Consider the following 69,341-nt stretch of genomic DNA (forward strand, 5'->3'; position numbering starts at 1 on the left):
AGTCAAGCCAACCACGGGTGCCATCTTTTCCTGCTACAAAGCCCGCCCAAATATCTGGCAGGACGCGGGAGAGTCGGCCCAACCCCAATTTTTGAGCTGAGCCACAGTCAGCCACGCTCTGTTGTGTAAGGACACTTGGATATGAATGGCTGCAGGTGGGTCAATGAACATCCACTGGTGTCACATGAAGATCCCTAATTGAGGGTAAGACCTGTAAATGACAGGTCATGAATGAGTGACACCAGCAGGTATGATAAAGCTAAGAGTACATAGCAGAACCACAACCTGACAAAACCTTGACAACTGGAGAGAATCACTTCTGCTCGCAGAGGTTGTAGATACAACCTTGGCAACCGGAAGAAATTCCTTCAGGCCGCATACAATGTCATACAACTTTGGTGACTGGAGGGATTTGTTCCAGTTGCCAATGTTGCATAACCTCTGCGACTGGAAGGAACTCCCTCTGGTTGCAGTGGTAAGACAACCTCAACACCACAAAGGGATCAATGTTTTGCGTCTTTGAGGTAAAACAACCTCAAGTACTGGGGGGGGTTCCCTTCCGGCCAAAGAGGTGGGTGGATGTGGCCAGAAAATATCCGGATACCCGCTGGATTTTCCCAAAATTTCAGACATCCGCATCCAAATTGGCATCTGCTGGCCTGAGCAATACCCGCGGCGTGTACAAAACGGCCAAAGGGTGTGGTGGATACAAGTGTCTACCCACTGTACATAACTTGTTGTAAGCCTCTTGCACAGAGAATCCATTCAAACCAGAGGCGCAGTTTGGCTTAAAGAAAAGTGCAACATGATGGTGGGGATGAAATTGGAACATGATCAGGAACAGGCAGTAAGAAAAAAAATTACAAACTTCAACATGGATTTCAAAAGAGAAAAGTGGAGATGTTGATCCAATTCTTGTCTCCCTGGACCCTACCTTACCAATCTAGAAGCTGTCTGCAGACTTGGCTCAAAGTATTCCTTGATGGATTTTGGCAAGGAATGGATTTGGTGTATTGAAGCTGAAGCAGTGTTTCTGTCAAAATTGACAAGCTTGCTTCTTGGATATGAGCACTTGAGCTTGACAGAAGGAGGACTGGAAGCGCAAACTGAGTCTGAACTGGCCTGAAACTTCTTTGAGATCTCTCCAAGAATCTTGGCTGTTCTTGGTGAATAATCTTTCTGGATGGGATGATCTTTGTGTTCATTTGATGGCTCTCTGCTTGGAAAGATGATTGCTTGGCAGGCTTTGTGGAATCCTTCTAATTCTTGCTCTGATAGCTGGCTGGTAACCTCCAGGATTGGAGGAAGGATGGATTTGGATACTGCTCTTAATCTATCCTTGACTGCAGCATCACAAATCTTGGAATCCACATCTGGGACTGCTGAAGATCCAAGAAGTGATTTCCTTTCTGCAAATTCTGCTTCATTGAAAGTTTGACACAGCTCATCAACTGAACGGAGTGGGATAATGTGCATGAACTTCCCAAATCCCCCTTCGGAGAGATACCTGATAATCCTTCCTACTGGTGTGACACATTTGAATGACCCCCCGTTCTCCTGGATTGCACCATTCAATTTGGCATCCAGATACATTTCAGGTATTGTTGCTTCTGAGAGGAGCTCCGAGATCCAACTGAATCTCCTCATGAATTTTGGATCACCAATCCTCCCAGGCACATTTTTCCAGAACCGGTTCCATACCCACAGTATTGCCTTCCAATGCCTTTCAACCACAAGTGGTTTCAATGCTAATCTATACAAGAACGGCATTAAGATCATTTCATATGAAGGTGGCATGTTGGATGTGTGCTGGGATACTTCTTTGACAAGCTTTGACAGATTTCTGCCCTTTGGATACCGACTTAATCTTTCCATAAATTGAGGGATCATAGAAAAAGAAACAAAAGCAGATGCTTGATTGAATTCCACTGGCAGACTCCAATGAAGTATCTGGGAGGAGTAATGTTGGCCAATAATTTTTTGAATTTTGGTTGGAGTGGTACCTGTGATTATTGTCTCTTCCCCAACAGGTGAGCATTTGTTACCAGCTTTCCCTTGTGATGAATTTAACTGCTGCAATCCATAAATCTTTGTATTTTTGAAGGGTTTAGGGCTGGACAAGCTAGTTTGTTGAACCAAATTTGGGGTGGTTGGGAAGGATGTGAAGTAATTATTAAAACCACCAGATGCAGTTTGAGAAGAGGTTTGACCAGCCAAATGTACATTTGATTGCTCATGCTGATGAAGGGCTAAACCAGTCTGGGCACTTGGAATTGGCTTATAGTGGGAGATTGTCAATGGATCGGTCAATGTCTGCTTGCATCTTGCTGGATACTCTGGGTTCTGATGAAGGCTCAGCCTCAGATGGGGAAAGTCAGAATTGAACTCCTCATACAAACCATGTCTTTGATTTGGAATTTGCTTGGGAGTGGGTGTAATTTCAAACAGTTCAAGAGTCTTGTTGGCACTGGCTCTTCGCCTCTGGCTCTCTGGTGGGTCTTTGTAGGTTGGAATCTGTCAGACATGAATATTGATCAGCTTGGTTGGTCTTGCTACTTGGGTGTCTCTTTATTCTGCAGTCTCACCTGGCCCTCCAGTGGTCTTTTCTTGCAACTAATTGGCCCACTTGACAAGGAAAGCTCCAAGTTAATATCTGCATTGGTGTGAACAGGTGAACAGAAAACTTTTCCAGTCTCATAAAAGAATGTTGATAGAACAAGTAAAGCAAAAAATACAGGAACTTGCATTCTGAAGAGAGGTTCAAGAATTTGCTGAATGACTGTGATAAGATTTAAACCGGAAGAAACAAGGCCGTCCAAGTCAGTTGGATAAGCAGCTCTTGTTCAGTCAATTGATTCAAGATAACCTGCACAGCTACAGACTTGCTACAGCCAGAAGCTATGCGGTGAGAACTTTTTCCATCTGGAGGACTAATATCCCTGGCTCTTGTCTCAGCCAGATCATCTCACTGGACCTTGTCTGAGCCAGAGAATCTCACTGTATCTTGTCTCAGCCAGAGCATCTCACTGGATCTTGTCCCAGCCAGAGTATGTCGCAAGCCCTCATTGCCAACATCAAAAACTCAAATGAATATTTTGGCGCAGTTATCCAACTGATCTTCCGGGGAAGTTGCACTGGGACTGCTCTGGAATTTTTGGCTGATGAATGCTCCAGTTTTTCTGAGCATTTCAAATTAGCAGCCAGCCTTAGGCCCCGTTTGGAGCTGATATACTTGCGCAATAAAATCTGGAATTTTGTGACATCTGATCAAGTTTTAGCGGACCTGATCAGATGTCACATAGGAACTAAGGCAAACCCCCGAAACCTTATCTACGGTGCTCCAAACGGCTCCATATTTTTTCTACTAAAAGAATACACTCTCTAGAAAGAATTATAAGCTCCAGGGAGGTATTACACATCAGGCACACCTTCTATTGACCGTGGTGTAGCGTAGCAGAGCGCAAACGCGCTATTTTTTAGTGTAGTGTTAGCGCAATCACGCGCATCTGCGCTAAAGCTACGATCACAGGTTTCAAAGGTATTTTGGCTTTTAGTGTAGTGTTAGCGCAGATACCCGCGATTGCGCTAATGCTACGCTCAAAAATAGTGCATTTACGCTGCGCTACGCTACACCACGGTTGATAGGAGGTGTGCCTGATGTTTAATACCTCATTGGAGCTTATAATGTCTTCTGGAGAGTGCATTCTTATAGCAGAAAAAATTTGGGGCCGTTTGGAGCACCATAGATAAGGTTTTGGGGGTTTGACTTAGTAGGAAATCCACCAAATCCGCCCCCTGGCTACACAGGGTCTCCCGGAGGAGTGCTAATGCTGTGAAGCTTAAAATATTTTTTAAAGAGTGTATTATTATAGCAGAAAAAACTTGTGGCAATTTGGAGCACCGTAGATAAGGTTTTGGGGGTTTGCCTTAGTAGGAAATCCGCCAAATCTGTCCCCCGGCTACACAGGGTCTCCCTGAGGAGGGCTAATGCCGTGAAGCTTAACATATGTTTTGAAGAGTTTATTCTTATAGCAGAAAAGACTTGGGGCTGTTTGGAGCACCGTAGATAAGGTTTCAGGGGTTTCCCTTAGTAGGAAATCCGCCAAATCCGCCCCCCGGCTGCACAGGTTCTCCCTAAGGAGTACTAATGCCGTGAAGCTCACAATATTCTCTAAAGAGTGTATTTAGATTGCTGTAAAACTTTTAGGGTGTTTGGGTACAACAGTGACAAGATATAATTTTTTTTGTATATTCCGTCATTTTTTGTTAAATTAATATATCGACTCCCATTCTCAAGAGGGGAATTAATTAATTGACTCCCAAAATGCTTTTGGGGCCGCGCGAGGTCCCGAGGACCCAGGGGGGACGTCCCGAGACGGTCCGCGCGACGTAAACGACTTTTAGGAGTTGATTTATTAATTCTTGGGAGTCAACTTTTCAACTCCCTTCTTAAATTGTTTCTATTATAAATGGTCAAAACTCATGATGGAGTGGAGTTAGAATCTGAGAGGTCTGATGTTGATATGCTACTATGGTTTTACTTTGGCTTCCATTGACTGAGGGGCCAACTGTCACACAAACGTCTAACGTGTGCGGGCTTGTGTGACACACTGTTCAACAAACAACCATAGCACGCCACGCTGAGTGCCCCTGCAATACCAGGGGCTTTGGAGAATCCTTTGAAAATTTTTCTGATTTTCAGTCATCTGTACACAAATCCCTTTGAGGAGATTTCCTGAAGTCATTCACAAACCCCATGTAACCTGAGGCTCCCCTGGACTTGCCCCAGAAATTGAACTCCCTTGGGACAAACTTCAGCAGCTGAAGAATATATAACATAAATTTACACATGCATGCTAGTGTGTCACATTTTTAATCACTGATCCAAGTGATGCCAAGCTGAGTGTGCATGCAGCACCAAGGGCTTAGATGGACCCTTCACAAATTTTATGTGATTTTAAGCAATATGTAAAAAAAACGGACCTACTTCGCGCAGCAGCGGAAAACTCTTTGCGCACAGAATCAACCGTCCCCCGACGTCGAGCCCGCTGTGCGCGCAAGCCAAAAAATATTTCGCGCACAGTGACTTCCCCCAAAAGAAGGAGGTGATTTTTCCGGATTTTTTTTCGATGGATCAAAAGAGGGGGCCTTACTTGCCCCCTGCAAAAAATATTGGATTTTTTGAAGGTGTCCTTGTGATGCAAAAAAAAACATCATAATATTAATCCAAAAAAAAGGCACCCGCTACCCCGGGGTCTTTGTACCTGCTCAAACTCCAGCCCCTCGAAAAGGAAGTTTGAGGGGCTGCAGCTCCGGGCCCGGCTATCCCCCAGCCGCCGTGCCGATGGCCGGCACAAGCCATCGAGCGGAGTTGCACACTCCCCCGATGACCGGCCAGCACATGCGTGCATGTGGCACAAATTGGATTATGTACTCCTCTCGATGGCCAATCTATCCCGGTCATCGAGTGGAGTACATACTTCCCTTGATGACCGGGTCCGTTCCGGTCATCAAGGGGAGTGTTCACTCCTCTCAATGGCCAATCTATCCTGGTCATCGAGTGGAGTACATACTTCCCTCGATGACCGGGTCCGTTCCCGTCATCAAGGGGAGTGTTCGCTCCTCTCGATGACCGGAGCAATCGGGTCAGGGGAGTATGTACTCCTCTTGATGACCGGGTCCGTTCCGGTCATCAAGAGGAATGTTCACTCCTCTCAACAACCAGAGTGATCAGGTCACCGAGGTGAGTGTACTCCTCTCGATGGTCGGAACAGGCGTCCATCGAGAGGAGTACATCCTTCCCTTGATGACCGAGTCCGTTCCGGTCATTGAGGGGAGTGTTCACTCCTCTCGCCAAACGGAGCAACCAGGTCACCAAGCTCCGGTTGTCGAGAGGAGTGAACATTCCTCTTGATGACCGGAACGGACCCGGTCATCGAGGGAAGGATGTACTCCTCTCAATGACCGGCATGGACCCAGTCATTGAGAGGAGTACATACTCCCCTCAATGACCCAATTGCTCCGGTCATCGAGGGAAGTATGTACTCCACTCAATGACCGGGACTGAGTGGCCATCGAGAGGAGTAGTACACAATCCCCTCGATGACCGGTAATTAGTGCTAGCTGCACACATGTGTGCTGGCCGGCCGGTCATTGGGGGAGTGTGTAACTCCGCTCGATGGCCTGTGCCAGCCATCGGCACAGCGGCTCCCCTCGAACTTTCTTTTCGAGGGACTGGGTACCCAACCGCTTAAGTCTTAGCAGGTGAAAAGTCCCCAGGGTGGGCTATTGGGGTAGCGGGTGCCTTTTTTTTGGATATTAATTATGTTTTTTTTTTTTACATGACAAGGACACCTCCAAAAAATCCAATATTTTTTGGAGAGGGCAGTAAAGACCCCCTCTTTTGATTAATCAAAAAAAAATCGAGAAAAATCCCCTCCTTCTTTCGGGGGAAGTTGCTGTGCGCGAAGTATTTTTTGGCTTGCGCGCACAGCGGGCTTGACGTCGGGGGACGGTTGATTCTGTGCGCAAAGAGTTTTTTGCTGCTGCACGAAGTAGGTCCAAAAAAAATAATTTTAGGGAGATTTTATGAAGTCATACCCAACTCCTGGTTAATCCAAGGTTTTTTCACCTGGACTTGTCCCTTAACTTTAAACTAGAGACCAAGGTGGCTTTGCCACTGCAAACCCAAAATCAAGATTTTCCCCCCTTGACAGGGCAGTCACATTCTTTAGCTCACAATTGTGTCAAAGCTGGCTAGATCCTGGAATTTCAATTTTACACTCTCAGTCAGATTGATTTAACACATAAAAAATCATGTGAGAGGGGTAACTCCAATATCTGTGCAAAATCAAGTACCATGTAGTAGTACATAGCATGTACTTGTTTTATTTACATGAGATACTTAGTAACTAGAGGCCAAGGCGGCTGCGCCGCTGCAGGGTCTCAAGAGAAATGGTTGTCTTGCTGCACTGGTATACAATTGGAAAAACCACCGGAAAACCAAGAATTACTTCTGGAATCTCCAAAATTGATCAAAAAAAATTCCCCATCTTGTTTGGTTTCTTATGCAAAAAGTGATACAGTTTGCGGCCATTTTCCTACTAAGCCCTTTGCACACCCCTTAAATTTCATTCTCTGGTGAAACACCATTGCATAGAAGTAATAATATTATACACACAGGTACACACTTACATGGACATCAGTAAATATGAATAATGAGCAGGAAGTATGACTTGCAAATAGAAACAAAATCATGCTTCAAGTAAACATCAAGTGCATTCAAGAAGAAAAGACAAAAAAACCTCCAAAACTAAATATCATGATAATAAGAAAATATCAGGTTTGTTTTCCTCATTGGGAATTGTGATATCAATTTTTCTAAGTAGGGCCATCCTTGTCATGGAATCCCTCTTCATTCTTGATGAAAACCCACTGATCTTCCTCCTTCAACTTCTTTGATAAACTCAGGTTTGCCAGAAAGAATCTTGGCCAATCCAGTAGTTGATTTGCCCTTGTTGACGCCTTGACTGCCAATGTTTTTTCCTTGGAAGGATTTCTGTTTGATATCAATGATCTGTTTCATGATGTTGGATAACCAGATCATCTAAACCAGTGCAGCAGTGGGAATCAAAAGAAATGGAACAACTGAGAGTTATATTCCAGTTAGATTCTTGTAACTACAATTGATAACAAACAACAATTGTAACGCTATCCAAATCTTTACCTGAGAGCAGTCCGAGACAGTGCTATAACTGGGAGTAAAGATTCTGGTTCTGAGCTTATAGATCATGTGAATTGTGAGAAAGAATGAGAGATAGAGGATGATCAATATTTTAGAATATTGATGCCAGACAAGCATTAGTGTATCAGCTTATTTTTGACCTGGCAGTATGGCTGGAGAGAAACCTGCTGGTTTTGCTCCCTTTAATTCTGCCTTGGAGCAATTCCAACAATATCTTGGGACAGAATTGTGCAGCAAGGTTTCTCCTAGTCTTTTGTTTCTTGTTCTTCCTAGACCTAGCGCGTTGACCTTATTGGTTCTTGCTTCTTTCATCACAGCTAGATTTAACCGCGCAAGCTGTTGCCGTGGGTCTAGCTGGTCTGGATTTAACTATGCAAGCTTTTGCCATGGACTGAGCAAGTTTTACACTTGTCAGCTGGGGTCTTTGGTTTAGGTCTGGGTCTGGGGGTCTGGACTGTGGAAAGGGCTTACCTTTTGTCACAGCTGGATTTAACCGCGCAGGCTTTTGCCGCGGGTCTGGGTGGTCTGGATTTAACCACGCAAGCTTCTGCTTTCATCACAGCTGGATTTGACCGCGCAGGCTTTTGCCGGGGGTCTGGATGGTCTGAATTTAACTGCACAAGCTTTTGCTACAGGTCTAGGTGGTCTAGGTCTTTTTTGGTCTGTATTCCTACTGGACCTTCTGTATGATGTAGATCACAACGTTTTTCATCAGAATCACCCGGTATGTATATGAGCACTTCTAATTTGGTGAAAAGGTGTAGGATGATTTCCTTGGGCATGGTGCATCCGGGGTGGGCCTATACTCAAAAAAGCGGCAAGGAAGGAAATTTTATTGCCAGCTACTCACATTTATTTAGATGGGAGAGTTTACTCACAAGATCAGGATTTCAGTTGGGAGGGTGCTGTTGTCAAGAATCTCGTGGATTCTCTTGCTACCAGGTGAGACATGGTACTTGAGGACCATCTCAACGGCATGAAGGAAGAAATTCTTCATGGGTTCCTTCTTGTTATCTTCTCCCTCAGCCCATAAGTTCATGTTAGGGCAGTCTGACATTGATTTGAGGGCCTCAATTGCATGCCAAAACAATGAATAGAATGGTTGCTGTGGGTCGCTTGATTGACAGATGCAGGATCGAAGGGGTTTACCATCAAGTCGCGGCGCTTCTTGGACGGAGGCATGAGCGCATCATTGTCCGGCGCAAAGAGGGTGAAATCCGCGTCTGGATTGTTGACTGCCTCTTGGACTGGGCTTGAGACATTGATGAGCCATGCGAGGCGGTGGAGGGGAGTCGGATGGGCATCACTCCCACACTTGTCTTGAGATGGTGGAGCGGCAGACGGGCTTGGAAGGGTGGTGGAGCACCTAGTCGAGCCTGGGGAGAAGAAGCAAGCAATGATTATGAGAAAGGCATCAGATTGCAAAGGTTCAGCCCCGACGCAACACTTGGAAGGTTATTCCAAGTTACTCCAGCTCGACGTCGCTGACCCTGGCTGTCATGGAAATTTTCAATATCTTTCGAAGCATATTTGAAGCTCAGGTGAATTTTTTGGGGGTTGTTCCTTTGACGTTTCAAAATCTTGAAAGCACGTTTGTGGTTCAACTTACACATGGCGTTTGTGGATCAACTTACACATGTCCTATGGTGCATTTGGTACATTCAATTGGTTTACCAAAGTGGTGCTCATAGCGGTCAGGATGAGCAACAGGACTGAAGAGGGAGAGCCAGTTGAGGAAGCATTCGAAGAGGCCGACGAAGAAGGAAGGGATGGGCAAGATACTATTTTGCACATCGTTGGGCTGGAGGGATGAACTGATGGCAAAGAAAGTGTCAGGGGATGGCTCATCTGCATCAGATGGCCAGCCCTTGAAGGAGGCGACTTGGCTGAGGGGCTCGGCTTGAAAGCTTAAGGCAGCTGAGCCGACCGGGTTGGCGGCTAGCTGAGTGGTGAGGAGCGAGGCAGCATAAAAACAGGACACAAGACTGGATGAACAAAACATCTTTATTGTTTGCTTGAGGAAGCAGGGGCACAGCAAGACCATGATCAAGGACGAGGTGGGATTTATGTTTCCTCTCGGGATTTGCAATCCAGCAATTGATGGCCGGAGATCATGAGCTCGGCCCCAGTGTGCTGATCTGAAGATTGCTTTGGAGCACTGCCGCACGCTTGGGTATTGGCAGTAACAATTGCTTCGCCAGTCGAGGGATATACAGTCTTCTATCCCAGCCCAAAATAATAAGACAGCCGATTGCTTCTTGGCCAAGGATGATGTCACAAAAAGAACTCAAAACCCTAATCTTGGGGGCACTTCATCACATCATTGGAATCAACAATGGGGATAGCACTCATCCCACGCTCAGAAAAAATGTGCACGACATTGAACAACAGCGAATGACGGTGGTGTTGGCCACGTTTGGTCAGCCTGGGTTTCAAAATTGTTCTGTGCGAAAGCGCCTATGGGAGAATAGAGCGTACCCTAGAGATCTGGATCAAATTGAGAGACAGCTTGGGCCTCGTGGTGGCAACAGCTGCGGCGGCCGTGGGCCAAGTGACAGGAAAGGTTTGTAACTTGGTGTGTACAAAGCTGCCTAGGAGATAATGGAGCGTACCGTAGGGGTCTGGGACGGATTGGGGGTTGCAACGGCTGTGGCGCCCGTGAGGCAAGTGCCAAAAGGTTTGCGGGCCCGGGAGCCGTCCAGGCGGAGACGACAGGCGTTAGTTTGAGGAGCTTCGTTGAGTGGGGCGGGGGTTACCATGGGACAAGTTGCAAGGATGGAAAAGTGTCAGTGAGGGGGTGGGCGGAGTGAAAGACAAAAATGCGGGTATAAATAGATGACCGCTGGCATTCCAATTTCCTCGGGCGACTCCCCGGGCTGGCTTCCAGCCGGGGGTTGTCTCACCCCCGTCCGCTGTTGCATTTGCGCAGTTTGGCGGGGCGCTACTCGTGGACCCCCCTGTGCTTACGGGCTGGGGGTCTTCCTCTCACCGCTTTTTGACCCTGCTAGACAGGGATGGGCGGTGGGCCACGGTATGTCAGCTTGCTGACGTTTGGTGGCAGGGTGCGGGCTTGTCATATTGTTTTGTTTAGTGGCCTTGTTTTTTTATTATGATTTTGATGAAAGATGGTGGTCTCTGATTTAGTCTGTCTGTTTTGTTGGAGGGGAAACCCTTGATTTTTTTTTTTATATTTGTTCATTTTGTAGGGAGAACCCTTGAATTTTTTTTGTACAATTCTGAGACTTTAATATACTTGGACTTGCCAATAGCTTTGAAGCATGTGGCCTTGATCAACAACGCAAAGGCTACACTACTCTACAAAAAGGAGCCAAATAGCGCAGCGTAGTGGGACCCTAATATTCCTGGTGCCAATTAGTCATAGCAGTAGTGGGGAACCGCGCTAGAGAAATGGAAAAATTGCTACTTGTGTTTTGACCTCTCCTGCTTTTGCTACAAAACAGTGAAGCAAAAGCAGACAACATTAGGACCCACTTTCTACCACTTTTAGCGGTTTTTTGCTGAAATTGTGTGGATAGCGCAACACGCTGCTACAATGTTGGCCTCTGGAGTTTCTTTTTGCTGCACTTCAAGTTACCTTACACTGAGAATAGCGCTAATAGTGCACTATGCCACAGCGCTATTGGCCACCAAGTCCCCTTTGTCAGGTTGTGGTTCTGCTACTCTTAGCTTTATCATACCTGCTGGTGTCACTCATTCATGACCTGTCATTTACAGGTCTTACTCTCAATTAGGGATCTTCATGTGACACCAGTGGTTGTTCATTGACCCACCTGCAGCTATTCATATTAGTACACTTGACATGGATATAAGAGACATGGGTTCAACTCCCATAGGACACATAATATTTTATGGATTTTCACACCCTTTGCTGTTAATGGCGTCCAGAGCACAGAGAGCACCTGTGGGGCCATCTACTCCGCTGTCTAACTTGCTTCTACGCCTTGCACAACACACTTCGCGCATTGTCATTTTCGCCAGCTTTTTATCATTGTATTTTCTATATTCCTTTGCAAAGTGCAAGAAAAGGAAGTTCAATTGGGCCACGAGTCTTCTAAATCCAGTACCTTTTGTCGCTGCCGCTGGTTTAAACTCAAGAATCCGACATTCACGAGTGAGGTCAAGCTCGGGAGTTCTCCAAACACAAGCCATGAAGAATCCAGTAGCTCTAATCGGGGAACACTTAATCGGAAATTTGGTGGGTTGTTTGCTGATTTTCACCATCCTTCCGGATCTTCTCAGTCAAGAAAATACTGATTTTATTTGAGTGCTTTATTGAGGATTTGTAGCGTATCTGATTCTCAGGGCGTCGTTCATCGTCATTGCTTACTTTATGTCTTTTGGGGATCATAAGAACACGTGATGGTTCTGGCCAAATGTAAATGATGCCTTGAATTCTCCTTAGGAAGCAGTAAAAATGACTCACAGAAGACTCAAAAATGCACTATTTCAGCCCTTATTGGCGAGCTGTCATGATGTGGCTGCTGCCTCTAGCTGGCACGTGATCAGCATTCCCGATTGCCTGGCAATGTGTTAGTTTTTTTCATCTCACTTTATGCAACCCTTATTGAGTTACATTCCGACCACAGGCTGATTGCAGCTGTAAAAACAAATAGTGGGGTTTAATTTATACAACAACGAATTGAATGGAAGCCTTAGAAACTCAGCAACCTCCAAAGATGCCCCTTCAGTGAGGCAAACAATTGACAAGAGTGAAATCCCCCCTAAGCATTGGGAATGCCTAAGCATTGGGAATGCGAGTTAGAAGAAATTGAAATCCGAGTTTTTCCAATGAGAAGCAGCCCCCGTCATGAGCCCTAAGATGATGGGAGTCTTCCGGAGAGTTGGTCAGGTCTTCCAGTATGTAAGTTGTAACCCTCCCTTATGTGAACTGGGCTGATATGTGAGCTTACATTCTGCTACTCATTTCATCCAAGTATATTAAAGCTTCAGGTTTGTAGAAAAAAAATTCAAGGGTTCCCCCTACAATTAAGCAAATCACAAAAAAAAAAAAAAAATCAAAGGTTCCCCCATTTACAAAAAAAGCAATCACAGGGCCTCATTCATCCTACAATTCCACCAATACACAAAAAAAAAAGCAGGCCATACAACAAAAATGACCAAAAAAAATTGTCCTGCACCCAGCCACCCAGCGCAGCAAGCTGATGCACCGTGGCCCAACACCCATCCCTGTCTAGCAGGGTTAAAAAGCGTTGGGAAGAAGACCCCCAGCCCTAAAGCACAGGGGGGTCCCCAAATATCCCTTGCCGGACTGTGCAAATGCAACAGCGGACAAGGGTGAGACGACCCCTGGACTGGAATTACAGCCCGTGAGTTGCCTGGGGATTCAACATCCAACACTGGCCGCTTTTTATAGACCTCCCCGGCTCACCCACACCATTGACGAACACACGACTAAGCACACCTACCCCCCCCACCCCGGCCCTGACAACAAACCAGCCCACCCAGGCAAAGACACAACCATTGTTGTGGTTACTACCCACAAGCAGTGCCGCCGCCTTTGCCACGCCACCTCAACGCCTTTGCCTCAAGAGGACCACCAACACCTTCTGACCTGCCTCTTCTAGACACCCGGCTCTGGTCTGCTGATCGCTCCCCTGCTGGCCTCGATCCGGTCGCGTTCTTCTTTCTGTTCTTTAAGGTAACGGAGGTAATACTGAATTAGTTCGTCGTTCTTCCGCAAATCCACTGAAACAGAAGGACGAAGTTAGAAAAAATACGGATTTATAGAGATTCCTGAAAAGGAAAATGGTGGTTACGCGCTAAGAAACGCGTGTATAGAGCGCTGGGGAGCGCAAGGTGAGCTGCGCTAAGAGTAGCGGCTTTAAGTTAGCGAAGTAGAGCTGTTTGATAGCTCGTAGTAGCGCAAGGTTAAGTGCGCTGAATATCGCGACTTAGGCTGCTAGAGGTATAGCGGCTTCTGCTGCGCAGGGTAGCGCGGGTAGTGCGCTATGAAGAGCGGGTAGGGAGCGGTAATAAACCTAATAAATTAAGTTTTTAACAGGCAATATTGCCTACTGCGCTCAACGCGCGCTTAACATAAGAGTTAAGCAAGCTCAAGTAAGCTTTAAGAGTGAGTTTGGTTTGGTTTATTTCGTTGGATAGACGAAAAAAACTATGTAGATTATGGGGTTATGGGTTAAAACAGGTTTTGTTCCCGGCCAGACCCCCAATTGTCAGGCTCGGTGATGCCAGGAGTATGTATACTCCTCTAGCTACGCCGGCGACAGAGAGCGGTGTGATGTAGCGCGCGGTTAAAGCGCGGTAAAGTGCAAAATAACTCTAAAGTTATTTTTAATATACCCCAAAAAAAAGGGTTAACGGAGGGGCCAGGAGCGCCTGGGGTGGTTAAGTGCCCTCCGGAAAATCTTACAGGGCCTGCGCACACTATGCGCAGGGGTGGTGTGACCTGTGGCGTCTGGGGCCCAGTTAAGGGGGTGTTTCGAACGTGCAAGACGTTCCCAGGAAATGGTGGGGGATGTATATCCCGATAGAGAAAGAAAAAAACAGTGGACTTACTCGGAGAGAAAGTCCACGATAAAAAAACGACGAATGACTCTGGAGAAAACCGAGATCAACGGACGGTCAGGCTGGCGGACTAGTCGAGTAGACAAGGGCGAGGCTGGCGGTACGGCGAAATGGTTTGTATGAATCTGGGGAGGCTTTTACTCACTCAAAAGCCTCCCTTTATGTATTCTTGCGGCGACCGGTAGGGTCGCTGGTCTATTTTCAAATTCATCGCGGCTTCTCGGCCGCGGGAAGAACTAGTTAGGACAGGAGTGGTAGAGCGTTCTATTGCTCTCATCGCTCTTGTCCTCTTTACTCAACAACAAGTGTTACTCTTCCTTGGTCCGAGGAAGAGTTCCACTCTTTATGATATTTTCTTGGTTGTTCATCTTTGGCCGGGGGAGACGCAGCAGTTTACTTCTTCACTAATCTCCTCCGGCCGTTTCCTGTAGAACGTTCTACGGGTTTTTTTATTAGTTCAACAATAGCAAACCCGTTCTCTTGGCCTGAGAACGGGTTTTTGGATCATGGCTACTATTCTTTCTCCGGCCGCTACCTGCGGCTGGAGTTTTTGACAGTCTCTCCTCGATTCTATACATCGTTCGGGGGGAGGTCTTTTGTTACATATTCATTTTCTTATGCGCGGCGCTCTGCACCGCTTTTATTGTTCAATAATGAATATGGTATTCATTTTATACAAGGCGCTCTGCGCCGCAATAAATGTGTATTTTTAACAGTTGTTATATATCAGTTAGCTGGGCTCTAACTTAATATAGTAGCCCGGCTGACATTCCCACCCACCAAGATAAGTTACTCGTAACTTAGCTGAGCTATTTACGCTTAGAAACTCTATAATTGCGCAAGTGAATTGCTCCGTCTGGGATATTATTTTCTGGTAGCCATTCATCTTTGTCTGCAGATTGGTTTCTGTATCTTACAAGGTACAGTCTGGTATCTTTACCTAAAACTCTCTCCTTTTTATCTTTGAGGATTTTATGTACTTTAAGTTGCTCTTTAGGAGATGGTTCTTCTATGGGTACAGGTACAGGTATGGGAGTTGGTTCATTCTCCCTCTGAACATATGTTTTTATGAGGCTTACCGGAAACACCGGGTGTTTCCTGCTAAATTCTTCTGTAAGTATTACTTCTACTGCATTTTTACCATGTAAGTTTTTAATCACAAAGGGACCCACAAAGGCGGGTTTAAGCTTCCTACAACCTCCCAAGTTGTTAAAATTTACAGTAGATAGCAGTACTTTTTCTCCTATATTGAATTCTGGTTCTTTATGACTCTTGTCCCAGTGCATCTTACTGTACTCAGCTGCTTCTTGGACACATTTGGCCGCATGTTTATTTGTGGCTTCTAGCATTTGCTTAAAGTCCAAGGCCGTAGGGTGCGCCAGCGGTAATTTGTCATTAAGCGTGTCTTTTGGTAATCTGGGAATCCAACCCCTCTCTAGGATATATGGCGCTTCTTTGGTAGTGGAGTGCTTACTACTATTATAGGCCATTTCTAGGGCGGGGAGTAAATTAACCCAATCATGTGTATACCCATCCTTATTTTTAAATTCTAGCCCAAAGGCGCAAAACCTTCTTAAAAGATCTTCCAATGTCTGGATCATTCTTTCAGCTAGACCATCCGTCTGTGGATGATATGCAGTTGAGAAGGCTAATTTAGTGCCTAACATATCATGGAGATTTCTCCAAAATTCAGATGTAAACTTTGGGTCTCTGTCACTGATAATTACTTTTGGGATACCTACGTCCGCCATGATTCTATTCCAGAATAGCATAGCTATTTCCATAGCGGTGTCATCTTTGTGATGCGGAATAAACCTAGCTCTCCTGGAAAATCTATCTACAATCACTAGGACTGAATTATAAGAGAAGGCTCCTCCCGGAGGTAATCCTGTCACAAAGTCCATGTTAATGATTTCCCACCTAGTTTTGGGTTCAGCTATGGTCTGCAATAATCCAAATCTCTTTCCAGTCTGTTTGTTAGCTTTTTGGCATGTTACACAGGATTTGACATATGCTTTGGTTTGATTCTTCCAATCAACCCACCAGGCTGTCTGTTTAATCCTTTCTAAGGTTCTATCTTCTGAGAAGTGACCTGCGCCAGTATTATCATGACACTCATACAACATGTTTTTAATATGACTTTCTTTACTCAGGACTATCACACTGGAATGTCTATGTCTGAAGTATATTATGCCATCCAGCAGAGTAAATTGTCCTGCTTTGTATGGTGTCGAAAGGTATTCTGGTGTACACTCTAATTTTTGCTTGTCTAGAATCATCAAGCTTAAATTTTTGCTGAATATTGTTCAAATAATGCATAATTTTGTGCTGGATTTCTATCCTCTTCCCTTTCCTTACTTCTGCATCAATCTTAGTATATCATCATCATGCACATATTTTTTGGATCTACACCCTCATCAATGTGAAATTTTTCTTGATTGAAGTCTGAATTATAATCCTGTTATAAAATCTGACCCCCTAGATTATATTTTTAAAATTTAGAAAGTGTGAGAATACATGCTTATGTGAACGGCTGGGCTCTCATAAATTGAGAAAGCGGCTGGGATCTCAATCAGCTACAGAATCTGGTAAGCAATGCAAACCACTTCTGCAGTCCAAAACGGTAGCTACAGGGTTGTAAAACTGACACATCATTCTGATGTATGCAGGTCTGACAATTGTGAGCAAGAAACTCAGGCTCAAGGAAAATCCCAGCTCTCAGACTCTTGCAGACTGTTTGGAACCTAAACACATAAAGTTCATGCTAACAAGCATGATGAATATGCATGTTGTGTTTAGTCCGAGGACTACACACTGGGGGTACTTCCTGGCAAGGCAGTTTGTGGATGCAACAGGTGACGCCGGCTTTGTGAAACCCACGTGTATTCCACTGTGCCCCCGTCGGTATCACCACACCATCAAAACTTGGTGGAGACAACGGGATAACCAGTTGTCTCCACCCTCCTGGGATCTCCTTGTCATAGAATCCCGGTGGGGCTGACAACAACACAGAATTGTGACCCACGGGATTTCCTCGTCGCTGTGGAGCCAACAATAACAGTGCTTGATCAACTTCCCTCGTCATTGCAATGACAAACAGAGAAGGGATCCGTTGGGACCGGATTATTATGCTTATGCACATGCTTGTAGCACAAATTGTGTACCGGTTAGGGTTATTCCAGTGACACCCTCTTTGGTTTGTGAATTTTGAGGACTCTGTGCCGGGGCGCTACACAGACTCAAAAGGAGGCTAAGGTGGGTCACGTTATGTGCGATGGAGAAAGCCGGAGAAATGGTTTATTTCAAAAAGAGACTGAAGATGACTGGGGGTGAACCCGTACAAGAGGGGACCTAGTTTTATACCGGTCCCTGACCAAACAAATAAATGAAATACTGAAACGACAACAAGAAATAAATGAAATGGTGTCTCTATGACTGAGACATCTGACAGAACATACGCGCTATAGAGAGTCTAAAAGAGAGACATATTAAATGCAACGTAACTAACCTACCAGCTGTAGCTGGTAACGTAACAGGAGTACGTGAGGCGTACCATTGTAAAGTATGCCTCACGGGATGTTGTAACATGTCCGGGACCTGTCAGGTCTTGGTTTCCGGGACCTGTCAGGTCTTGGTTACCGGGACCTGTCAGGCCCCGTCTACTGTAGCCCGGCTACAACTCTCAACGGCTCTCAGAGTAAGCACCAAATTTGAAAAAACTATCAGCAACATGTCAGATACAGCTTCAACAGGCTTCAACTCGTGGGTGTTCCACACCTTGATTCTGCCCGCAGACCATTACATGCATATCCAGGTAAGTCCCCCAGTACACCAGATTTTGTGAAACCAGCCCCTAACATGTTTTTGAGTTATTTTTCAGGAGTCACCGGGCCCTTTAGCTCATCCCGCCCTTGCCGCCCTCGGTCCTTGCCTTGACTTTCGACCTCCCGCTCACCTACGAAGCTGTCGTGACGGCCAGCGGGGAGCCCAAGGCCGTTCAAACCTCGCTTGCGCTGCCGGACGAGGACCCTGCTCGAACGCTGTCGCCGATCAACATAGTCAAGCCCAAGAGCAAAGACCTGACGGTCCCGCTGGATCTTGCCGTCGATTGGCTCAGAATCAGCAACGGTAGCAGTAGCTTTCTCGGCAAGGCTGGTGGCTTGGAGGCAGGATCAAGCGCCCACGTGTCGGGAGGCTTGGCTAAGATCCACGTAGGCGGCGACGGCTCAAAGAGAGAAACAGAACTCTTCTTCACCTGCTACACAGACTCACAGTCAACAAACTCAACAGAGCTAACAGAGTCGTGACCTGTGATGGTTGAACAGGTGAGCAAGATTGGTCTCGTGGACTGGTGATGATGGTTGGGATTTATTGGGAGTTACTGGCGCGCAGCAGAAGGGGCTAAGGTCCATGTTAGGCGCCCCTCCCACTCCACAGCTAGATGGACGTTCATACGAGCCCATGAAACCGGACACCTAGCTGAACCGCAACCCACGATACGCGCATGTACAAGAAAGCGGAGTTACGCGGGACGAACTCGGACCGAGTACCGCGGAGAAACCAGCAAGCGGACTGGAGGACCAACCACAGCAACGCACGAGGGCGCTCCAAGGTCTTCCAGGGCGGACTGGTGAATATTTAAGCCACCGGTACACTCAGCAGCTTCCACCACACCAGTCTCACTCAGTCCTTCATTCTCGACTCAGAGCGCGTATCGCTCATTGCCAGTTTCCTTTTTTTTGTTTTCCACCAGAAGTTGACTGCATTCCTTCGAAACCACACAAACCCAGATATCCCACTCCTTCACTCCCTCAGAAGCTCAACATCCCCATCTTATCCCTTTTCTTTTAAACTTTCCAGGTCTTCAGACCAAATTCCATTCAATCCACCAAATCCTTTTGACCACTAATCCATGTCAGACTCACTCGCCAAGAACTCATTCCCCAGAGCTTTGGGAGACAAGAACCCAGACCTCCCTACCCTTGCCGGAGGGACAGCGAATCCGGCGACTGCTGCCATGCCCCAGCCCTTGGCCCCCAATGACAACTTACCTCTCACGTCCCTTGGTGAAGCTTCCCAAGTAGAGGCACAGAGCATTGAAGAATCCCTGATTCCACAAGGTAAGCCATCTGATGACTTGAATCTGTTCCCTTACCGGTCGGATAGTCACTGATATATTATTGTACGTCAGATGTCCCATCAGCTGAACCTATCACCGGTCCTGCTAAGAATACTCGTGCCAAAGCGAATCCCGCGGCCAAGCAGAAGAAGACGGCAAAGAAGCGACCGGATCAGTCCGAGAAGCAGTCAGCCCCCAGAGCTCCCAGACTCCCTGCCAAGGAGCAAGTGGATGATACGGACCAGGATATCATGGAGCTATTAGGTGACAAGGATTGTCAGGTCGCCGCAGGTCCCCCTCCCACGGTAGAAGCCCCTCCAGCCGAGAGATCAAACGCGCCCGGTGATAACAGGGAGGCAATATGGTTATAGGCCGTTGAAGCCGATAACAATGGCGATGTGGAACGATCCAACTTCTTCTACAACATGTTTGCGTCCATTGTCAACAACAACAAGACACCAATCCAGCCAGCCGCTATCAACGGGACAAGCATCAGGCCGTCCCTTTTATCCAACCTAATTGCAACAGACTCACCCTCTGTCTTGGTTCGCCCACTAAACACGTCCAACCTCATCTCCCCGGAGCAGCTCCCAGAAGTCAAGTTGATGCAGAAGGGACTTTCATTCAAGATGGGATGCGCGAATCACCACGTTAGCGTTGGGTTCACCCCATTTTTCGACAAGACCCTCAAGGAGCTCAAAGCCCCAATCCCACTCACCATCTTCAATCAGAAGTGGCAAACGGATGCGATGTCATATCATGCGGTCAATCGGTCTTGATCGGACGACAACAGCTCCAATAAAGGATTAAGATATTTTGGCTTTCCTTACCCAAGTGAATGGTCACTATTGCTAGGCGCTTGGACAGTCACTCACAGAGAGTTTCACGTATGCATCCAAGAAGTCTACGGCTTCAAGGTCTTCGCCGACTGGCTTCTGGCTCACAAGGCCAATTGCGATAAAATCCATTCAAATGTGTGTTTTCTTGCAGCTCTTCGATATGACATCCAGATGCAAGCAAACACCTTTGCACATCACATTACCATTGGAGAAGAGACGTTTGTTCCCGACATCTTGGTCTTCCGTCAAGATATCGCTGATCAATGCTACGAAGACGCAAGAAAGAAGAACGAACTTGAATTTGAGGATAATCCATACCGTGCTGGTGGCGAGCGCGGCGGCTGGGACCCGGCCACAGGTGCTCCAAAGGACCGTCCGGATTTCACCCAGGCTGGTTTGGTTCAAGGATCGTCCCGCGATGGTCAATCACGATATGGAGCTTTGCTCGGTGCTAGGCCGGCAACAGCGCTGGGAGGGGAAAAGGTGCCCGGTGGCTGCCCTCACGGATCGGTCCAGATGGAGTCGTGCGGATGCGAAGTGATAGCTGGGGGGGGAAGTGGTTTTGATTTTGTTTTGCCGGGGTTTGGATCCTGGGCGGCGGTTGGTTTCGTTGGGAAATGATTCTTGATGGGAAATGGGACTCTTTGAATGTCGGACTCGGACTCTGGAATCAAGATGGCGGATCAGAATGCCATGCCGCTCCCCTCCTCCAAGTTCTGCGAACTTGGACTCGGGGAGGCAACATGTCACATACATTTCATCATCTCCTTGCGCGCCGTGCGCGCGCACACAAAACAACACAAAGAAACATGTCGAACAAAATAAACTAGAAAACAAAATCAAAACAAAACAGGACAAAAGAACTCAACAGGATGGAAATAGAGTAGAAAGAAAAGAAAACCACAGCCTAAGAGTTGAGAAGGAAATGACACAACACAGAGAGGAGGAGCAGAGAAATAAGTCAGAAACAAAAGACATGGAATAAACCCACAGCCTCAAAGGGAGAGGAAATAGAGAAAGGAGTGGAAAATAGGGGAAAGGGAAAGAAGTAATAAACTGAGAGTCTTGAGTCTTGAGAGTCTTGAGTCTTGAGTCTTGAGTCTTGAGAGAAGCGCCGGTGAGATTGAGAACTGAAAAATAATTTGGCTACCGGTTTGACCACCACAACGACCGAGAGGCAGGCGCTCTGAAGGCTACTTTGGAGGAGATCGCGCATTCTACAATCCTTCCGGAGGAAGATCCAACCCCCCTGCAAATTTCGCTATGTTTTTTTTAAATCTCTTCTTCAGTCTCCATCAAGCGTAACTACACATTGTTGTTTTCGTACTCCTTCTCGTCGTGTAACTCCCCCCCCCCCCCCTCACATTCTTATAATTCTCCTTCAACAAAACCTTATAATTCCCTTACAAAGTGTTTTCCCAAGTTGCTTACGAGTGTCTCTTGTTCCTATTGTATGTCATCTTATGATACAATGCATTTAATATGTCCTGAACAGGCCCGTTCCTTTGAGCAAGAAATGCGAGCCTCAGTGCAATGAGACTGCCCCCAAGAGTAAGAAGTTAGACCGGAAGGTCTTTGAGCATAGGAAAGATGGTGGTCTTGGTAAGTCCAAAAAAAAAAAAAAAAAAAAAAAAAAAGGAGAAGAAAGGAGGCACAATCAGACCCGGGTTGTTCGGTATGTATTCTGATATATAGTCCAACACAATTTTAGAACCGCTATGGCCTACAGGTGTCAAATGCAAAATGAACCTCCCAGAATGGGAGTTGGCTCTGGGCAACGCAGGTCTTCTACCCAAGTTCAAAGACGTCTTAGTGGGGTTCAGGGAGGGTTTCGATCAAGGTATTCCCCCTCACCGCCTGGAGGATGACCTACGGTGGTATACACCACCAAACCACTCATCCTCCCTGCTAGCCCAAGGAAAGATAGAAAAGTCCTTTGAACTGGAACTCAAGTGCGGCCGGATGCATGGACCCTTTACCCATCAACAGGTCGCGGAGCGGTTCCCATTCTTCCGGACTAGCCCGTTGGGAGCGGTTGTCAACGGTGATGGATCAATCAGGCCTATCAACGACTTGTCCTTCCCAAAGAATGACCCAAGAGTTCCCTCCGTGAACTCATTTGTTGATAAATCCGACTTCACCACGACATGGGATGACTTCAGGGTAGTATCAGGGTTCCTCCGCGCACAGGACAAGCCTTGCCAATTAGCCCTCTTTGATTGGGAGAAGGAGTACCGACAGATCCCGACAAACCCAGCGCAATGGCCCTATCTTTTGACCCTGACGTTCGATGACAGGCTTCTCCTGGATACCAGGATCACTTTTGGAGGTGTTGCCGGTTGCGGATCCTTTGGCCGGCCCGCCAACGGTTGGAAATGCATCATGTTACACAAATTCGAACTGACCACAATTTTTCGGTGGGTTGACGACAACCTCTTTGTGAAAGAATTGGAGTCCTCAGTGTGCATGGACGACGTGGCGGCAAGATTGGCAACACTTGGGGTTCTCACAAATAAATCCAAATACTCACCATTTGCTGACAAGCAGAAATTCCTCGGATTCATCTGGAACGGAAAGGACAAGACCGTCCGCTTGCCCAACGCCAAGGTGGAACTCCGACTTTCCCAGATGAAAGCCTTCCTTGACAAATCTCGGCCGTTCACTTATGACAAGGCCAAAATCATGGCGGGGCGGCTAGGTCATGCAGCTTATATCTTCCCGCAGATGCGGTGCTATATCAACGGTTTCTACCGATGGATGAATAACTGGATTTTTTGTCACCACCCCCGATGCCCACCTCCATACGTAGTCGAAGACGTAGAGCGCTGGGTACACACCTTAACCACCCAGCAGCTGACCAGGCTTATCGCCAGTCCCCACCCAACAGACGTAGGCTGGGTAGGCGATTCCTCTACGTCTTTTGGAATAGGCTTCATCGTGTCAGGGCAGTGGGCTCAGTTTAGAGTCACTCCAGGCTGGAACCAAGACCCCGAAATGCCAAGGGACATCTCCTGGCTGGAGACAGTGGCGGTACGTCTGGGCCTGATCATCCTCCTGTCAATGAAGGCAAGGCCAGGGAAGGTTTTTTGTGTAGAGACAGATAACTCGTCCACAAAATCTGTCATTCAGAAGCGCCGCGCGGGAAACGTTGCCGTCAACGAAGAATGGAAAGTCATTCAAGACCTCCTGATATCCCAGGACATCGACCTGTTGGCATGGATGGTTACTTCGGCGAACAACCGCGCAGACGGGTTGTCACGTGGAGACCGCGCAGGCTTGCAGACAAAACACCAAATCAGGGTGTCGGTTCCTTTGGACTTGTCAGGCTCGGTGATGCCAAGAGCACGAGTGCTCTTCTAGCTACGCCGGCGACAGAGCACGGTACAGTAGCGCGCGCAGCAAAAGCGCGGTAAAAAGTGCGAAATAGCTTTAGATTAGAAAGCTATTTCTAATGAACCAAAAAATAGGTTTAACGGAGGGGCCAGGGGTGTTTTAGTGCCCTCCGCAGTTCTTACAGGGCCTGCGCACGAAATGTGCAGGGGTTTTTGTGACCTGTGGCGTCTGGGGCCCGCAACAAGGGGGTATTTGCGCGTCAAAACGCTCCCAGGAGATATAAAGGGATGGAAATCCCGGTAGAAAGAAAAAAAAACGCAGACTTACTTGTAAAAGGAAGTCTGCGGCAAAAAAAACACAAGCGATCCGATAAAAACCGAAGTCGAGGCGAAGGCAGGCTGGCCTACTGGTTGGTAGGATGAGTGGCGAGACTGGCTGGGCGTCGAGCTGGTTATGAAAGGTATCTGAGGGGCCTTCCTTCGCCCGAAGGCCCTCAATTATATATTCGAGCTACAACCGGTAGGGTTGTAGCTCTTATTGCAAATACTTCCTCGGTTTCTCGGCCGGAGGAAGTAGTGCTTCTTTCAAGGGTGACGGGAGTGAAGGGGGATTCTACTAGTCCCTTCGCTCCCGTTCACTTTATTTGTTATTTGATCCTTTTGCTATTCCTCGGCTCGAGGAATAGCGTGGTTCGTATTCCATCATCGGCCGGGGGAGGAGGAGTAGTATAATTCTGTTTCTCTCCTCCCCGACCGAAATGCTTCTATTTCTCGTAGAGACTACTCTCTGTTTAGTAGTCTCTTGAGAGTGTCTGACGACCCGTTCTCTTGGCTTGAGAACGGGTTTGAACTAATATTTTTTCTCCTGCCGATTCTTCGGCCGGAGCTTTATTTTCCTTACTCGTCTAAGGAATCTTTTTTATTATTATGTGCGCGGCGCTCCGCGCCGCAGCTAGGTCTTTTTACAAGAAAGAAGTCTGTTTCGTACGCGGCGCTCTGCGCCGCTATTATTACATACAATTTTTGTAATGCTACAATAGTTAGCCGGGCTCTAACTTATTATAGTAGCCCGGCTGACAGGACTTATCCCCCTTTGTAACAGAGGTTGTGTAGGCGCGGCACCGTATTTTTGTATTTAGATTGAAGACTTGAAGCCTCTGCCGCGCATCCCCCTACTACCTGTTATACTTGCATCCCTCCCAGTTTTGAATTTCCGCACATTAATCCATCTGTACTCCTCGTGGCTGCTAGGAACCATGCCTGCCCAATACCACCTCCCAGCCATCGCGGCTTTCCTCTCCGATGGGATCAGGGCAAAAACCCCCTCGGCCTTAGACTTGCACACCCTTTTTGGGTGGAAATGGAATACATTACCGGGTGCGAGAATTTTACAATTCTTATTTCACAAGACATAATCCTTGTGAAAGGTATGCATTGGGATTTTATGGGATTTATGGGGTAATACATAATTTTACGGGGCTTTCGGACTTGTCTCGGCCATTGTAAATTATACATTGTAATACATGCAATGTAAATATACTGTGTACAGAGGGGTTTCCTAATATTACACATGATGTTTCACAAACCTTGTGACACCACCTTCGGAATTTCAACATTTGAACTCATACATCTATTTTTACGGGAGACAGGTTACAAGCCTTGATTTACAATGCTGTATTCACCCGGAAAAGTACACCGATTCACGATGATACACGAATTTTGCACGCCTCAACACCTTGGTCACGTTGGATTCCTGTCCACATGTATGTACGTCCTTTTTTTGCCTTCTCTCCCCCCAGCTTCTCTGTTTTGCCCGTTGGCTGATTACTGTTCAATAGTCTCGCTCATTTCGCTACCCACCCTCTTTCTCCTTCTTTATCGCCAACATGTCAGACGGCAGCAGTGTTCACAATGATTTATCCGAGCCCCTAGACCCCGACAACGAGCCAATAAACGGAAGGAAAATCTTTTTTGCCCCTTCCGGACTCGAAGAGACATTTATTGATCATGACTGCAGGTTCGATGACGAAGGATATCCACTGTATCCTAACAGGAAGACAATCTTTGTGAAAACTCCGGAGATGACTGTCCACAACTTTGGATTCGTTGGATTCCCCAGGACAACCAGTGTCGATTGGCGAGCCGATAGATCCTGGAAAGGTGTGCGGATGTATTGTCTTGGCGCCTTGATCTGCAATCAGCCCGGTTGCCAGTGGGTCGGATCTCCGCCAACCGGCAAGGGTGCAATTGAGGATTACTTGGCAGTGTCAGTCTTTTTTCATCTTTTCTCAGCAGCACACTTCTTTTTGGCGCTGAAATAGTGATTAATAGTGATCCAAAATGCCCTGGCTCTGCCGGAAAGTGTCCTGGGCAAGTTGGACATCAATCCTGCAAGAACACACTGATCCGATTCGATGAAAACATGCTAACTGGATGGGCCATTCTCCGTCACCATGGCACCCACAACCACCCATGGCCATCTCCGAAGAAGCCGGACCCCCTTTCAAAGCTAAAGTTGAAAAACGAAGTGAAGAAGAACCCCAGCGCAGGTGCTTTCAAGCTCAAAGTGAGTTGTTTGATTCATTCTAACCCTGCTGTTGCCAAAGCTTCGAAGAACATAACCTGATGGATAGTTTCCTTGTATTGTTTAGCTAGGGAAGCCCACTGCACCTCTCAACCCATTCGAAAGTGTCACCAAAATCCATGAAGCTTTTGTGAACAGTGATAGACTGCGATACCACCGGCGGCTCATCCTCATTGAGCTTGGAATCAACCCGGACAAGGGTGGCGCTGGGCTAGGTGATAAGTTCTTACATGATATGTTCCAATGGAACTAGTAAGTCTAGCCCGAGTCCATTTTCTAGATTGCTCACAGCTGATGCTTGGATTCTAGTGTTGGTCTTATGATCAGTTCTGTATCTTTCAAGCCAGGGATTGAACACTTTACGTTTCAGACCAAGTGGATGGAGGAACGATTAGTCTCCCGCGATCACAACAACGAGGTATACAGCGGGGGCCTCTTGTCTGATGTTACTTACCGGCTTTTTGAGACGGGTTACTTGCTGTCTACCTCAATGTTCTGCGAGGAGACTGCGCGTTGGATCCCTGTCCAACTCTCCTGGATTTGAGGTCTTAGTGCCGAATATTACCAGGCGCATTTTACGACGCTCTTTGAGCAGTTTGTTCGGCCCTCTTTTACGGTTTCCGATCGAGAGACCCTTGTCCGCCAAGTGGTCGATTTCTCTCTGGCTCAGAGGGAGGGATTCGTATCGGCTTACATGAAAGTTTTTGGTGTTACCAACCGTCAACAGGCCCTTGCAAAGTTGAAGGGATGCCACGAGCATTTTCGAGCTCAAGTCACACGTGTGAAACGGAATCGGGCCGTTGTCCCACCCGAACAAGAGGTAATTTTTGAGTGTCTTTTTCAATCTGCACAGTGTTGAGCAACTGTCCTGACGACTTGTTCTTACTTTTCAGGCTCAATTTCAAAAACTCTGCCTAGATCTCTTGGTGTTACCTGAGGAAGGTAAGCCAACTCACGAGCAGAAGATCGATGAGCTCCGGCGGCTTTTCCCAAAGACAAAGCGATGGTTAGATTGGTGGACGATGGTTGATGTTGAAGCTATGCTCTTCCCATCCAAACGGGCCATGATCACGAGCTCCGCAAACGGCAAAGACAATCTCCCTGACACCACAAATGCGCAGGAGAGTATGCATAGACTCTACTACATGATCAGGTTTGTTTCATCCTCTCTTTGTTCAATTTTTACCGGCTACTGACCATCGCTGGTTTCTTTGAGTTGACAGCGAAGGGAAGAAGTGTTTGATTGTTGGCATGGCAGAGCTTTATGCTTTTGTCAAGGCCCTCGAAGACGACTGGCATGCCGTAATGAGAGGCGTTGCGATCGAATACGGTGCAAAGAACAAAACTCAACAAGACCTAGCGATCTCGATTGGCTGGCAGAAACCACCGAAGCGCAATCCTGCCAACCGCAAGAAAGCTGAGCTCAACGATGGTCGAGCTCCCGACACCACCGCCGCCTTGCTCCCTAAGAATTCTGGAGGCCGGCCACCAGGATCACGGAATTTGATCAAGGACTCGATGACAACCTATATCTCTTACTCAGCATCCGATGCTCCAGCGAGGAAGTTTCGCTGCTGGTTGGCTGCCGGACTCGAGAGCCTATATGCGCTGTTCAACCCTCTCTGGCTTCGTGGGACAAATGGCCTCAAGAACGACATTTTCACCACGCTTGTCAAGCATTTCAATGCACGGAGCACCTGGGAATTAACTTTAACCGGTCAAATCCGGTCCATGCTGACAAACGGTCAAAATTCGCTCCATTCAACTGCCAACAAGTTGTCACCTGGTAGTTTCAATGCCGGTGTCTATTGCTCGACAGATCTATTCATCGACTTGCTCCTCGATCCGTTTATCCGGAAAAAAACTAATGTTGATTATCCTCCCCGAGAGCTCTTCACGGTAACCGAAGTCCGCACAGCGACATGTGAAGCTCAGCCGGACGTTGAACAGCCCCATCCTCGTGGAATTCGAGATATAACAGTCCTGCGGATTCAGAGGGAAACTTTTCAAGCGGCCAATATGGAGCCTTGTCTGGTCCAACATTTAATTACAACTTGGGCCACGGAAGGAATCGCCTCCGTTTCTGGACTTTGCTGCAAGTCGTGCGCTTCGACAAAGGAGCCAGAAGAACCTCACCACATCTTTGAAAAGTCGGTATTGAGTGTCGAGAATGGGGGGGCACCGCAACACTTGTACTTGTTTGTTCAGGTTTCAACAATCTTCGACGAAGACGAGCAGAAAAGGTCAGAGGAGCAGCAATCTTTCATGTCGGGATTAGATTTTCCCCTCTACTTGGATTTCCATGGGGTCAAATACACCCTCTTCTCTCGTGGCTTCTGGAACGGCTCGCATTACTGGTGCAAGATGCTCAAGAATGTCGGCGGCATCTCAGGTGTATGGATGCACGACGATCGCGCGAATGGTGGTATTGGAAGGCTGATCAGTCCAGATAATAGCGCAATTGCTGGACGCGCACCCAGCACGAGCTGGGTGTTCTACTCACGACCGTGGAACTCAAGCGAGGAGGAGTTTGTCTCCGATAGCATTGCAAAGATCGCTCGTGACAACAAAGAGGCGCCTGGATCGATGCCATTTGCCCATCTGGGCATGCTCCTCAACACTTCACCGAACTCACTGATCCCAACCATTGAAGATGATGCGGAAAATGATGATCAGCAAAAGATGGTGGCCGCGGACATGCCAGTACCCAAGGTAACGACTTCGAATGTCACGGAGGTTGCCCCTGCTCCAACACAGAAGCGGCGAACTAAAAAGCGCAAGCCATGTGAAGCAACTGCAATCCCTCCATCTGGAGCGGCTCATGCGACCATTGGTGCTCCGTCGGGAGCAGCCAAATCGACTGTTGGCGCTCCCTCTGGAGCCAAAAAGCCGCTACCCACGTTAACGATTTCAAATGCCACGGAGGTCGCCCCTGCTCCAACAAAAAAGTGGCGACCTACAAAGCTCAAGCCATCTCAAGCAACTGCAATCCCTCCATCTGGAGCGGCTCAAGCAACCATTTGTGCTCCATCTGCAGCGGCCAAAGCGACTTTTGGCGCTCCCTCTGGAGCGGAAAAGCCGGTTGAGCTCAAACGAAAAGCGTCGGGCGAGTTTAAGATACGATTGAAACTCGGGAAGACCAGTAATCAGCAACAGACGATTGAAGAGTCGAAGATCAAAGAAACTGAACTTCCCAGCAAAGTGGAGAAGAAGACGAAGAAGACCCTCGAGCCCAAACGCTCGGCCACTCGATCGAGCACCCGCAAAGCTACCAAATGTTGAGGAGGTATGGTAAGGCTTGACTTTAGATTAATTTGGCTGTCTCAATGTTTGAACAGTCGATTTTTTCTTCCTGTTTTCTGGTTGGCAATTATGCATTGTAAATAGTGATATGGCTTGTGAAATTCACATCTTGCTCCCTCTGATGGGATTTCCACAACCCTTGTGAATGCCGCAAAGATCACATGTAAGGAAAGGCTTGTAAATTTTGATTTATTACGCCTCACATGCATTTTTGCACATGATTTTTTTTGCAAGGGAAAGCCTTGTGAGGAAATCCCTTGTAAAATTATATTTCAGTGCGCCAGCCGGAAAATGAACAAGGCATGTTTTACAATCGTGGTTTTACAATGAAGTCAAAAATGACGGGACACTTGTAAAATTACAAATCCCTCACGGTTTGTGATAATTTTACAAAGCATCTGATTTACGAGGCATATGCCTTGTAAAAAAAGGGTCGCAAAATTCAACCCCCCCATACATTACTCCTGTACAACGCCGGTGTGAAGAAGTATATCCGCTTCAAGAGAGAAACTTCTCCCGCCCGGACATTGTTACCCGCCTCGCCACGCGATATCTATTTCTTCTGCTGGTGGGCAGGTCGAGCCATTGGGAAGCAAGCACCGAAGGAGGTAACATCGCGGACCATCTCGCGGTACCTCTTCGGCCTGAAAGCCTGGCATATATACCACGACGTACGGTACCCATACGAGTCAGCCGCCAAGGTAGTCGTGATCCTCCGATCCTCTGCCTGGTTGGATGCCGCCTCTCCCGCCCGACCACCCAAAACGGCGATACAACTCCACCACCTGCTTTACCTAGCCAGTCGCTTGAGGGGAAGCTCCCCTTGCAACTCAACGCTCTTCGACTTGGCGGTGGTGGCGTTCTGGGGGATGGCCAGGCTAGCCGAGCTAACCTACACTGTAAGCGAAGGACAACCCCCCGAAGCAGCCTCCCTTTTGGTACGGGACACCAGGCTCCACACGTCACCGACATCCGACCAACCATCCCGGGTGACCCTCATCCTTCGGACAGCAAAAACTGCCAAACCAGGTGAAGTCCAGCTGATTCATCTGAAACGCACGGGCGGGCCACTGTGCCCGGTGGCAGCGGTCACAAGACGGTTGGCAGACTCGCAGTCCCCCGACGACGCACTGTTCAGCTACTCCGGCGGTGCAAGCCGCCTCAACTTGACTCGGCCCGCCGCGGTACAGGCCTTCCAGGCCCTCTTGCAAGCCGGCGGTTTCCATGGCCTCTCGGGCCACTCGTTTCGGGTTGGGGGCGCATCTCTCCGCCATGCTCTAGGAGTCCCCATACCCCAGATTTGCCGACTAGGCAGATGGACGTCTAGCTGCTACGAGTTGTATATCCGCCACTACTCTCCGGCGGAGAAGGCCTCCGCCTTATCCATCTTAACCAACTCTCTCCTTTAAGTAATTTATGTGTGGTCGAATTGATCCTGTCTCCTCTACCCATGAGGAACCATTTCGTTTAGTCACCTTCTTAGAGTAATGGGCCTACCTAATGTCTCAGGCTCTCAGAAGCCGAGGTTTGGGGCTTACATTAGGCCCTCCTCAAAGAAGCCTTCGGCTAAGCGCTCAAGCTGTCTCGCGGAGGACTGGCCACTCGCCGCCTGACGCGCAATGTGCGCGCAGACGCGCTGGACAGAAAGCTATGGTAATCCCACGCCTTGCCCAGCCGCGAGGGGCCGCCTCACGCAGTCGACCCACACATTGGGCGGCCTGGAGCCGCTCACAGCAATGTGACGCTCGGGTTGCCCTAGGAGGTCAAGCATAGGGAACCCCCCATGACTCGACGCTCCGAACAATGTACAGCTAAGGCGCCGCTCTCATGGATCAATGATTATGTTACTTTCTCAGCTCTCTATTGTTATTCTCTCTCTTCCTGTTGTAAAGTAGAGTCTATTGTTGTTTTTCTTTTTTGAATCAATGTAACGCAGCATCTGCTGCCCGTTGGGTGGCAGCTTTCAGCACCACTCCAGACAACCATGGATTGCTGCACAACAATCCAATTTTATAGCTGGTGCCAGCAGCCAATGTGTATATTTAGCCCGCCACCTGTGACCCAGCCATCACGTGATTTGCACCACTCGCTGCTGCATTTGTGGAATCCACCTTTTATCCACGTGGATTCCACCGTTCACGGCATGATGGGCCAGGTGTGGTCCCGACCATCCCGTCGGTATCACGAGGAGTCCTCGTGGAGACCACGTCGAGCCTAAAGCCCACGTGGAATCCCCGTGTGATTTGCTTGGTGGGGTCCACAAGGGCGTGTGGACCAAATGCCGCTGGTCCGACCTCACGCACCCCTTCACCGTGGGATCTACGTGGATTCGCGGTGGGCCCCACGTGGAGGGACTCCCCGGGTGAGTGGGGTCTACATCTAGACCCCACTAGCTCCAAACGGAGCTCCGGGTCAAGTTGATCCCGAGTTGATCCGAGCTGATGCGGATGCGGGGGTGGACCAAGTGCCCTAATCCGGGCTACCACGGATGTGCAATCAACGGTGGGCCGCCACGCGTTAGCGTAGCGGCAAAAAGGGCCCGCCCATTTTGAGTAGCGTTAGCGCGCTGTTAGCGCCGCTACGCTGTGCTAATTTTCAGCGGCGCTAACAGCGCACCAATTGTTTGTTAGTGTTGGCGCGCCGCTACAGTCACTACGCTACGCTACGCTGCGCTACAGCGCTTTGAGCGGAAAAAAGGCCTTTTTTTCAGCTAAAAGCACTGTGGCGCACCGTAGCGCGCGCTCTTTTGCGCCCTGCGTGTGTAGCGTTAACGCAATTGCGCGCATCTGCGCTAACGCTACGCTAACAGCTAAATTAGCTGCGCACCCTTTGCGCGTAGCGTTAGCGCAGAGAAGGCGCGATTCCGCTAACGCTACGCTAAAATTTAGCGGAATTCCGCTACGCTACGCCACGCCAACGCTACGGTTAGCGTAGCTGGCCCTGTGGATGCTCTGCAGTGATAGGATTTGGCGAAGAGCCTCGTGGGTCTAGCTTAACACAAGCCCCTCGTGTTTCAGAGTGAGGCGGGTAAAAACACCGCCGCGCCTCCCGCGGAGCGAGAGGCGCCCGGCGGTGTTTCAGCGCGGCTCGCTTCACGAGGCGCCCCCAGCCCCCCGGCACCTGAGACGAGGGGATTGTGTTGGCTAGCTCGTGCCACTGGCTACATCAGGCACGGAGAGTGGCTTGGCGGTGGCCTCTGGTCAAATGTATGCCCGGGCTGTCCGATGTCAATTTTGCACGAATTCTTTGTCGATCATCTGGATCACACTACATGTGGACGCCCGAGACACGCTTAACAGGGACTTGGCAGGTTTTTCTGACTCCAGAGTCCAACATCTTCCGGGATTACCTTCAACCAGACATGTCAGTGGTCATGACGAGATTGCAGACGGCGTTTCATGCGACTGATAAGCTTGATATTTTCTGAAAAGAAGTCGGGCTCAGTCTTATTGCTTGCGCCGGATCACCAATCCGGTTGAAGTATGTTCCAGTAGACTGCTCTGGCTCAGAGCTTTGTATGACCAAAGACCACCTACCAGCAGCCGTATGCTCTATATCCCTTGAACAGAGTACATTGCCTTGACTGCAAAAATTGTAAAGAGCGGACCAAACTAGTAATCAGCGGATTCGAATATTGTTCTCGATTCTAAAGAAATTCAAACCTCAATTCACCATGCATTCGTGGTTTTTTGCTTCACTTATGTTTTCGGCATGCTATCTCGAGATACAAAAGGCTTCATGTTCACTGGACATCGCTCTTGACAGCGGGCGCGATAAGAATATCGACTTGGATCTCCATTTGGCACTTGAGCCAAGTCCCAGGAAGCGGCCGCTTTTAGAGAGCCAGGTAAGATTGCAGACCAAAATGACTACACTCGTGAACAAGTAAGCTAATCGAAATCCCAGTCCTCTGGACAGCTATCATCCTGCAAAACTCTACCTGACGTCAAGAGGCAGCAAGCCAATGTTAAGACTCTCCAACTATTTCCACTCAGTCCCGAGGAACTTGCGAATCAAGCCGAAGTTACAAGCAATTTGAATCACCAGTCTGATTCTCCAAACCGCTTGACTCCTGCAGTCTCCACCCAGCAATACGCTGTGCAGTATCCTGAACCTAAGTATCCGGAAAGAGGAGAGATATATTTTTCGTACCCTACAAGCTTCTTGGCCTCTCCTCCTACGCTCATGCCTAGCGCCCGGTTTCGTAAATCCAATCGTCAATATCAACCACTGGGCGTAGAGTTGGCTGGTCAAAGCACACACCCTGATGGTTTTGACCAGTTTACATCCCACGCAACGCAGTCCAACACGGCTCAACTAGAATCAACTAGATCTTTTGGTTTTCGACCTGGCCAAGAGACGTCACTTGATCAAATACCGATTCCCATGTATGAATCTAGTTACTTGGTATCCCAAGAGGAAGGCACCTCTTCACATGGAAACGAAGGTACCAATTTGGCCAGGAATCATCAAGCCAGCCTTTGGAAACAACCTCGCCAAAAGTACACCTATCAAATACTTGATTGGAATCCAGTTGTAATCAATGAAGCAGATGCTTTTGCTGCTGTCTCCATGACCCTCTGGTTTATGGGAAAAGCAGTGTGGTTCCCTGCAAGGAAGAGTATGTCAGGCCTCATTCAAGAAATACTCCGGCCATCAGCTGGCACCAAAAAGACATCATATCATTTAATCTTGATTCCGTTCATTTACAAATTGGCATTGAAACCACTCACAGAAACTCATTGGGAATTGATAACTCGTGCTTGGAACAGATTTTGGGGAAATTTCTTAAGTATAGAACAGGACCCATATTTTCTAAAGAAATTGAGCTGGTTCACGGAATTCATCTTGGAAGCAACCATGCCTGAATTGTTTTATCACATAGAAGCCAAATCTAGTATAGAAAACACGGCCAAAAATGTACTAACTTGGTATCTGAGAACTCCAGAAAGTAGACTTATCAGATATCTGTCAGAAGGCAAGGAAATTCCAAGTGATCACCGCTCCACCTTTTATCAGTCAATAGATTCTCTGGCCTACCAGCTCAACAAAGAAATTTCCGGGGTAAGTAGTTCAACTGATTTAACTGAAAAACAGGTGTATGTTGCATTGGAGAATAAATTGAAATTTCTAGCCCAATCAGTCATTTCACCAGTTTCAAGATCTTTGACTGGTTTGCAAGTGGATAAAACCATTGAGTTGCCAAATTTCATTGAAGCCTGCCAAAGAATCATCCTATCAAGACACAAAAATTCAGCAACCCATATTCCAATTCCCGAAGTTGTTTCACCTAAACTGGCAAATATTCTTATGGACATTTACCAAAAGCAATTTCAACAGGCCTCAGATTCATGTGAAGTTACGCTCACGGTGCACTCACTTCAGGATTTGAGGAACAAGTTTTTGGTTTTTGATGACAAACGCATGAACTCAAAAGGCATAGCTCACATACCAAAATTCATCCATAACTACTTCCATGAAACTAGACTGAGACAGGGAGACCATCATATATTGCCATGGTTCAACAAATCAACATGATTCTATGAAGCAAGATTTGAAGGTCCAAATAGTTTCAGAGTATTTTTGTTCATACTTTTGGTCATTGTAATTTTCTCTTGTTAATCAGAGGGGAAGTAGTGCAGCTGCTTTGATCTCTAGTCTTGTGTATTTTTTTCAAATCTCTAGTCTTCCTTATTTTTCTTCAAATCATCTGCCTATATTATTGTCAATTTGATCTAGTTGCGCTGGGTTTTCCAAAATTGAGTGAAGGTCAATCATGGTTGCATGAAATTTTGAGAGAAATCATTTCTGAATTTCCTTACCACAGGGTACAGGTCCTCAACTCCCACCAAAGCATCTCGGATGCTCAACCCAAGTTGTGGTGATAACTTCCAAGCCCCTCTTTTGGAGGCTCGATTGACCCAGGGGGGCCAGGTAATCCGGCGCCGTGACGGCGAACTTAACTCAAGTCCCTGTGCTCGTGGGGCGCGATCATCCACCCGCAAGCGGGAAGTTCGCGCCTCCTCGGACAGTAGTTTTGCTCGTCTTGACGGAGGTCCCGCCCGAAGGGGGGGGGGGGGACACGGCGCGAAGCGCCCCGTAAGAAGTGCGACCCTGCGAGGCTGCCCTCACAGGGAGGCTGTGCCAAACTCAACAGAGGTCTCACCCTTTGCACGCGACTGCGAGGCGCGAGCACCTCCGCACCCATTGGCACCATTCCTGGACGCCTATAGCCAGCCGTACCGGGCCCATCGCGACATGACAGCCAGGAAATACGCGAGCACCGCTATCCCCACAGCGTGCGGATCTGGCGCACTGCCGCGTAGAAGCTCCGCACGAAAGGTCCGTCTGAGCATGGGCAGTCCTGGCTCTCGACCGGCCTCCGCCCCGCACCCGGACCGTTTGATTCGTGGGTGGGCCAGATTGAGTTCGTATCCTATGCGAATTTTGCATGGATCATCTGTATGGATTGCACCTTCCGCAAGGATTCGGTCAGGTTTTCCTGGCTGCAGCGTGGTCAGCCATGAGCTTCAACCAGACATGTCAGTGATCATGACAAGATGGTAGCCAGCGTTTCATTGAAATTGTATGCTTGATATCTTGTAATGAAGTCGGGTTCAATCTGGCTGCTTGATCAAACAAGCTTTAGTGAGATACAATGATGGCGCTGGCCTGCTCCCGTATGGAAAACCAATGCCGTCAAGGTCCGCAACCAACATCTCACCACCTTTTACACAAACACCCCCGAAACAACCCTCAACTCACCCCCAAAGAACAGAATCCCTCACAACCCCTCCCTCCTTGGGCCTATGGCCCCTCCCCTCCCACCTCACCCCCCTAACCGACCCAGTGGCGCGTCTGACGCGATCATGGACGACATGGAACTCGCCGACGCGTCTACGACGCGTCTTCCTGCCAAACCGGATAGCGAACCACCCCCCTCGGTTCTCCTCGCGTACCTGGCCAACTACATTGCCAACCCCAACAATTGCTCACCTCAAGGAGCGGTAATCGTCGATCCGAGCTCGCTTGGAGCCATCTCAGCGATGATGGACGCGGAGGCGACGCGTCTCAAGGAATTGAATAGGCAGATGAATCAAATGTCGCGAATGGTTGAAACTTTCGATGCTCGCCTCAAAGCTCTCGAAGGCGGTCACGTGGCAACCCTTGACCCCAAGACTCAACCTGCTAAGCAGTCATACGCGAAAGTCATCGGTCCGCCGGTTACCCCCAGGATTCCTTCTATTGCTCCTCCTCCGAAGACGATCCTCAAGTCATTGAAGCCTGGCAAGGCCATCATACACTCAGTCCCTGACAAATCGGAAGTTCAGAACCTCGCGCGAGGGTTTTTGGTCCAACGCGCGAATGAAGTCCTGGAGAAACTAGACGCAAAAGTCGAAGGAGAACGAATTGCTATTAGAGCAGCGCAGGTCCTCAAATCTGGCGATGTCTGTTTTTTCTCGAAGAACAAAGCACACCAGAAGTGGCTCATGGAAAACAAGCACACCTGGTCGAAACAAGTCCACCCCGATCTTGAAGCCACACCGAGCACTTTCTCTGTAATCGCGCACGGTATTCCGAAAGACTTCAATCCTCTTGCAGCGTCGGCCATCACCAGACTGTCAGTCGAGAACAACTTCGCGGAAGGTGATCTTCTTCGGGTTAAATGGCTAGCAGACAACTCAGAGAGCCCCAAACAAGCCGGATCGATTGTTCTGGCCTTCAGCAAAAAAGAACTAGCGGCCCGTGTCGAAAGATCCGGATTATTTCTCAACTACGACTACCATCGAACAGCCAAATTCAAGCCCCGACCCCCCCAATGCTTCAAGTGCCTCAAAATGGGCCATTTCGGACAATGGTGCCGAGAGAAGGCCAGATGCGGCAAGTGTGGTGATGAGCACGTTACCAAGGATTGTCCCGAAGGGATTGGAGGTATTAAATCGTGTGTCCTCTGTAAGGAAGGACTTAAGATGAAGATTGAAGGAATAGATTCTATTGACCATACGCCATTTAATGTCACGTGTTTTTTCAAGAAAGCGTGGCTCGAGAAGAAGCAAAACAGGTCTCAATGATAGTACAACCTCAAGAATCCACCATTTCACATTCTTCTTTTCCCCCCGTTCCCCCTCTCTTCCCCCTTCCCCCCCCCCAATTTGAACTTACCTGTTGTTAATAGATATGTACCCGATGCAATTGAAGCCACCTCTGAACCCAATCAGATTCCGGCCAACCAAAACTTGAAGATTTTACAGTTGAACTGTCATGTTTCCCGTGAAATCACGCTAAGTATCCTGAATCAATCGTCCGATTTCACTTTTCTAGTCTTACAGGAACCATGGATTAACTCCTTTACTCTTTCCCCCCCTGAACACCAGGACTGGAAAGTCTTTACAGCCTTTGAACATCAACCAACCACCTGGAACGAACGACACCGGACATGTATATATGTAAAAAACTGGATCTCGTCCAGTAACATCAAACAGCTAAGTGATGGCGGCAAATTTCTTTTAGGCCTTGACATCTCTCTCCCGGATGATAAGAAACTCAGATTGATCAATGTATATAATACTCCCAAGACCTTTCCAGCCCTAGATATCCTCTGGCAATGGCTCCTGACGCACAACTCCCGAGCAATCCCTTCGGTCATCTGCATGGACTCCAACCTACACCACCCCCATTGGAACCCCCCGGGCATCCGTTCTAATCACCGGCAGGCGCGTGACCTCCTTGACATTTGTGGAAAGCACGGCTTCCGCTTGACCTCCCCTAAGCATATCCCCACTTTTTATTCTTCTAAAGGAGTTGGATACACTATTGATTTAACCTGGGCAAATTTTTTGGCTTCACGGCTTGTGGTTGCCGCCAAAGTACCGCTCGAGAACCATGGGTCTGATCACCAGGCAATTGTTCTGCACCTCAATCTTCAAAAACCAGCAAAGGAGATACGGAGGAAGAAGCCTAACTGGGAAGTCATTGAATCACAAGAAGCCTGTTTTAGAATGCAGAAGCTAGCTGACAGGCATTTTACGCCGGAGGGTAGCACCATAGAAAACCGGGTCGAAGCGATCACTACAATGGTGGCAGGAGCACAGGACAGTTTTGGGAAGACCGTTGCCGCAAATAAATCCAAAGCTAAGTCATGGTGGTGCAAATCCACCCTGGATCCTATCATTGCGACCAGAAACAGAGCGAGACAATGGTTCATATTAACCAAAAGTGCCGAAGCGGCTGAATGCTACAGGCAGTGGAACACTTATTTCAGGGACACTATTCGAGTTCTCAAGAAAAATTCCTGGTGGCGCTTCCTGGATGACCCGTCTGAGGAGGCGGTCTACAAGGCTCTCCGATTCACCAAGAAGACCTCAGCCCAGAAGATTATTCCCTTGAAGAGGCGAGATGGTTCAATCACCACTGACAACTTCGAGCGAGCTGAGTTATTGTTCACTGGAACATCCTGCATCCAGGCCCCTATTGACCTATCTGACGTACCTATCCGACAACCCTGTAGAATTGTGTGCTACCCCGAGACGAGCACAAAAGAAGTCCTCGAGGCAATCAGGAAGATTGCCCCCAAGAAGGCCCCCGGAGTGGATGGCATTGCAAACGAAATGATCAAGCTGGGAGCTAAGTTCTTAGCCCCCGTCCTCTCTGAATTGTTTAACAACTCGCTTGCTAGCAGTACATTTCCTGCAACATGGAAATGCGCTGTCACGGCCATCATCCCCAAAGCAGGGAAAGATGACTACACTGATCCGAATGCTTACCGTCCCATTGCCCTGCTGAGTGGTATGGGCAAGGTATTTGAACTCATCATAGCACGCCGACTGACGGCATGGGCGGAGAAGTCCAGCGTCCTGGCCGACGGACACCTGGGAGGACGGAAGGGAGCGGGAACGGAGGACGCTCTGGTGCTTCTGGACACCTGGGTTCGGCGGAAATGGCAAGAGAAGAAATATGTTGCTGGTTTATTTCTGGACGTAAAATCTGCTTACCCATCTGTTCACCCGCGGAGATTGATTCATTATCTCTCCCATCTGAACTGCCCAGCGTACTTGGTAGGCATAATCAAATCATTCTTAGCCGGCCGTCGTACAACTATCAGGATGGACGACTACACATCCTCCCCATTCGACATTGAGATTGGCCTCCCTCAAGGGTCACCTCTCTCTGTTATCCTATATATCATATATAATAACTCGCTATTGCTAAAATCCTTTACTTTAGAGGATGACATTGTTTCATTAGGCTACGTTGACGATGTGGTACACCTGGTAGCTGACAAATCGGTTACAAACACAATCAGGAAGTTAGGCGATCAGGGCTCTCGCTCCCTGCAATGGGGATCGAAGTTTGGGGCCATCTTTGACAAGAAGAAGGCCCAGTTCTTATGGTTGACCTGGAGGACACACCCCCCCGACTCTCTCTCATTTGGAGATCAAATTCTACCCCCAAGCAAGGAGGTTAGATGGCTAGGAGTTCTTCTCGACCCCAAACTGACGTACTCGGCAATGTTTAATCTTTTAGAACACAGAGCTTCAGCCACTATCTCGCAACTCAAGCCGTTGGGCAACTCGCGGTGGGGCCTCCGAGAGAAGGATCGTGTCCGCTTGATGAACACGGTTCTTCTACACAGAGTAGCTTATGGAGCCCCGGTCTGGGCTACCATCTCTAATTCCGCTAAGTTGCAGAGACTAGCTGATAAAGTAAACAAACTTGCAGCCATTTATACTCTAGGCACCTTCAAATCAACTCCACACAAATGGCACCAGGAACGGTCAGCGGTAGTGGACGCTGCCTCAATGTGTAGAAGTGCAACCCTCAGCTTTTTCACCCGGAAACTGATGCGACAACGGTTCAACAGCAATATACAAGACATCCTGGTTGAGAGAGGCTTCCGCCGAGATGTTGGGATCGGCAAACATATCCCCAACGCTCGGCAGCAACTTGACCAACTTGCTCAGCTCAACCCCGAGAAAATACTCATTGAATACGACCAATGTTCGGCCTGGCATCCAAAAACACCACCAATTATAAACCTGGGCCTGACAAAGGAGGCCGCCATAAAGGCCACAACCAGCTTAGTCGATGCACTTCTTCACACTCCTGATACTGTTGTCATATATACTGACGGCTCATACGACTCGGCTAAAGGTGGAGCGGGTGCAGCTATCAGCCCCGACCTCAACTTGGCCTTATCTATGGCCTTAGGGGTATGCCCCTTCTTCTCAAACCATGAGTGTGAGGCCGTCGGTGTGCTTCTGGCACTCAAACTCATAGAGCAGGCACTACGGACGCGGCGGTTAACCAACGCTTACATTCTCACGGACAACATTGGGGTTTTACTACGAGTGGGGAACTGCGGTGCGGCAAAACCGGGGCAGTACCTCTTCTTTGAAATCTCCGAGGTCTGGAGCAGACTCCCTGCTGACTTGACTATTCATCTTGTCTGGTGCCCCGGACACAGTGGAATTCGCGGCAACGAGGCAGCTGATCTTCTGGCTAAAGAAGCGACGGGCAGGAATGAAGAACCAGACAGAATACTACACCCCAGCGCTTCCAAGCTCACAAAACATCTCAAAAACCAGATCCTTGTACCTTCTCGGTCGGAGCTGGGAAAAAGAATCTCCAACCTCCCGATCCTCCAATCTGCATTGATTAATCAACTCCGTTCTGGACACTCGCCTCTCAACAATCACCTCTTCAAGGTCAAAAGACAACTCGATCCTACCTGCCCATTTTGCGAAGGCCGGGAAACAACAATCCATTTCTTTGATTTCTGCCCCAAATATCGACACCTTCGCCGGAACCTCATACAAAAGGCTAGATCAAAAAAACTTAAGGTCGACCCAAACAGGCCACATCTGCTCTTACACATCCCAAAGGCGCATGGCTTGATTTTTGAATTTATCGTGAAATCCGGCCGCTTTCACTTCCTCATTTGATTTATTGAACTCTCTTGTCCTTTTTCTTTCTTTTTCTCTCTATTTTCTCTCTCTGTTAGACATTGTTTGTTGCCGCGTATCCCTCTGATCTTAACTCCTTTGTCTGTTAACATCTTGCCTCCTTTTTACTTGTATGTAGTCAGCCACATAAGATTCATAGTGTACAATGCTAAGGGCGAAATTACACTTAAAAAAAAAAAAAAAAAAAAAAATGCCGTCAAGGTATGCTCCATGAGACTGCTCTGGCTGAGGCATGCTCCATGTGTGAGTCCCAGCGCTTTCAATGAACAGGAAACATCTACAAGCAGTCTCATACTGTTTTATGTCTCTTGAGCCCGAGTATATTGCCTTGACTTCAAAACTTCAGAGAAGACCACTGGAATTGACTTGTTTTGCCACAGATTTTGTTTAACAAAATACGAACCAGCAAAGGTTGTTCTAGATTTTGAAGAAATTTAAAGCTCAGATCACCATGCAGTCCTGGTTTTTTCCTTTGCTTATGTTTTCCGTATGCTACCTCGAGATCCGAAAGACTTCCTGTTCGCTGGATATCGCTCTTGACAGCGGGGGCGGAGAGAAGATCGACTTGGATCTCCATCTGGCGGCTGAGCCAAGTCGTAGGAAGCGGCCAATTTGAGGGAGCCAGGTAAGACTGCACCCCAAAATGAATACACGCGTGAAAAACTGATCAAGATCCACATGCCCACTGGATAGGTATCGGCAGACCAAATTCCACCAGAGTGCAAGAAGCACCAAGCGGATAACCATCCTCTTCTATCTCCACTCGGTCGCGAGGATTTTGAGGAGCACGAAGAAGCTACCAGCAAGCTGAACAAGCACCCCGATTATCCACACCACTTCAACTGTGCAGTGGTCACCCATCAGCATCCGAGCTACTCGGCTAGAAGAGAGATTTCTTTCCCGCATCCTAGAAACTTCATAGTATCTCCTCCCACGCGCGTGCCTAGTGCCCGGTTTCGTATAGCCACTCATCAACATCAGCCGTTGGGTGTAGAATTGGCTGGTCAAAGCCATCATCAAACGCACCGTAGTGGTTTTGATCAGTATAACCCCCACGCAATGCAGCCTGAAACGGTCCCCAGCTCATTATATTATCAACCTGGCAGAGATAAAACACTTGATGAATTGCCAATTCCCATTTACGAATCTCACTTGGTACGCCAAGAGGAAGAAACATCTTCAACTGGTAATACAATGACCAACTCCCCAATTAAGCATCAAACCGGCGCCCTCTGGAAGCAGCCTCATCAGACATACTCCTCCAAAATACTTGATTGGAATCCACATGAAATCGATGGAGCAGCTGCTTTTTCTGCGCTTTCCATGACCCTTTGGTTTATGCAAGAAGCACTGTGGGACTTTGGAAGGGAGGATATGGCAGACCTCACTCGGGAAATACTTCGTCCCTCAGCTGCCACCAAGAAGCTCACCTCGTATCATTTAATCTTGATTCCATTTATCTACAAATTGACGTTGAAACCACTCACTGAAGGTCATTGGGAATTGGTCATTCAGGCTTGGAACAGATTCTGGAGAGAGTTCAGAAGAACAGAAAGGGATCCGGATTTTCTCAAGAAGTTGTGCTGGTTCTCAGACCTTATCTTGGAAGCAACGATGCCCGAATTGTATCATGCGGCAGCCAAACCCGGGACTCTCAAAAGGGCTAGAAATCCACCAAGCTGGTATCTAAGAGCCCCGGAAAGCAGAATTATCAGATATCTCTCAGAAGGCAAGAAGGTTTCCAGCGGCCAACTCACCCACTTCCACGCATCAATGGATGCTCTGACCCGCCGGCTCCACAATGAATTTTCCATGGAAAACAGTCTAGCGGATTCTGGTGATGCGCAGGTGTATGTTGCAGTGGAGAATAGACTGAGAGACCTGGCCGAGTCCATCCTTTCACCAGTCTCAAAGACGTTGAGCAATCTGCGAATGGACGAAGCCAACAAGCTCCCGAGCTTCATTTTGGCGTGCCAAAGAGCCCTCCTATCACCGCAAGAAAAGGCGGAAACTCGTCCTGTTCCGCCCGTTTTTTCGCCCGAACTGGCGGGCATTGTGGAGCAAATTCGCCAGAAGCGGTTTCAGCAGGCCTCGGGCCCAGAAACCTCTGTGTTCATGGTGAAATCGACCGAGGATTTGCAGGGCATTTACATGGATTTCGAAAGGCAATGCTTGGTTTCACAAGATATAAAATCATTGCCAAAATTCATCCATACCTACTTCTACGAGAATTGAGAATGGCAGAGAGACAACCACATATTATCACAGCCTAAAGAATTTTCATCAAGCAAGCTTTTGGAAGATTTCTGTCCATGTTTTCTTTTGGTTAAGAAATTTTTCTCTTCTTGTTTTAATATTTCTCTAGCGTAATGGCCAGTTTCTTACATTTTCTGCAGCTCCTCTTTCCAATTCATCTTTGCCTGTTTTCGATGTGATCTGTTTGTCCTGGGTTTAGCGGTGATGTTTGATTGTGGTCCTATACATAATTTCCTGAGAATCGACTTTCCTTACCGCATGATATGAGGCCTAAATTCCTCAGACGCATCTCAGATGCGCAAGCCACAGTGTGGAGATAACCACCCAGATATATGGGGATTGATATTGGTAGTGCCCAGAAATAAAAAAGCTGTTTCTGGGGTCCGAACTCCGCGCACCCCGGTTGCGCTCCGGCCCCCCTCCGGAGCGGAGTGCCAGTGAAGCCAATGCGGCCCATCCCAGCCATCCTCACCCTCTTCTCTCCTTCCCCCACCATGCCCCACCTCCCGAGCTACCGGCCGCTCCTCCGCCAGCTCGCAGCCACCCGGCTTGCCGGATCAGCCCTGCAGGGCGCGCCCGGCAGCAGGCCAGCCGGCCCTCGGCGACGCTCGTCGACCACCAACCGCACATCGAAGGCGAATGGACCGGCCGAGGAGGAGGAGTTCCACTACCCCACCGGGCCGGGCGCCGACGCTGCCGAGCAGTCGTTGCTCCAGAACCCGTTCCTGGACGACCCGGGATACATCCGCCGATACCGTGACCCGTCCCGGCACGACAGCTACGAGATCCGCGACCACCACCAGCCGTACAGCTTCCGGATCCGGGCCACCGCCACCCAGACGCCGCCGCCGACGTCGCCCGCGGCCTCCTCGGCGGCACGGCGGGCGCGGCTGAGCATGGAGCAGTCCTGGCTGTCGTCCGACTCCCCCCTCCCGGCTCCCGAAAGCCTCCCGCCCGCCCGGCTGGCAATCTGCTTCCCCGGGTCCAGCTCCCAATACCTCGGCATGGGCTCCTTCATCGCCGCCCGGCCCGAGTTCGCCCGCGTCTGGACAGAGGCCGCCGCTCATCTCGCTGCCTTCCCCGCCTGGATGGCCTCCCTCAACCTCGTCGACCACTTCCTCCACCTCGGATACTCCCCCCAACACGCCCTCCTCCTCGGCGCCCCGCCCGCTGAGCCTTGCGACCGCCCGCGAAGTCTCAGGGATATCGTCCTCCAGGGGCCCCAGAACGAGCTCAGCAGATGCGCCAATGCCCAGCCCGCCATCCTGATCACCAGCATGGCGTATCTGCGGACATTGGAGGTAACATTAATCCACTTTCCACCGTCTACATACGGACTGCTGATGGTGGTGTGTTTCTGGGACAGGTGGACGGGAAGATGCCGGTGAGGGGAATGGCGACGGTGTATGCGGGACACTCGTCGGGCGAGTACACGGCCTGTGTGGCCTCGAAGGCGCTGGACTTCAAGAGCGGGATCCACTTGACGCGTCTCTACGGCCTGCTGAGCGAGCGCTCGATGGCCCTGGCGGGGCTATCGCCCTCGACATCGCCCACGGAGGGCGGGATCGGCGGGCCGAGGGAGGCGCAGGGCCCGGAGCGCCGGGAGACACACAAGGCGCAGATGTCGGCGCTGCTGATCAACGAGAAGTACCAGGCCTCGCTGGGCCAGAAGACGTACGACTATCGCGAGCTCATCGCGCTCCTCGACCGCTTCAACACCGCCCAGCAAGCCAAACACCCCGAGCCCGCCTCCCGCGTCCACATCGCTAGCTTCAACTCGAGCAACCAGATCGTCCTCTCCGGCGCCCGCCCCGCCGTCCTCGCCGCCTGTGCGTTCCTCAACGAGCTCGAGATCGCCAACCGGGCCGCCGACCTGCCCTGCTCGTAAGCCCCCCCATCCATCCGTCTCTCCACTGAGCAAAGAACTGACTCTAGAGACATGGTGAAGGTCCCCGTTTCACAGCGAGTTCATGCGGCCTGCAGCCGACGGCATGGCCCGCGCCCTCGCCGCCGTCCCCTTCGCCGTCCCCGACCGGCCCATCCTCGTCACCCGCAACTGTCCGCCCTCAGACCCGACAGCCTCATCCAGCGAGCCCAGTCCCCGGCGGCGGCGCCGGAAGACCGGCGCATCCGACGAGGCCATCGAGACCGTGTACATCGACGCCAGCCGGGACCTCGAGACGCTCAAGGCGCATCTCTCGGGCTCCATTTGTCGGCCCGTGTGGTGGGCCGAGACCGTCAACGAACTGCTCCTCCACCATTCCTCCAATGAGCACGGCGTCCAGCTGCTCTTCGTCGGCCCCGGAAAGGCCCTCCACAATCTCTGCAAGAAGCAGATCGCATTCAACAGCACTCATCCTTCCCCCGCCCCGATGACCCCCGAACCCAAACATCCCCAGATCGTCACCCGGAGCCTGGCGACTATCGACGACTTCCATGCCCTCCTCTCCGCTTGACCCCCTTCTTGTCTCCCCTGCTCACCCCGACTTTCTCCTGTAGCGTATGCTGTACTTCTCTGCCACCAATCCTCTTGTATTCTTCTCCTCGTCCTGCAGTCTCAGTATTCCTGCCTGTACTCCTCCGATGACACGAGGTGTGCCTGACCAGGCGCATGATTTGTATGTATTCTAAGTGTGTATTATATGTATGCTCGTTCGTGCATGTATCGTTATATGCTATGTATCTCTGCTCGTTATGGCCCGCCGACGGAGCTCCATAGCGCCCATTACACGCTGCTCTCGGCCGACCTGCGCCGGCCGCTCGTCGCGAAGCTCGGCGCGTCTGCTCCGGTCCTGCGCGCCTCTGCCCCCACCCTCATCCTCGCCGAGCTCGTCTTCCTCTACACCACGGCTGCAAGAAAAGTTTCTTGTTACCAATGTGAAAAGTTTCAGGTTTTCAAGTGGTGTTTAAAAAGTTTTCCAGTTTGAGTTTGGTTCTGGGAACCGTTTTTGTGTGTGAAAAGTTTTTCCAAAAAGTTTCATGGTTCCACTGTGGTTCTGGAAAAGTTTCAGGGTTTTCACATGGTTTTCAAAGAAGTTTTCAGTTTGTAGGTGGTTTTGGGAAAGTTTCTGCCCTCCCCAAACTGATTTGAAAAGTTTCCTGAGACCATCCGCACCGGGCGCTAAGTTAGCCCGGATTAGGGCACTTAGTTCGACCCCGCACCCGCATCGGGTTGGATCAACGGGGATCAACTTAGCCCGGAGCTCCGTTTGAAGCTAGTGGGGTCTAAATTTAGACCCCACTAATCCTGGGACTAATCCCAAAGTGAATATGCATCATGCTTGTTAGCATGAGCTTTATGTGTTTAGGTGCCAAACACATAACATATAGGCACCTAAACACATAACCTCCGACGGCCTCGGACTCGCTAATCCCCACCCATGCGGATGGCCGATTGGATTATCCTATTCCAATCGTAATCCGAGCTAGTTAGCCCAGGCTAATCTAGCCACGGATGCGGATGCTCTGAGACCTTTTGGCTTCCAGAAACTTTGGGGCAGAGCTTAATTTGGTGCCAAAACTTTTCAATGTGGTTTGCAATAAAGTTTCAGCAGAACTTTATCAGACTGCTAAAAGATTCTGGTTGGGAAAGTTTCATAATGGTTTAGAGATGGCATATGGCACCCGGGTACCTGTGGCGGGTGCGGGTACCCCCCTGTTTTTTCACAAATTCCTCAGGTGCAGAGGGGGAGGTACCCGGGTGCCAGGCACAGGTACCCGGGTATCACCTTCGATGGCCGGCTGACTGGTCATCGAGAGGTTGTAGCGCCTTCAATGACCAACTGACCGGTCATTGAGAGGTTTTATCCTCTTTGATGGCTGGCTGATCGGTCATTGAGAGCCTTTATCCTTTTTGATGACCCGCGGTCAGCCGGTCATCGAGAGGTTGTATCCCTTTTGATGACCGGTCAGCCGGTCATCAAGAGTGTAGCCTCTTCGATGGCCGGTCAGCCGGTCATCAAGAGTGTAGCCTCCTCAATGACCAGCCAACCAGTCATCAAGAATGTAGCCTCCTTGATGACCAGCCGACCGGTCATCAAGAGGTTGTAGGCTCTTCGATGACCGGCTGAACAGTCATCGAGAGCTTTTATCCTCTTTGATGACCGGTCAGCCGGCCATCAAGAGGTTGTATCCCTTTTGATGACCGGTCAGCCGGTCATCAAGAGGTTGTAGGCTCTTCGATGGCCGGCTGAACGGTCATCAAGAGGTTTTATCCTCCTCAATGGCCGGCTGACCGGTCATCAAGAGGTTGTAGGCTCTTTGATGACCGGCTGAACGGTCATCGAGAGCTTTTATCCTCTTTGATGACCGGTTCAGTCGGTCATTGAGAGGTTGTATCCCTTTTGATGACCGGTCAGCCAGTCATAGAGAGGTTGTAGGCTCTTCGATGGCCGGCTGAACGGTCATCAAGAGGTTTTATCCTCCTCGATGGCCGGCTGACCGGTCATCGAGAGGTTGTAGGCTCTTTGATGACCGGCTGAACGGTCATTGAGAGCTTTTATCCTCTTTGATGACCGGTTCAGTCGGTCATTGAGAGGTATCCTCTTTGATGACCGGCTGACCGGCGGGTACCCGTCCAGGTACCCGCCGTCCTTCCCACCAGAATTCTGGACACCCGCACCCGCACCCGGCACCCGCCGGCGGGTACCTGTAGGTTCAAACGGGTACCTGCCAACGGGTACCGGGTACCCGGCAACAAGTACCCCTTTGCCATCTCTATAATGGTTTTGGCCGCCCCAAAAAGCTGGCAGGAAATTTTCTTGAAAAAGAGAAAGTTTCTGAAACCACATCAGGCTCCTTGAAACCAAAGGTAAACTCTTTCTGATTTCCCAAATTCCCACCCAAGTCCAATGGCCATTGGCACTGAAGTGGGGAAATTTCCACATGTCCTCGACTTTCTCCCTCCGTTATCATCCATCCACTCTCCACTCAACCCACCCACTCAGGTTTGTCCCCTCTCCCCCCCCACCTCCATACTCTCAAACAGGCACCTCTTCAAACCATCCATCATCCCAATCCTCCAGCTACTCCCCACCCCATGGCCCCTTTCCCCCACTGCTGCCGCTTGGCTGCTCATCCCCCCTCCTCATTCCATGCGCATTCCGGCCAGTTCTTTGATCCCAATCTCAAGGCCAAAAGACTGGTAAAGTTTTCATATTAGTCTGTCAGTCAAGATCACTGAATCAGTCACCAGGATAATTAAATTGTCACCCAACGTTGGGTGACATCTTGCAACTTTGGGTGCAGCTCCAGAGCTGCATCCCCGCTCTTCTTGCAACCTGGTATGTATGCACTTACTTGCTCATGAGTGCCCATTCACTCAGCGGCCAGCCTGACCAACCGCTCAACAAAGCGCGCTAAGTAAGCTCAGGGTGTGGCATGTGTAAACTAGCCAGCAAGACAAGAGCCCCCCAACTACATACATATTGCAGCCCTCACACACTCTTGGGTGCAAGCGCTACTTGTGCTGGATGACCGGCCCCGCTTCCAACCTCACACACTTATGGGCCAGCCACGTGTAGTGCTTGCAATGGCTGGCCCAAGAGTGTGTGAGGTTGGAAGTAGGGCCGGTCATGCAGCACAAGTAGTGCTTGCAATGACCGGCCCAAGAGTGTGTGAGGTTGGAAGCGGGGCCAGTCATCCAGCACAAGTAGTGCTTGTGATGGCCGGCCCAAGAGTGTGTGAGGTTAGAAGCGGGGCCAGTCATCCAGCACAAGTAGTGCTTGCAATGACCGGCCCAAGAGTGTGTGAGGTTGGAAGCGGGGCCGGTCATCCAGCACAAGTAGCACTTGCGATGGCCGGCCTGAGAGTGACGGGGGCGGTCATCCATCGGGTGTAAAGCTCACGCGGGCATCACCCTACTTTGGATGACTAGAGCTGATCATAAGGATTTAGCTCTCAAGGGAGGGGGCTACGACTTGCTGGTTTGCACACCCTCAGCTCGCTGAGCTCACCACTGCTCAGTGCTGAGATGCGCAAGCGCTGCAACAAGAGAGTTGCTGAGTGTTTCTCATAAATCCATATTATTTCTTCTCTGGAACCAGACAAGCTGGAAAGGTCGGAGAGCCCGCAGGAGCTGTCCTGATTTCACTTGACGTTGGGTGACAATTTAATTTTCCTGGTGAGTATGACTGATTTCTTCCTTGTTTGCTTTTGCTTTTTTTTTCTTAAAATTATGTTTTCAAGCAAGTCCAAGCCAATTGTGACCAGAATTTATGCCAGTTACCCAGCTGATCTTCTCCTCAGGCCACTCTCTAGCTGCCTGATTCTCTGACCAAGGCTGGTGAGGATGAGCATCTGAACGGCGGCCAAAGTGGGCCGGGCGCAATGTGGCAACTGGTGACCAATTATCCCAGTGAGCCAATGGGCAAAGCCAATGGGGCTTCATGAAGGGCAGCAACACCCTGCTGAAGTTCCCCAGCCATCCAGCCACCCCAACACCGCCCAACCACCCCAAAACCGCCCAACCACCCCAAGACCGCCCCACCACCCCACCGGCCAGCAATTTACATTGTTGAGTTTGGGCGCTCAGAGCAATAGTCAGCTGGCCCAGGCACATGTAAGAGCATCTCTAATGGAGCCGCAAACTGAGCGTTCAGGGGCGAACTTTGGCCGCCTGGGTTTCTTTCTTGCACGCTAACGGACCTGCAGAACAACCCTGAGAACACTTCTGGGGGCAGTCAAACCCGCAATCACCTGCTGACTTCTGCGGGTTGCCTCCCAGCCGCAATTGACTAGAAACACCTCCATCCACTTGACTTCATCGGCAAAGATGGTCCACAACACGCACCTACTCCTACTCAAAGCTCTCCAAGACAGAAAAAAACATGTATGCATTGGATCAACATCAAGGATCCTCTTGATAACCGGGTCTGTTCCGGTCACTGAGAGGAGCAAATACTCCTCTCGATTACTGGTTCTCTTGGCTATTCATGGAGAAGAGTAAACAATCACCTTGATGACCGGTTCTCTGCAGTCATTGAGAGAAGTAAACAATCACCTTGATGACCGGTTCTCTCCGGTCATCAAGAGGAGTAAACACTCACCTCAATGACTGGGCCCGTTTGGGACATTGAGAAGAGTACCATGTAAGATAACTCCCCTCAATGACTGGTCCGCTTGGGTCATTGACAGGAGTGTTTCCTCCTCTTGATGACCAGGTTTACTCCGGTCATCAAGATATGTGCATGGTCCTCTCCAGTCATTGATCAGAGGAGTAAATAACTCCGCTCAATGACTGGACAGTTCTCTCCAGTCATCAAGAGGAGTATAATATAAGATTATCCCTCTCAATGACTGGTCCGCTTGGGTCATCAATGGGATTTTTTACTTTGTTTTCTCCAGTCATTGAGATACATGCATCCCAATGAATAGAACGTTCTGGTCATTGATGTACATGCCTCCTGATGACCAGAACGTTCCGGTCATTGAGGGGAGTATGCTATACTCCTATTGATGACTGGAACAAGGGTGGTGGGTGGTGCTGGAGGAGTTATTTGTCTCTTGGATTGTGGCTTGAAGTTGAACTGCCAGTCCATAATTGGAGCTGAGCCGCAACTGCTGTGACATGTGCTTGCAGGCTGGGGAACGCAGGCAAACTGCCCCCCGGACCGTTGGAGATTCTCCAAGGGTTCAATGAACCCTCACTGGAGACAACAAAGAACAAGGCAAGAATAAGAGACAAGGGCCTTTTGAGTTCTAGTTCCAAACGGGGTAGCTAGAATTGCAAAGGCTAGTCAAGAGAGATCAGATCTCTCTGGATAGATACACTGACAAAGAAGAAGGAAAAGGAGCTCACCTAGTCAAGAGAGATTTGTTGAGATGAGGGGTGGAAAAACTCCACATCTGGAGTATCTAGGAGACAAGAGGCGGACGGGGAGGAGCAATGAACTCTAAGGATTCCGACTACAACAGATTAAGAGTTGTCAAGCTAACAAAGAGCTAGTCCATTCACTGCGACTCCGGCACATCACACTTGGCTTATGGTCAAAACTCGTCGGGAACATCCTGAATTAACTGGACCATTCCCTCCACCAACTTGGGCAAAACGTCCAAAACAGACAAAAGCATACAAAGAACTTCTTAAACTCCCACCCTTACCTCCCTCCCCAACTGAAGAAAAACCAAATCCTCTAGATCCTGATCATCCACCTTCAACTTTCATCTTGGCGGTATTGTACATATTTTCCAAAGTAATAACTCGACACATTGAAGAAGACCGAGCAACAGCGGCTCCAATCCTAACTGGCAATTGGTTTATCAACAATCCTTTTGGCTTACAAATCTTAATTGGCATCCCTACTCCTCAATACCGGCCAAAGAACAACATACCTTGCAATACATACTCAGAACACTCCCCATCAGAGTCATTGTCCACGATATCCAATTTTGTCTTGAGCTCCGAACCAATTTCTCCACATATGTCACAGGCCGCCCTGATTGACATTTCACCCAGAAGCAGATTTCTGCAACAACCAAGCATCCACAAACAAGATGTTGAACAACTGGCCCCCGATGGATCCAACTTCAACAAATGGAAGCAAGGACTCACCAGAATCATACTAATCACCCTCGGCCATCCCAATTCTTTCGATGATCCCAAGAACTATAAAAACTATTGATACAAGAAAACGCATGTCTCCTTTAATTCATTCAAGTCACGGTTCACAACAAACTCTTGTCGCTGGTCAATCGAGTCACCACGGGTACGGAAGCTTATGAAACGGTCCAGACCAACTTCCAAGGAACCGTCAGATTCCGCCAGGTTGAGCTGGTCAACAAGCTCCTGGAGCTCCGGATTTCTGGTCCCGCCACCAAACCACCCAACCTCCAAGGGTTTTTCAATAAAGTCTTCAACATCTTTGCTGACCTCAAGAAGGTGGGAGCAGGCTTTTCGCCAATTGTCAAGAGCCTCATCCTACAGTCCATATTGCCCACTCCGCCATCCATATCCCGTTCTCAACTATTCCAGAATATATCACTCCGGCTTGGAGACAAGAAAGACGTCACCGCAAGAGATATACAAACTATCATCACTTTGGCTTACGGAGAAAGCTACTGTTTTAACTTTGATCAACAACAGAATGTTTCCGTATTTCACACTTTTCAAAACCCGTCAGCTCCAAGACCATCTGGATTGGCCGCCGCAAACCAACAAGGATGGAATTTCCCCAATCAATCAAACTACCGGCCCATTCTGCGTGGAAGTTTCCCATCACAATCCCAACAAAAACCACCAAACAGCCAGAATCAACAATGTCAGCAAATCGTGGGCCGTCCCGGCCACCCGACTGTCAAAAATATTTCTGCAGCCATCAAAAACATCAAAAAAGGAAACACCAATCCGAGCAACCCCACAATTTTTGATGGAAAACCCTGTACCTATTGTGGGGTTTTGGGACATTGGAGATCTTCTTGTCCAACACTCCGCAGGGATGCCAACCTGCCACCTCCCAACACCCCCACCAATGGTTGCCCTGTTTCCGGTTTTGCCCGCCAGGCCGCTTCCCCAAACAACCCACCCACTGGCACTGAACCAAATGTGGCAGTTCGTTCAGCCATGGGCGCGGATGCAACGGTTGCTGCCGGCAATGGCACGATTTTGGATTCAGGGGCAACCCATCACGTGAGCGGCTCTTTCCAATCTTTCTCTTCTTTAGTATCACTCAAACCACCCATGAAACTGAATCTGGCATTGTCCACTGGTACAATGTTGGCGACCCACAGTGGTCACCTGAAGATAACCAATGGGGATGGTACCCTAATGATACCTTGAGTCCTGTTCAGCCCGGACATGAAAGGAAAACTTCTTAGCCTTGGCCAGCTTATCAACTCAGGTTTTTGTCCATTTTTCCTTCCCAATCATGACATCATTTTGGTCTCCGATTTCGCTTCTATAACGGCTTTTTATTGCAACCGATCTTGGATCGTCACTCCAAATTCTTTCCATCTATTAAATCATTCCGCCTTGAAAGTTTTGACTTGACTATCTTCCAAAATCTATCTGTCTTCCTACAATTGGCATTGCCGCCTCGGCCACGTTTCTGACCCGATCGTGAAGGATTTTCTTCAACAATTTTTCCCTTCCTTTGACCTGAAGTCTTGGCAGCCGTTCATATGCAAGACTTGCAAAAAGACCAAGAGCAAAAGGCACTGTCATTCTCTCCCCGAATTTATACCCCGTGAAAACCAACTCGACCTCCTTGTGACAGATGTCATGGGCCCTTTTGACCCTGACATATACGGCAACCGATTCCTCCTCACCATACATGATCACGCTACCACGTATTCTTTTGTCTACCCCATTAAATCAAGATCCAAAGTCCCATCAATCATATCTGCACTTGTAAAGAAACTGGTCAATCACTTTAGTTGGGCTCCTCAATTTATCAGATGTGATAACACCAAAGAATACACCGTGCAACCTCTTTCCAATTATCTTGACTCATTCGGTTGTCAGATTATTTTCACTTCTCCTTACACCCCTGAACAAAACGGCGAAGCAGAACGGCTCAATCAGACCCTCGGTGACATCGCCTACTCTACTCTGGCTCATTCTGAACTTCCCTCAAAACTATGGTCACATGCTTATAGGTGTGCATGCTTCCTTGTCAATCGATTATCCAACCACCGGTGCAAATCCACTCCGCTTGAACTCTGGTCCAGCCGAATACCTGAAGCAACAGCATTTTATCCTTTCAGGGCCACTGCCAGCATATTTGGCTGGGATGAAGTCATCCCAGTTTAACTGGGATGCACTCAGTCAGTTCAAAATGGGTTGGTCTTGACCAATGAAATATAAATCCAAGGTACCCCCCTTGGATTTATATTTCATTGGTCAAGATCAAACAAGTTGAAATTGGTTGATTTCATCCCAGTTTAACTGAGATAACCTTATCCCAGCCAATTCTGCTGGCAGTGGGCCCGGGCCACAATCCACCTCCCAAAAGAACGGCGCAGAAAACTTGATCAGAGGGGATGGACAGGCTATTCGTGGGTTATCAAGATGAAAAACGGGGCTGGTTCTTCTGGAACCCATCTACTCAGAAGGTTATAAACTCTGAGTGTGCAACTTTTCTGGATTTTCAAGGAATACCTCTCTTACCTGCACCTGACACATTAGCTAACAATCAAACCATTTTTAGAGTTCTGACCCTGGGACAAGAACGGACCAAAGAAATATGTGAAGAACAAGATTCTCACATTGACAACCTGCAGGCAATATCTGATTCAGAAATCCCGACATCACTCAAAAACGCACTACAATCGCCGGCGTCATCAGAATGGCGAAAAGCATGCATGTCCAAATGGGATCAAATGCTTGATATCAACACCTTTGAGTCCTCGAAAAAGAGGGAAAACATTCAATTGGCACTCAATTTGTTTTTGATATCAAGCGGAACGCAGATGGGTCAATTATGAAGCTCAAAGCAAGATTTGTCGTGCAAGGGTTCAAGCAACATCTAGGAAAGGACGTCCGGTCAAATTTTGCACCTACAGCATCCCTGTTGACTCTCCGGGTTCTACTCAACCTTGCGCCCAAGAATAAATGGATCATTAATTTGTTCGACATCACGGGGGCTTTTGTTCACAGCCCAATTGAAGAAACAATCTACGTGGATCCTCCAGTTGAACTTTTCCCACATCTATCCGGCAAATTACTCCAACTAAAGAAAGCCCTTTATGGGACCCGACAAGCCAGCCGATGCTGGTGGAAGCATTTCAAAGGCCTTTTACAGGGTTGGGGATTTACATGTGATGAAGTAGAAGAATGCTTGTACCGATACAAGAAAAACAACTTGGTAATCATTGTGTGGATAGACGTTGACGACGGCATTGTTTTTGGTTCAAATCAGGACAACATCAACCTCCTCCAACAAAAGATGGAATCTAGCCTACAGGTCAAATGGGATTTCAAACCGGATAAGCTGGTGGGCATACATCTTGAATATGAGGATGACTCAATGTTTCTTGGTCGACATCTTCTTGTTGACCAAATTGTATCAAAATTCAAAACAGAAGTATCCAACAAACTAATTTCAACCCATACTCCTCTGACAGGTGACAATCTTGTGACATCTTGGGGTGAACCTGTGGCAGCAACCCTTTATCAATCTCTAATAGGTTCAATCAACTACCTTGCGCTGGGCACGAGACTCGACATCAGTTTTGCCGTCAACTATCTGGCTTGGTTCAGTTCCAACCCAAACAAAACACACTGAAAATTCTTATCCCACCTTGTTCAATACATCAACACAACAAAATCAAAACAACTTTGACTGCACCCCTCTGGGGATGACATGGTGGCTTGGGTCGATGCCAACTGGGGCCGCAAATTTCAGCAATTGACATCAGGATTTGTGATCACTCTCTACAATAGTCCGATAGCTTGGGGTTCTAGACGGCAGAAAGTTGTGGCAACGTCAACCTGCGCCGCCGAGTTCATCTCTCTAGGATCATTGGTAGATTTCTTACTTTTTCTGACTCCAATCATTTGGTTGTTGGACAAGAATCCCCAAATCACCATCAAATGTGATAATCGGGCGGCGGTATTAATTTTGGACAACAATGCTTCAAAAGGCAAGATGAAGAGCCTTGAACGCAACTTCTTTTTTGTGAACAACGCGATCAGAGAACACAACATCAAACTTGAATGGGTTTCAACAAACAAGAAATAGCGGATTTCCTTACTAAACCGGTCAGGGCAAACATTCACGGCAACATCATGGATAAAATCTTCAAATAAATCTCTTGTTTTTCTCTTTTTCTACCTGGATCAATCATTCCATTATTTTCTATTTATTCAATCGTTGTATTTAGTTGTGTGGAGTTTGAGGGGGAGTGTTGAGATGAGGGGTGGACAAACTCCACATCTGGAGTATCTAGGAGACAAGAGGCGGGCGGGGAGGAGAAATGAACTCTAAGGATTCCGACTACAACAAGATTAGATCTCTGCTTGACTAGGGAAGAGCGGGGTCGAGTCTAAGTACTTGTGTCCGCAGGGGGTTAGGGGTAGGTGATTGCATAGCCCCTTGTGTCAAGACCCAATGTTGAGGGGGGGGCTTCAAATCACAACCCCGTCAAGTTTGGGCGCTCAGAGAAACAATCAGCTGCCCCAGATCATGGGCCAGCTGTTGAGCTTCTGCCCAGTAGCCAGTCTGGGAAGGCCAACAGACCCATCACACTCCTGCTTGTCTAGCCCGTGCTAGTCAAAAACAGCTTGTTGCTTTTAAGGACCATGAGTTTTATCCATTTATTCCTTCCAGCCCTCCTTCATGCCCTCTTGTCTCACCGGTCCCAAAATTCATCCTTCTACCAACTCATCAGGTATCAAGGCTCAGTAATTTTGTTGTACTTTTCCACAGAGTAAAAGTTTCCCCAACCAACTCATAACTTTTTCTGGAATAGAAACCAAATGTTTACCAAATGTAAGTATTTGGTAGAAGTCTTGGAAAACATCTCAACTTCAACTTGGTTTCCGCCGCAAACAGGACCTGATGTTCAATCTGAATTATATTGAAAACTTTCTTGAGTGGTTTCAAATACCACTCAAGAAGGTTTGCTTGGAGCCATTCTGTACCTGTTCCCTGCCTGTCTCCAAGCACTCACCCACTTCTTTGCCAGCCCGCTCATGATTGTCTGCTTTGGGGTCCTCAACCTTGATAACAGCTTCAGCAGTATGATCATAGACATGAAAACCTTTTGTCTCAAATCCGCTGGCCCAGCAGCGGCCAAAGGGCAAGTTCAGGACCAATGGAAGACCTGCTGGAGCGCCAAGCTTGCAAGGATTGGATGGTTTAAGACTCAAAAGTTGTTGTGAAACCCTTTTGCTGAATGGAGAATGGGATGGTGGAGTTGCAAGCTCTGTCCTTCTAACTACCAGATAACAAGACCCACCAAGGTAATCTTGGAAATTTTTAATCATGTAATAGGATTGGTTGGTTCAGGATGAAGTTGTTTGATCAATATGTGTATAGAGTATAGAGTAGTAATACTGTAATAATGAGTGTTGGTGATGAAGATTTGAAGAGGGGGAATTGAACTGAGGTTGGGTGAGGTATTGGGATTAATGACAAGAGTTGGGATGGAACCCGGGTTGGCTCACTCAGGTGAGGCATGAACAGTGTGATCCTGGTTGAAGCATAGTGCTCCCACACTGTGGGAGCACTATGCTTTAACCAGGATTGGAACCAACAACAGGGTACTGGCACTAGGCACTTGTTATATTGATGCCGAGAAGAATGTGTTAGACTTTCAATTGCACTTGTAAGGGTAATAATATGATATTGTAGGTAGTATATAATTCGGTGTGATGAGGAGTGATATGGTGTGATGTGGGGGGAATGTAGAGGGGTCATTCCAGTGGGTGACTATAGGTTATTTTGTGTGAAACATCCATTTCTGGGGTTAATTTTACAATATTTTTTATGTATAAAGAAGAAAAGGAAATTTTTATATTTCTCTGCATAGAAACACAGGAATAAATACCACAACAGCTTGAGTTCCTGGAGAAGGTCAAGGAACTTGAGCTCATCCTCCTCCATTACTCCCTCTTCTGGTCACGCAGAAACTTCAGCTGTCTTAATCATGGGGTCAGCCTAAATGCACTCCAAACTTTTACTTCGTGCACTCCACATTTTTGGCTTTGGGGGGCCAGCACTCCAACAAAGTTGGAGTGCCTTGATTTTGTACTCCCAAAACATGGAGTCCCCAGATGGGCACTCCATGTTTATTGGAGTACACAACTGGGTACTCCAAAATTGACCAAAATAGGGGAGTGCAGCTAGATGCACTCCAAAAAAAATGGAGTGTAAGCCCAAGCACTCCACCTTTTCAGTGAAGGATTTTGGCTTTGCACTCCAGCTGGCAAATACCAAATGGAGTGCATTGGGGTGCACTCCAAGTCTCCTTTTTTTTGGAGTGCCCACAGCAATCACACCTCTCTGACCGGTCTGGACCGGTCATCAAGGGGCACACAAGCAGTCATCCAGAGGGCTCATACCTCTTGATGACCGGCGCGGACCGGTCATCAGTCACACCTCCCGATGACCGGCACAGACCGGTCATTGAGAGGACTCACACCTCTTGTTGACCGGTCACCACCGGTCATCAAGAGGACTCACACCTCTTGATGATTGGTCAGACCGGTCATCAAGGGGACTCACACCTCTCGATGACCGGTCATCACCGGTCATCGAGGTGAGTCACATTTCTCAATGACCGGTCAGACCGGTCATCAAGGGTAATAACACCTCTTGATGACCGGTGTGGTGTTCAATCTTGTACACGCGGGGTCAACTTCGAAACTCGCGACGGCGCGCGGAAGACAGCAAGACGCGTGGAGGATCAATTTTCCCGGATGTAACCCGTTTCAGGACTCAATCTTTCCGGATCTTTGGCGCGCTGGTTCCCTTTCTACAATTGGTTTTGGATCTTTTCTTTTGTTTCCTTTCTTTCTTTTATTTTTTTGCTCTCAGTTGTTTGTTTCATTTCTCATACGCGCGTGTTGGATGGTTGTGCTATGTGCTGGGTTGGTTTGGTTTGTGTTTTGTTTATGTGTGGGTTTTTGTTTTGGTTTTGTTTCCTTTTGTCTGTTTTCTCTCTTTTTTTTGTTTTGTTGCGTGCGTGGGTGTATGATGAAGGTCCCGCTGCGTGCTGCGCCCGGAGTCTGAGTTCAGTTCGAACTCAGATGATGGGACAGCATGGGAAGACTCTGAACAATAATTTTCCTATCAAAAATTTTACCGATCACCTTATCAGTGCACTCTGAGCGCCTTCTGAGCCTTATCCATCCCAACAATTGGGATACTCTTTCATCACGCACGTGGTATTTTCTTGTCGATCCTCATTCTTCCTGACCCCGCTTTCCGGCGCACTTCGACGACCCCGACATCCCCAAACTTCCCTCATTCTTCCCAGTTTTCTCCTCCTCCCCTTTTCAACTCACAACCCCGCCGACGCGCGCTCAACGCCGTCGTAAATCAAACACCCCCATACCCCATCGCTCATAGATTCCCCCACTTTTTCAGCGACCAATTCCCGGAGGGCATTCCCCCAAACTTTTCCCCTCCAACAACTGCCGCCGCTTGGCACGGACGGAGTTCCACATTTGGTCCCCCGAGCCGGGATCAAACCAGCGACCTCAAGATTTACAGTCTCGCCGATTTTCACGGTTTCGAGACGCTTGGCGGTCAACTCTTCAAACTTCGATTTCTTTTCTTTTCTTTTTTTTTTTAGTGTTCAGTCGCGGAGGCACAGGAGACTAAAAGTAAGTCCTCCCAATTGTGCACCTCCTAGGGTTTTTCTACGCTCGTGTCAAAGCATTACATTGCCACAATTGTGAGCCCCTCGGAAGCGCTTTCTCTCTCGATTCCAGGCCGCATTTTTCAGTCAGTCGCGATGGCCGATGCAGGAGGTGGCGTGAGACGCGTGAAAATCAAGCCACAGGATAAGGCTTTGGGTTTCGATGGTACACATGTCAAACGTTTCTTGTCGGACTATCAGTTGGCCGCGGATTTGGATGGCGCGTCAGAATTCGACATGGCGCAACAAGTGAGGTTTTTCGTGCGCAAGGCCGAAGTCAAGGACGTGTTGGAGACCCTAGACGGTTACGATCCTCCGGTTTGGTCCTCTCTCAAGGCTTCCATGCTTGCGTACTGGGGTCAGGTCGACACGGCGCGCTTTACGCTGCCGGATTTGGAGGCTTTGACTCATTCGTGGGCCGCGAAAGGAGGCGTCTCCTCCGTTGTCGATTATCAAGACTTTCGGCGTGTCTGGGAGCCGATCCAATCTTACTTGTTGCGCAAATCTCACATCGACTCCGTGGAGGAAGTGAGGACGCTCTACTACCGGTCCTTCTCTGCTGGCGTTCAGGAGCGCGTCCGCGATCACCTCATCAAGGCGAAGACCATGATCACCACCCTCGACAACAGGTTCAAGCTGCCCTCCTTTGAAATCCTGAAGGAAGCGGTCGCGGATGTGATGAAGGGTCAGAAGGCTCTCACTTTTGAAGATCCCAAGACCTCAACGTTGGTTCCCGTTGGCCCTTTCAAGCAGGGTAATGATGTCATGCAGAAGATGGAGCAAGACCGACGCCCCACAGGTTCAATTGTGCCCGTAAAAGCTCCAGCCACCGTCGACGAGATTTCGCAGATGCTGCAGTCATTTGAACAGCGCCTTGAGCAGAAATTCACGGCTCAGTCTTCTCAACCCTCTGGAAAGGTACCGCCCTCGGAGCGCGGCCCTTTGGTTTGTTACTACTGCCATCGCGAAGGACACGGCACTGGGCGTTGTTTCGAGCTCAAGAAGGATAAAGAGGCCAATCTGGTGGAACAGAAAGGCAACAATTTCTTCCTGCCCAATGGGGCACTCATTCCTTTCGATTCTTCTCGGCCCATACGACACGTGGTCGCCTCCTTTCAACCTCCTCCAACCGCTAGCGTAGTGACGCCAGAGTTTCGCGCTACATGCGGCTCTCTCGATCCCTGTTATCCCCCAGCTGTCACCTCTCAATCTTTTTCCGGATCCTACGAGGCGGACCCGGCGCGAAAGAAACACGAGGCGCCGAAGCCTTATAAGGCGCCTGTAGTTCCCCTTTCTGCTGCACGGAAGCCTGTAAAAAAATCCCTGGCGCGTAACTCCACCTCTGATGGAGATGATTCAGACATGGAAGCTGAACTGTTTGAGAGGGTGCCTGCCTCTCCAGTCGTGGACCCTTCTCCCGTCGAGCAGCCCGCTTCTGAGCAGCCAGCCAAGCCTGCTAGTGCTGCGCCCAAGGTGCGCTTCGAGCGTGGTATCTCCAAGGATCATCCTAACGCAGTCGAGGGCGTGCTCAAGAAGATTTCCGGCCTCAAGGTTCCAGACCTGTCAGTTTCGGAGCTTTTAGCGGTGGCGCCTTCTGTTGCAGAAGGCATGAAGCGATGGGTATCGCGCAAGCGCGTCGAGGTTGGATCCGAGGAGCTGAAGGTTTCCTCCGGTACGTTGGCTGAGGGCGTGGATTTCAAGGCGAACGGATTCGAGCCGCGGCTCTACTCGTGCCCGCTAGGTTACTTGCCGTGCTTGGTAGGAGACGAGGAGAGTACCGCTTCCCCTCTTGTAGATTCTGGTTCTCAATTGAATCTAATCTCGGACGCGATGGCTAACAAATTCAACATTAGCCCGCGTGTAAATTTCACTTCTGCTGTGTATGGCATAGGCAATCAGGCCTGCGAGTTGGTCGGCGTCGCGGAGGATGTTCCGCTTCGCATCGGGAAAACAATTGTGGGCACCTGTCACTTTTGGATCACGAGGATGGCCGGACCCATGATTCTTGGCCGTCCCTTTCTCATGGATTTCGACGCGACCCTCAGTTTTTCCGCGGAGGTTGGCGAGAGGATTTTGCTCCCAGATTCGACGGGAAGGCGCATTGAAGTTTCCCTCTGCGCGACGGACTCTGGGCGATGGGAGCGCGAATTTCCTGGCAATGGGAAGAAGGCGGTCCTGACGCGCTCGAGCACGGCGCGCGACGACCCTGTCGAAGGGCGTCATTTTTTATGAGTAAAGTTGATCTGTCAAGCGGCCGTGTTAATCTAGGATCTCGCCCACGCGCCGCTGGATCAACTCATCATCAAGAGATTCACCGGCCTTGTTCTATTTTCTCGTCCAATAATCAAAATATCAAATCGAAAAAACATGAAGAAAACACTAAACCTCTCAAAAACATATCTTCAGATCTCAGGTCACTTCTTCTTTCCGGCTCTCTTGGCGTTCTTTCTCACGGTTCTTTTCCTTTCTCTGGCGCGGCTCTTGGCGCGTTTTCTTTCGGCGATGGTTTATTGGAGCAGGGTAGAATGGAGGATATGGGGAATTCGCGGAGGTTTGGGAGACAGGAAGTAAGTTCCTCCCAGTTATGCACCTCCCAGGGTTCTACTACGTCGTCATTAGCATTACATGCCACGTCTGTGAGCCTCGCCGGATGTTCGTCACTATCTTCCGTTTTAGGCGACTTCCCATCTTCTCAAACTCGTCTCCGCAACAAGAATAAACTAGCGTCTCAATCCCGTCTCTGCGAAGAGAATAAACTAGATACGTCCTATGGCGTTCTCCGCAATGAGATTAATCTAGATAGACTCCGCGATGAGCCTAAACTCCCGAGCCTCCGCAACGAGGAAAAACTAAAGATCCTCCGCAATGAGGTGAATCTACGATTTTCTTTATCTTGTGAGGGCGGTGAGGTGGAATTTGGGGCACCGTGGAGGGACTTTGGACTGAAAGTAAGTTCCAACCAAAGTGCACCTCCGGAGCGTGATGCTACACCTAGTTGTCGTACCCTACCGCGTGCCACAGTTGTGAGCAAAGGACATTTGCCCCGTTTTTCTTTCGCAGATAAGGCGCCCTTTGAAGATCGCGCTGAGCATCGCACGTACAGGTTGATGGAGCATGGCCTGAAGTTTCAAGAGCAAGTCGCGCTGCTGGACACGTGGACGCGCGGCGAGTTTCTCACGTTCGCGACGAAGTACAAGCCGGTTTCAAGGAAGGTTAAGCCCGTCAATCAGGCCATGCCGCAAGGTCTGAACCCCCCTCTGAGTCGACCACCTCTGTCGCGTGATCCTTATCGACCCCTTCCGCGATCACTGGCGGGACCTTTTGTGCCGCGTGGCCGCGTTACTTCCGAGAGGCTTGAGATGGTAAATTTCGGACCTGCAGGCTGGCTGTGGCCTGACGAGCTGAACTTGATCCGTAATGTTCTGGCGGAACGCAACCTGGCGATCGCTTTCACGGAAAAGGAGCGTGGTCTTTTGAAAGATTCATACGGGCTCCCTTACATTATCCCTGTGGTGGAGCACGAGCCGTGGCAGAAGAAAAGGATCCCTATACCGGCGGCCAAGCTAGATGAATTCATCAGATTAATCCGCGAGCGCGTCGAAACGGGTCTTTATGAGCAATCTACTTCTAGCTATTCATCCCCCGTATTTTGCGTACTCAAGAGCAATGGGAGGCTACGTGTGGTTCATGATCTTCAACCTTTGAACAAGGTCACCATCAAAGACGCGGGAGTGCCGCCGGCGACGGAGGATTTCGTGGAGTCTTTCGCCGGACGCGCTTGTTACGGTCTGGGTGATATCATGGGCGGCTACGATGAGCGCGCGCTGGACCCTATCTCTAGGCCCCTAACCACTTTCGACACGCCTTTGGGGCGCTTTCAAATCACCCGTCTGCCTCAGGGTGCCACAAACTCTGTGGCCGTTTATCAAGCCCAGATGATGTGGATCCTCCAGGAGGAGATCCCCGATCACGCTGGGATTTTCATCGACGACGGCGGCATCAAGGGCCCGGTATCTGACTACGACAATGAAGTTCTTCCGTGGCACTCTGGAATTCGTTGTTTTATCTGGGAATACGCAACGACGCTGGAGCGGGTTCTTTTTTGGATTGAAGAGAGTGGTCTCACTGTTTCTGCGTCCAAGCTTGCAGCCTGCGTTCCGGCCCTCGAGATTGTGGGGCACGTCGTGTGCAAGGAAGGTCGGCGGATGGCAAAGACAAAGGTCAACAAGATCCTTTCCTGGCCCACGCCAGCCAATGCAACCGAAATTCGTGGGTTCCTAGGAGTGGTGGTCTACGTCCGGATATTCATTCCTTCACTCTCTGAAATCTGTTTACCGTTACGGCGCCTGACGCGGAAAGACGCCGACTGGATATGGTCGGCTGAGTGTGACGCCGCGTTTCAGAAGCTCAAGCTTATAGTGGGTCACGATATTGTCTTGGTCAAAATTCAATACGGACCGGAGGCTGGCAAGATCAAATTGGCGGTAGACTCGAGTTTTCACGCGGCAGGCGCAGTTCTGACTCAAGAAGACGCGAATGGACTTGACAGGCCGGCTCTTTATGAATCCCTTCTCTTTTCCGATGTCGAGTCGCGGTATTCCCAGCCCAAGCTCGAGTTGTGCGGCGTGGCGCGGATCCTCAAGAAGTTGCAGACTGTCCTCTGGGGGCAGCACTTTGAGCTTCAAGTCGACGCACATTCACTCATTCAGATGATCAATTCCCCGAGTTTACCCAACGCTCCGATGACGCGTTGGGTGGCGTTCATCCAGCTCTTTTCTTTTGATATTGTGCATAGGCCTGGTAAATCGTTCACCATGCCCGATGGCTTGTCGCGGCGCCCTATGGAGGACAATGAATCCATCCCGGAGTCTGATTTCGATGAGGAGGATCCGCTTATCCGACCACGATACGCCCACGCGGCTGGTTCGCGAGAATACACGGGGTTTCAGGAGGGCTATTGGCGCGTAATGGAAAGTTTTTTAGCCACTCTTATGAAGCCAGCTGGGTTAAATGCTAAGGAGTTTCGCGCTCTAAAGCGCAGATCGTCGGAATTCTTTCTACAGTCTGGACGCCTCATGAAGAGAGGAAGCCCTCTGCCAAAGATTGTCGTCACCATTCCCGCAAAACAGGACGAGATCCTCATTCAGCTCCATGAAGGTCTGGGCCACCGAGGCACTACGGAAACTTATCGCCGCGTGGTGGAGCGCTTTTGGTGGCCTTCTCTCAAGCAGGCTGTCGCGAAATGGTGTCAGAGTTGCGACACATGTCAAAAGAGGGACCTCCGCAGGCCTCAAGAAGTTCATTATCCGACTGGAGAGTCCACGGTCTTTGGCCGCGTCTTGATGGACGCGGTTCATTTGAAAGCTAGTGGCGCTAAATATCTCATTGTTGCGCGTGATGATTTCTCTGGTTGGGTGGAAGCCAAAATCCTCAATAATTTAACCTCAGAGGCTGTTGCTACTTTCCTGCAGGAACACTGGACGATGCGCTACGGTCTGGCGCAATCATACTCGACTGATGGCGGATCTGAATTTGGAGGCGCGCTGGCCGACATGCTGCGCGAACTTCCCGGACAGCATCGGGTCTCTACTCCTTACTACCCTGAAGGCCAGGGCATGGTTGAGCGCGGTCACGGGCCACTCAAAGCCGCGCTGGTGAAACTGGCTGGCGAAAGTGGCAAGAAATGCCGTAAATTTCTTCCTTTGGTGCTCTTTGCTGATAGAATCTCGACCAAGCGGACCACCGGCTACTCTCCATACGAGCTTGTTTTTGGGCAGCGAGCCGTTCTTCCTTTGGATTTGGAGATGGAATCCTTCCTGGGCGTTGATTGGGAGTCTGTGAAGAATACTAGCGATCTGTTGGCGGCACGCTCTCTTCAATTGGAGCGCAGCGAGGAAACGCGCGGCAAGGCGTACAAGAAGATGATGGAATCAAGGGACGAGTCAGTGCGGTACTGGGAGGAGAAGCGCGCGGGTCATCAGCGGGAACCTCTCAAGACGGGCGAGTTAGTTCTGGCGTACAATCGGTCTCTCGAGGTGCAGTGGGGTCAACTTTTCGCGCATAGGTGGAACGGCCCCTATCGCGTCGTGAAGCAAGTTCAGGGAGGATCTTACGTTCTGGCAGAGTTGGATGGAACTGAGCTTAAACGGCGGTTTTTGGCGGATCAGGTGAAGCGTTATTTTTCACGCGGAGGCACTGGAGAACAAAAGTAAGTTCTCTCCAGTTGTGCACCTCCGGGCAAGATGCTCTTTAAAGTTGTCAAAACTCTACTTTATGCCACGTTTGTGAGCACCGCGGTGGCCCTTGGTTTCTTTCCCCACTTTCTTTGGACCTCTTAGGCGCGGATTTCATTCAATTCTTGGCGACCGGCGCGCAGCAGTCTAGGGACAGACTGCATTTGGGGAGGAGATGTGGTGTTCAATCTTGTACACGCGGGGTCAACTTCGAAACTCGCGACGGCGCGCAGAAGACATCAAGACGCGTGGAGGATCAATTTTCCCGGATGTAACCCGTTTCAGGACTCAATCTTTCCGGATCTTTGGCGCACTGGTTCCCTTTCTACAATTGTTTTTGGATCTTTTCTTTTGTTTCCTTTCTTTCTTTTATTTTTTTGCTCTCAGTTGTTTGTTTCATTTCTCATACGCGCGTGTTGGATGGTTGTGCTATGTGCTGGGTTGGTTTGGTTTGTGTTTTGTTTATGTGTGGGTTTTTGTTTTGGTTTTGTTTCCTTTTGTCTGTTTTCTCTCTTTTTTTTGTTTTGTTGCGTGCGTGGGTGTATGATGAAGGTCCCGCTGCGTGCTGCGCCCAGAGTCTGAGTTCAGTTCGAACTCAGATGATGGGACAGCATGGGAAGACTCTGAACAATAATTTTCCTATCAAAAATTTTACCAATCACCTTATCAGTGCACTCTGAGCGCCTTCTGAGCCTTATCCATCCCAACGATTGGGATACTCTTTCATCACGCACGTGGCGTTTTCTTGTCGATCCTCATTCTTCCTGACCCCGCTTTCTGGCGCACTTCGACGACCCCGACATCCCCAAACTTCCCTCATTCTTCCCAGTTTTCTCCTCCTCCCCTTTTCAACTCACAACCCCGCCGACGCGCGCTCAACGCCGTCGTAAATCAAACACCCCCATACCCCATCGCTCATAGATTCCCCCACTTTTTCAGCGACCAATTCCCGGAGGGCATTCCCCCAAACTTTTCCCCTCCAACAACTGCCGCCGCTTGGCACGGACGGAGTTCCACACCGGTGTGTACCAATCATCAAGGGGAGGTGCTACTCTTGATGACCGGTCATCAAGAGGAGATGTTACTCCCCTCAATGACCGGCACAGACCGGTCATTGAGAGATGTGACTCACCTCGATGACCGGTCATCACCAGTCATCAAGTGTTATTACCCTCAATGACCGGTCTGACTGGTCATCGAGAGGTGTGAGTCCTCTCAATGACCCCTCTGTGCCGGTCATCGGGAGGTGTGAGTCCTCTCGATGACCGGTCATCACCGGTCATCGAGAGGTGTGAGTCCCCTCAATGACTGGTCTGTGCCAGTCACCAAGGGGAGTAGCACCTCCTCTCGATGACCGGTCAGACCGACCCGTCATCAAGAGTAGCACCTCCCCTCAATGACTGGTACACACCGGTCATCCAGAGGAGGTGTTATTCCCCTCAATGACCGGTCTGACCGGTCATCAAGGGATGTGACTCACCTCAATGACCGGTCATCACCGGTCATCAAGAGGTTTTATTACCCTTGATGACCGGACTGACAAATCATTGAGAGGTGTGAGCCCTCTCGATGACCGGACTGACCGATCATCGAGAGGTGTGAGCCCTCTTGATTACCGGACTGACCAATCATCGAGAGGTGTGAGCCCTCTCGATGACCGGTGATGACCCATCGAGGGGAGGTGTTATTAGCCTCGATGACCGGTGTGACCGATCATCAAGGTGTGAGTCCCCTTGATGACCGGTCTGTGCTGGTCATTGGGAGGTGTGACCGGTCTGTGCTGGTCATTGGGAGGTGTGACCGGTCCGCACCGGTCATTGAGAGGTGTGAGTCCCCTCAGTGACCAGCACAGACCGATCATTGAGAGGAGATGTTACTCCCCTTGATGACCGGCAGAGACCGGTCATCAAGAGGTGTGATTTCCCTCAATGACCGGCAGTCCGGTACAGACCGGTCATTGAGGGGAGATGTTAATCCACTCAATGCCGGTCTGTACTGGTCATGGATATCAGGAGGATTGAGTGGGGTGTGTTTTTACATAGCCTGGTTGAAGTTGTAGGCACTCCAGCTCTGGCTGGAGTGCACAGTACTGCACTCCCCTTTTGAGGAGGAGAAATAGCAGGAATGGAGTGCTGGGGGAATGCACTCCAATCTGATGGAGTGAGACTCATGGGCACTCATTACATTTCCTGGCCACTGGAGTTCTTTGTGCTGCACTCCAAAGAGTCTTGAGTCCCCGTTTCTGCACTCCAATTGACTTGGAGTACTCTAGTCTGTACTCCAAAAATCATTGGAGTGCACACTCCATACACTCACTTTTGGAGTGCTTTTGGGATTGTTTTGGAGTGCATTTAGGCTGACCCTAATCATGAGACCTTTGGCTTCTATCCGGCCCAGTTATAGTCTCTCTCCTCTTGCATGTTTTCCCAACTTGCTAGCTTCATACATCCACTTCCAGTCTGTTCTGGCCTTTTTGTAGTCTTTAAATCATGTTGAGGTTGATCAGTGTCCAAAGTGACTGAAAGTCACAGACACTGAATCTTGTGAAAGGCATTGGACACAAAGATAAATGTAGGTTGGATTCAGTAAAAAAGGAAGGCTGGATCTGAGGAAGGTGGGTTCAAAAAGATATGAGATTGCTAGTCCTGTAAATTATTTGGTAGGGAAATTTGCAGTATCAAGGCACAGCATGACAGAAATTCAACCAGATACATTAGGTGTAGCAACAGCCACTGGTGATTATCCGTTTTTCCAACATGTCCTCCAAATCTACATATAACTAAAGGAATAGGGTCTGGGGGCCAAACAAACCTGTACAAAATCTGTCTATGCAAGTAACACCGGTGTCAATATCCTGTACAAAATCTGTCTATGCAAGTAACACCAGTGTTGGTATGCAAGTAACACCGGCGTTGGTATGCAAGTAACACCGGCGTCAATGCTCTGCTTTTGTATTAACCGCTTCCACATGGTCATGAACAGAACCTTCAAGTTTCAATCTATGGCCTGTCCCTGAGTGCGTTTGAGCAGACTCAACCAATTTATTACTTCACACCCCCTGGAGCCCCAAATTTGGGGGCTATTGCCTCATGTCCTATA

The 69,341-nt window shown here is 49.1% G+C and overlaps 5 protein-coding genes across 5 annotated transcripts; 4 read left to right on the forward strand and 1 right to left on the reverse strand.

Annotated features, from left to right (window-relative positions):
* Positions 1-8,486: 8,486 nt before the first annotated feature.
* Positions 8,487-9,788, reverse strand: PtA15_4A599 (uncharacterized protein; the record flags this gene model as incomplete). Its single annotated transcript, XM_053168499.1, has 5 exons — positions 8,487-8,544; positions 8,623-8,813; positions 8,894-9,120; positions 9,234-9,307; positions 9,379-9,788. The coding sequence occupies 5 exons, from the start codon at positions 9,786-9,788 to the stop codon at positions 8,487-8,489; spliced, it is 960 nt and encodes a 319-aa protein (XP_053019703.1).
* Positions 9,789-17,897: 8,109 nt separating this feature from the next.
* On the forward strand, positions 17,898-18,618 carry PtA15_4A600 (uncharacterized protein; the record flags this gene model as incomplete). The annotated part of the gene is made up of 2 exons (XM_053168502.1): positions 17,898-18,125; positions 18,211-18,618. 2 exons carry the CDS (start codon positions 17,898-17,900, stop codon positions 18,616-18,618), a joined length of 636 nt encoding a protein of 211 aa, XP_053019704.1.
* Positions 18,619-36,297: 17,679 nt separating this feature from the next.
* Positions 36,298-38,536, forward strand: PtA15_4A601 (uncharacterized protein; the record flags this gene model as incomplete). The annotated part of the gene is made up of 2 exons (XM_053168503.1): positions 36,298-36,703; positions 38,529-38,536. 2 exons carry the CDS (start codon positions 36,298-36,300, stop codon positions 38,534-38,536), a joined length of 414 nt encoding a protein of 137 aa, XP_053019705.1.
* A 1,751-nt stretch (positions 38,537-40,287) lies between these two features.
* On the forward strand, positions 40,288-46,163 carry PtA15_4A602 (uncharacterized protein; the record flags this gene model as incomplete). Its single annotated transcript, XM_053168504.1, has 6 exons — positions 40,288-40,893; positions 42,145-43,569; positions 44,343-44,512; positions 44,603-45,008; positions 45,074-45,591; positions 45,656-46,163. 6 exons carry the CDS (start codon positions 40,288-40,290, stop codon positions 46,161-46,163), a joined length of 3,633 nt encoding a protein of 1,210 aa, XP_053019706.1.
* Positions 46,164-46,367: 204 nt separating this feature from the next.
* Positions 46,368-50,247, forward strand: PtA15_4A603 (uncharacterized protein; the record flags this gene model as incomplete). The annotated part of the gene is made up of 4 exons (XM_053168505.1): positions 46,368-46,538; positions 48,695-48,850; positions 49,966-50,062; positions 50,129-50,247. The coding sequence occupies 4 exons, from the start codon at positions 46,368-46,370 to the stop codon at positions 50,245-50,247; spliced, it is 543 nt and encodes a 180-aa protein (XP_053019707.1).
* Positions 50,248-69,341: the final 19,094 nt, after the last annotated feature.

This window comes from Puccinia triticina, chromosome 4A (genome assembly GCF_026914185.1).
Source record: "Puccinia triticina chromosome 4A, complete sequence".
Lineage (NCBI taxonomy): Eukaryota > Fungi > Basidiomycota > Pucciniomycetes > Pucciniales > Pucciniaceae > Puccinia > Puccinia triticina.